General features: G+C 44.7%; 2 protein-coding genes across 3 annotated transcripts; both read right to left on the bottom strand.

Annotated features, from left to right (window-relative positions):
* Positions 1-21,838: 21,838 nt before the first annotated feature.
* On the bottom strand, positions 21,839-46,938 carry Ckap2l (cytoskeleton associated protein 2 like). 2 transcript variants are annotated; one of them, XM_041670475.1, is made up of 9 exons: positions 46,817-46,938; positions 46,064-46,130; positions 43,695-43,746; positions 38,444-39,678; positions 35,353-35,569; positions 29,802-29,957; positions 25,889-25,949; positions 24,329-24,524; positions 21,839-23,013 (listed from the first exon to the last, which is right to left on the bottom strand). In XM_041670475.1, the coding sequence occupies exons 1-9, from the start codon at positions 46,851-46,853 to the stop codon at positions 22,788-22,790; spliced, it is 2,247 nt and encodes a 748-aa protein (XP_041526409.1). In that variant the 5' UTR covers positions 46,854-46,938; the 3' UTR covers positions 21,839-22,787. The 2 variants fall into 2 exon arrangements, with proteins under 2 accessions (XP_041526409.1, XP_041526410.1); XM_041670476.1 differs by lacking the exon at positions 24,329-24,524 and having other exon boundaries at positions 22,856-23,013.
* A 2,727-nt stretch (positions 46,939-49,665) lies between these two features.
* On the bottom strand, positions 49,666-59,605 carry Il1a (interleukin 1 alpha). The gene is made up of 7 exons (XM_041670858.1): positions 59,556-59,605; positions 58,873-58,927; positions 57,801-57,849; positions 56,385-56,613; positions 54,514-54,687; positions 52,875-52,993; positions 49,666-50,958 (listed from the first exon to the last, which is right to left on the bottom strand). The coding sequence occupies exons 2-7, from the start codon at positions 58,917-58,919 to the stop codon at positions 50,770-50,772; spliced, it is 807 nt and encodes a 268-aa protein (XP_041526792.1). The 5' UTR covers positions 58,920-58,927; positions 59,556-59,605; the 3' UTR covers positions 49,666-50,769.
* Between the last annotated feature and the right edge of the window lie 11,733 nt (positions 59,606-71,338).

The following is a 71,338-nucleotide window of genomic DNA, read 5'->3' as shown; positions in this document are numbered from 1 at the left end:
TTATTAACTGGTACTAGACTCGTGTGTAAAAGAGCCCAAGTTCTTTAGGTGTTTACAAAAGACTCTTTTATAGTTTTATTGTTTATTGTTAAGCACAGAATCCTCACTTGTAACTCCTGTGTTTGCTTGATTTCCAAACTGGCTCCATTTAGGAGGTCCTTGGCTGCCTAAATCCTGGAATTGGCCAGGGGTAGATCAATTGTTCTTCCTTGAATCTTACTGCTGTCTCAGAGCCATCTTTATCGACTCTACCCTCAAAAGAAGGCAGCAGAGTTAGGAATGCAGGATGGAGCCATCTGCATCAGAGTGGTCCCAACTGGCTGAGGAACAGGAGGGGGGCAGCTGGGCCACATGGGTAGCATGAGTGGGACTGGGAAAGGGGTCGCTGCCTCCTCTTGGCTCTGGGTGATGGCCATTGTACATAAGCCACAGGAGCCCATCAGAAACCTGGACCTGGAAAGCCTGGTTTCCTCTCAAGGCCTGATGCATGACCAGCACCAGATGTGAAATGGACATTTCGGAAGAGGGTGGATAAGTCTTCAAATGTTCCGTATGCCACAGCAACACACAATGATTCCTCTCAGCTCACAATCAGACATGGGCACCATAGGGATTCTTTTCTGTAAATGGTAGTGACTTGTCAGGTGGGAATCCCTTTTATGACGCCCCAAAGATCTCTGTCCTTCATCCTGGTGACATGCACTACCCAATTGTGACAAGCACATTTCTGGGCTTGGACACACTGACCCCATTCAGAAACTATCAACCCCTTACACTGACAGCCCCACCTCTCCTTCTAAAGATGAATGCTCCTAACATGTTTCCAAACAAGAAGATTGCAAGCTACTGACTGTGTATACTCACTAGTACACATGCTCACATATAAACCAGTTAGTTCTGCAGGCTCAGGCACATGCACCCGTTCTGCACCCTTATACACATAGTTAGACACACTCATGTGCACACAGACACAAACGCCCACTCTGTATGCTCACGTTTTCTCAGACACTCATGCACCCATTCAGCACACGCACATGTATGCTCCAACACAAGCACCCAATCTGTACCTTTGCATACACATTGCCACGTGTACCCGTTCTCATCCTTACATGCATGCTCAGACACACATACCCACTCTACACACCTACATTTTCACTCAGGCACCTGCTCTGCATGCTAAGAGATGTGAAATCACATATGCTGGAATGCTTGTGGAGAGACACTGGGCCCAGCTGAGGCCATAACTGGACCTGACTCTTATAACTGCAGTTATAAGGGCTTTCTGCCCCACTGCTGGGTCCCTACCAGCAGGGTCTTAGATGCTCGATTGAGGGTGGGGGGGGGGGGTAACATCCTAACTCTCTCCTTTTCCCAGAACTTTTGTGAGCTGCACTCTGGCTCTGGAGAAGGCTCGTTGTTTCAGCCTGAACACGGACTCCACTCTGGCTGGTGGAGAGGGCTGGAGTGCAGGGCATTTGGGCCTGGGGAGGATCAAGGGACAGGCAGTAAGATGCTGGAATGGCTGATGTGCACCGGGTATCCTCACGAGACCCTACACATATGACCCCATTGTGCTTGTCAGGTGCCGGAGCTCAGCTGAATGGTAGGGCTATGGCTGCCCTGGAACCCTCATCCACAGCCCCCCCCCCCCAGAGGGCTGGCATTTTGACTCACTCTTTGGGAACCTGATGAAGGTGGACTCTCATAGAAACGTGCTGCCGGATGCCCCTGGCTTCACAAGAGAGAGAGGGGTGGGTGGGAGGTGAGAGGAAGGGGAGGCAGGTGAGGGAAGGAGGGACTGGGGGCGTGGGAGGAATGGGAGGAGTGGCTCTGGCCGACTATACAGATGCTAGCCAGGGGTGGAGGCGGCGGGAAGAATGGCCAAGGTCTACAGACCCCCTGGGAGGCTCTGAGAGAGGGTGGGCTTACTACCCCACCTCCTGCCAGGGCAGACGTTTGGAGTTTCTACTCCAGCAAGTTCATCCAGAGAGGTAGACATTCCTCGCTTCCATGTCCTCAACATGCTCTTCCATCTGCCAGGTGAGGGGCCTGGCTGTGGCCTGGTGGACCACTGCCTGCCCAGCCTCCCCTCCCAGAAACCTACCTCTATGCCTGTCTAGGGGGTTTTCTCTCCAGATGTTTCTATAACACTGTGTCCCACCTGGTCCAGCCTGGGTTGACAAATAGGGTGCTGCTGTCTGGGTGCCAACCCCCCAAATGGAGGCCCCATCAAGGGGAAGAGGTTCCTCATCCTGAGCTGGAGGGGCTCCAGGGGCTGACCCCGAGGGTGACTCTCAGCTCATGGTGACTTCCTTCTCCAGATAATTGGGGCATAAGCCCAGGCTGCCCCAGTGAGGTGGTGCAGGATCCTGGTGCAGGATCCAGGAATGGTGGTCACTTCAGTCCTCCTTATCAGTTTACTCTGTCCTCTGTGGTCTGTCCCATTGTGTCACTGGTGATCACCATGGGAACTCTTTGTGTCCTTCTGAAGCCTCTCCTAGGATGTGACTGATGGATGACATGTCTACCCGTCATCAAGTGCCTGGACCCCCAGGATGTTATTCTTTTTTAAAAAATACTGCAAGATCTCCGGTGGCAGTAGGCAGCAGAAATGCTGTAGGTCCCAAATGGTGGCAGCGGGCCATGTGGTGGCAGGCAGCAGGCTCTGGGAGCAGCCAGTCCCAGGCAGAAATGGCTGCCGGTCCCAGAGCGGTAGCCTGAGTGGTGGCGGTGGCCATGTGGAGGCAGACAGCGGGCCCTGGGAGCAGCCAGTCCCAGGCAGAGACAGCTGCTGGTCCCAGAGCAGTGGTGGCGGGCCATGTGGCAGCAGGCAGTGGGCCCCAGGCAGAGACGGCTGCTGGTCCCCGAGCAATGGCTGGTTCCAGGCAGGGAGACACATGGCGGGCGGGCAGAAGACAGAAACATGGATAGACACGACATGCAGGGTGAGGTTGAATGTTTATTCAGGGAGTTATGGAGGAGGAAGGGTGAAGGGGGAGAGAGAGAGAGAGAGAGAGAGAGAGAGAGAGAGAGAACAGGAGAAAGAGACAGAGAAGGGGGAAGCAGAGAAGTGGGGGGAGAGAGGCAGAAGCAAAGCTGCTTCTCCAAGAGGAAGATGGAAAAGAGAGAGCGAGCTCAGGCCGGAAGCTGAAGATCAGCCTGCCTCAGCGTATGGGGAGGGGAATGGGTGTGGCTTGTCTCTTAAAGGGACCAAAACCATAACACAGGATCTCTGATCTGTCTGTCCATGGTGTTCCTGAGCAATCCCCATACCTCCAGTTTCTATACCCCATACCCCATTTTCTGCTGAGGACTTGGAGCCATGCTTCCTGGGCCACCGCCCACTATCTTAGACACAGACATGTAGGCAGGTGTGGACATGCATGCGTGTGTATGCGTGCACATACGTCTGCACAGGCTGGGACACAGCTGTTCTCTCCTGCAGGGCTGCTTCACAGGAAGACTCTGGAGGACTTGGAGGAATGCATGGAGAAGGATAGGAGTGGCCACAGATCCCAGATCCTACTGGCTTGTTTGTCCCCGTTTCCCTGCCCTGCTTGTCTCCCTCAGGGTTTACACATGCCTCTGACTCTCTATTATGGAACCTAGGTTATGGGTGGCATCCAGGGCTTGAACCCCATGAAGGAGATGCCAGCAGAGCCCTGGGAGGCCCTGTGCTGGGAGCTTGGGAAATCATTTCTTTGCCCCAGGCATGAGTCTCCATCTTGCTGGGCAAGGTGAATGGGATTGAGAAAAGATTTTTGGCCACCAATAGTGACTGCAACTATACTGGTGGGTGTGTGCGCCTGGGAATGGGGGTGGGGTGGGGAGGGGGGCTCTAGTTTTCTTTATGGCCCCAAGGGATTCTGAGATACTGAAGAGGAGGAACAAAGGCCTTCTTACCCCCATCACCTGTAGGGATAAGTCCCGCCCCTTGGGGGGCGTGTTCGCCTCGGGCTAATGTCTGCCTATAAATTTGGCAAGCGTGCTCCCAGCCGCCTCTTCTGCTTTCCTGGTCTCCGCTGGAACGGTGGTTCTGTAAGTCTATTTCTACATTAAAACTATATATATTTTTACAATCTGTCTGCATTCGTTTACGCCGCTACATTTTGGCGTCCAACGTCGGGCTATTTTGCCCCCGACTCAAGCGGGTAGCCCGCTAGCTAACACAGCACCCTCCCGGGTGCTGTTTTTCAGTTCGTGACTCCGGCCCCAGTGCCGAGTCCGAGACATACTCGGCCACACAGGCCCATTCTGCCTGCCTTGGCTAAGTTTTGCAGCGGAACCCCACTGCCTGAATTAGCAGAAGCTCAAGTACTTGCGGTTTTGCAACAAAAGCTGCCACAGTGTCAGATTTGGTCTGATACAAAGTGACTTAGCCAGGCAGTGGTGGCGCACGCTTTTGATACCAGCACTTGGGAGGCAAGGGCAGGCGGATCTCTGTGAGTTTGAGGCCGGCCAGGCAGTGGTAGCGCACACCTTTAATCCCAGAGGCAGGCGGATCTCTGTGAGTTGGAGGCCAGCCTGGTCTACAAGAGCTAGTTCTAGGACAGGCTCCAAAAACACAGAGACCACCACTGACAGGAACCGATCATTGCAGGTAAAAAATTTTTCTTTTATAAATAAAATGTCTGAACACATTACTGTTCAAGAATTTAACAGTTTTTTTAATTGTACCATGTGGGAGATTTTACAAGAGGTGTCTATCACCCCACATCTATGGATCCTTCTGGGTTTCGTAGTTTTCATTGGCACCAAATGGTTTGATAATAGAAATATGATAAAGTCTTTACAAGACGAATCCAGGATTCTTAAGGTAGAGATTGAACGCTTAAAAACAATTGAGAATGACAACAATCTTCTCAAGAATCAGTTTGAAGTTCTCCAGGCTGATAACAATCTTCTCAAGAATCAGTTTGAAGTTCTCCAGGCTGATAACAATCTTCTCAAGAATCAGTTTGAAGTTCTCCTGACTGATAACAATCTTCTCAAGAATCAGTTTGAAGTTCTCCAGGCTGATGTTAAGGAGAAATTCATTACTATGGAAGAGGGAACAGCTGATCTGGACCATAAGATTCAGTCCCTTTCTGTAGGAAATGAAACATTAACTGAGAGAATCAAAACTGCTGAATGTGACAATCGGATTTTGTCTAAAGCTTATGACAGATTGACGGAAAGATTGTCAATACAAGAAGGCACGGTTTATGCCATAAAAATTATGTCCAAAGATGAGATGTTATCTCTAACAGACAAACTTCATACTTTAGAATCCTCAGTGAAGGCTTTGGAACATAATTCTGGACAGGAGATTCAGACATTGCAGAAGGCAATGGTGAATAGAATTGAAAAGATTGAGGAATTTCTAAATTCTGATGAAGAAGAGCAAAGGGTAGAAAGGCAAATTTTAACTACATCTGTGGGTAAATCTCTCCGGGACAATTTCCACAAAGCTCTACCTACAGCTCTACCTGCCTTTCCAGTAATAACAACAGAGAAGGTGATTGGTTCCAAAAACCCTAGGGTCATCAAGGAGGATACATGGGAGCCTGTCCGTATGAATGATCTCAAGGAAATAAAACAGGCTGTCATGACTTTTGGGATGCAAGCCTCTTTTGTTAAAGAGATGCTAAGATCTTGGGCCACGACAAGCAGAGCAACCCCCTCGGACTGGCTCCAGCTGAGCTCTGCAGTACTTGAGAGTGGACCGCAATTGAAATGGCAATGCTTATTCAGGCAAGAGGCTAGACTCTTAGAACAGCAGGAAAAAGCGAAGGGAATTGACATTTCCCTAGATCAAATTCTAGGTGAAGGGCCCTTTTCCGATCTTCAGGAACAAGCTAATTTGGATGAAAACACACTCTCCATGTGTACTACAGCAGCCTTAAGGGCTTGGGACAGGGTACAAGACCCAGGACAGAGAATGGAATCATTTATCAGAGTTAAACAGGGTCAGAGAGAACCCTTTAGTGACTTTTTACAAAGATTAACTAAGGCTGTACAAATAGGGATATCTGACCCAGAAGCAAGACGTATAATGATTGAGTCTTTGGCTTATGAAAATGCAAATGTGGAATGCAAAAGGATTTTGGGGCCTTTAAAACTCAGATCAGCGCCCTTGGAAGAATGGGTCTTGCATACACTCAATGTTGATACATTTGATTATGGCACTGAAGCATGGGTAGAAAAAGCAATTTCCAATGGTAAAAGGAGACACCAGAATACCAAATGTTTTAATTGTGGCAAAATGGGTCATATGAAAAGGAATTGTAGACAATGGATTTTCAGAAATAATAATAATAATAATAATAATAATGCATCTTTCAGAAATAATAATAATAATGCATCTTCTAGAAATAACAGAAATAGGAGGACTCAGCCTTCAGGTTTATGTAGAAGATGTGGAAAGGGCAGACATTGGACGAATGAATGCAGGTCTCCAAGAGATAGACAAGGCAACCTGATACAGCCGGGAAACGTGAAAGGGGGGGCCTCACAGGCCCCCATGGCAAACATGGTTCAGTCATATCCAGTTTCTGCAGAGAACGTGCCTCATCAGGACAATTAGGAAGCCCCATGCCTACTGTTACAAGCAATAATGATCAGAAAGATAAGTTACGTGTGTTTTGGCAAACTTCTATAAATGATCAAAGACCTAAACTGAGAGTGTGTGTAAATGGCATTTTTATTACTGGCCTGCTGGACACAGGTGCTGATGTAAGTATCATTACCCCAGAATCTTGGCATCCGTATTGGCCTCTTCAGAATGTAAATGTTCAGCTCCTGGGAATTGGAACCCTATCTCGAGTAAGGCAGAGCACGAGATGGGTTGAATGTATAGGGCCAGAGGGACAAATAGGAAAATTAAAGCCATATGTAGCCAATATCACAATGAATTTATGGGGTCGTGACCTATTACAACAATGGAATACCGAAATTAACATTCTTGCTACTTCTAGAGCCTATATTTCTGAGAATAATATTAAAAGATATTACAAATGGAGAAAACCGGCCATTCGGGCTGTACAAGAACAAGCAATTGATGTCCCTTCAGAGATACCAACAGCCTTGCCTCTAAAATGGTTGACTGAGAAACCAATATGGACAAAACAATGGCCTTTAGCTGAGGAAAAGTTACAGGCTTTAGAACAGCTGGTACAAGAACAATTAGATGCTGGACATATAGAAGAATCTACCAGCCCTTGGAATTCTCCTGTATTTGTGGTTAAGAAAAAATCAGGTAAATGGAGAATGGTGACAGAACTCAGGGCCATCAACAAGGTTATTCAACCTATGGGCCCTCTGCAATCAGGAATTCCTTTGCCCTCTTTATTACCAAAAGGATGGCCTCTTATAGTTATTGATTTAAAGGATTGTTTTTTCACTATACCTTTGCAAAAAGAAGATAGAGAAAAATTTGCCTTCACAGTGCCTACTTATAACAATTCTCAAGTGGTACCTTCGAGGAGGTACCACTGGACCGTCCTCCCCCAGGGTATGTTAAATAGCCCCTCCCTGTGCCAATATTTTGTGAACCAACCATTGCAAATAATACGCAAGAAATTTCCCAAATCTATAGTATACCATTACATGGACGACATCTTGTTATCCGATTCAAACATGGATACCTTGAACAGACTGTTTGAAGAAATAAAGATACTTTTACCTAAATGGGGATTGCAAATCGCTCCTGAAAAGATTCAGAAGGGAGATTCTGTTAATTAATTAGGTTATAAAATAGGTTTTCAAAAAATTAAGACACAAAAGGCACAAATTAGGAGAGATCGCCTACGGACTCTTAATGACTTTCAAAGACTGTTAGGAGACATTTCCAGTCTACGACCAGCTATTGGAATAACACCTGATCTAATAATTCATTTGAACAAAACCTTGGATGGTAATAAAGATTTAAACAGTCCCAGAGAATTAACAGCTGAAGCAGAAAAGGAACTGACAATGATTGAGGAAAAATTACAACAGGCACATGTGGACAGGGTGAATCCAGAGCTCGATTGTATTCTCGTCATACTACCATCAAAAATTTCTCCTACAGGAATTTTAATGCAGAGAGATGATATTATTTTGGAATGGATCTTTTTACCACATAAACCAAGTAAGAAACTGAAAACTTATGTGGAGAAAGTCTCTGAGTTAATTATAAAAGGCAAGCTGAGACTTCGTCAACTAGCAGGCATAGACCCAGCAGAAATTATAGTGCCTTTCACTGCTGATGAACTAAAGAAATTATGGGAAGATAATGAACCATGGCAAAGAGCTTGTGCTAATTTTTTGGGAGACATTAATAACAACTATCCAAAAAGCAAGAGGCTTAACTTCATAAAGAGAACTTCTTGGATTCTTCCTCGAATCGTCCGTGATGTTCAAATAACTGGAGCCCGTACATTCTATACTGATGCCAATAAATCAGGGAAGGCAGGTTACAAATCAGAAGACTTGGATAAGGTGGAACAAAGTCTGTATAATTCTGTCCAGAAGGCGGAATTATATGCCATTCTTATGGTGCTAAGGGATTTTAAAGAGCCTATTAATATAGTTACAGCTTCACAATACGCAGAAAGAGTTATTTTACATATTGAAACTGCTGAATTTATACCTGATGATACAGAACTAACCTCATTGTTTCTCCAGATTCAAGATTTGATCAGGAACAGGCTTTGCCCTATGTACATAACACACATCCGATCCCATACGGGTCTGCCAGGTCCTCTAGCACAAGGTAATGCAGAAATTGATCAATTATTGATTGGCAGTGTGCTACAAGCCTCTGAATTTCATAAAAAACATCATGTTAATAGCAAAGGTTTGAAGAAAGAGTTTTCAATTACATGGCAACAAGCTAAGGAGATTGTAAAGAAATGCCCTACTTGCTCTTTCTATAACCAAATGCCACTGCCTGCAGGGGCTAATCCAAAGGGCACCCAAAGGAATGAAATCTGGCAGATGGATGTGTTCCACTTTGCAGAATTTGGCAAATTAAAATATGTTCATCACACTATTGACACTTATTCAGGCTTTCAGTGGGCAACTGCTTTAAGTTCAGAAAAAGCTGATTCAATAATCACTCATTTATTAGAAGTCATGGTTATCATGGGTATACCTACGCAAATAAAAACGGACAATGGTCCTGCTTATGTTTCTAGGAAAATGAAACGGTTTTTTGATTATTACAATATCAAGCATGTTACAGGTATACCATACAATCCTACAGGTCAAGCAGTCATAGAAAGATCAAATCGAACTATAAAAGATATGTTGAACAAACAGAAAGGGGTGGAAAACACCCCCAGAAATAGGCTACGTAATGCTTTGTTAACCTTGAATTTTCTCAACGCTAATGAGAAGGGAACAACAGCTGCAGAAAGACATTGGATAATGGAAAAGTCTACTGAACTAAATCAACCAGTTTATTTCAAGGATGTGCTGACCTCACAATGGAAGCCAGGATATGTGCTATGTTGGGGAAGGGGTTTTGCTCTTATCTCCACAGGTGAGGAAAAATTGTGGATACCATCAAAATTAATAAAGGTTCGGTTTTAAGAAGAGAAGCCACTTGGAAAAGATAAATAACAATTCTTGCATAAGGATGGCGAACATACTGATGGTAAGAAATACAGATAGGTTGGAGGCAGGGTTCTTTTCTTATCTCCACAGGAAAATACTCATCTTCAAAGAAATTGAGGGACCCTGAATATTTAATTACTGATGGATGGACACATTTTGTAAGTATTAATTTTTATTTATATGTCTTATTAAACATTTCTTTATAAATATATAGAGCTGGTTTTGAAGTTGGACTCTGGCTCAGTCCCTCTCCAATTCCAAGCCTGTTAGTAAGAGAAAAACCCAGAGTTTCTGGAGTTTCTGTCTCATGTCAAGAGCCATGATATGGGACAGAAAGAAATAAGAGTTTAGAAAACATCTTTGTTTTTCTTCATATCTATCATACTTTTCATTGAAAATATCTATCATGCCTTTCATAGAATATATATATATATATATATATATATATATATATATATGATTAATGTTTAAGTTTTTCTCAATGAACAATGAGTTTTTCCAGAAGTGACATTTGAAGTTTCCAGGAAGAAGATGGGGCCCCACAACAACAACTCTACCTGGTTGATATGACGTCATGATACTGATAGCTCTACTACAAGACCTGTTTTGGATACCAGCTGCACAAGATGATCCCAACTTGGTTAGCTGAAATGGTGCACATCTTGTACAACATTCTGGCCAGACCTCCACAAAATACTCAGAGACTATTTGCAATTTTAAAAGACATTGATCTTGAAATTTAACCATCATTTTACTTTCACAGGATCCCCAGAAAGAATGTCGCCCCCATGACAGCTGGAAGTAATTCTAGAGGACGACGTCCCCTCTCCCAGTAAAATTTACCCCTGGGTTTAGGGACATCATTTAGGGGTTGGGAGGTTGGGGGAGGAATTTTATAAGCTCAGGGATCATTTTGAAAAAAAAAAAGAGGGAATGATGGGATAATAGATTTATAATTGTGAGTTACTGCTTTTAGACAAATATATTGGTATAGATTCTTGTATATTGATACAAAGTTAAATTATATTGACTATTGTATGCATGCATGTTTCTATCTCTGTTTAAAACATTTTTTATGTATTGACATATATTGTATTGATAAATATATATTGTATATATTTACCATATTGCAGTGTACATTTCTACCTCTGATTAAGATACTTATATAATGTTTGTGTATTGATATATATTTACCTACTGCAGTGTATATTTGTACATTGTTTATATTTGGAGGTCATTGTCCTCATTTGTTACACAGTTGTTTATTGTCTTAGTCTTTAAGTTAGATAGATATTGAGAATTATATAGATAAATAGTCATCTAAGTTTTTCATTTATAATTAGACTAATCAGGTTCTTTAGATATATAGAGATTATACTCAGTATAGATAGATAATCTTCAACCTCTTCAAAGAGCTGTAGAAAATGGCCTTTAATCTAACTCAGAGTTTCGTGATAGTGAGACACAATTGCTCCTGGCTATACCGCTCTATTCCCGAGAGAATGTTGAGCACCAAAGACACTCCATCTGGAGCCTTTCTATTTGGCAGAACTGGCCTTTGGACAAAGAAATGCCCATACCTCAACCACTGACAGAGATACAGAGCGTGCATCAATGGATAAAACAGGACTGTCATATCCTGCCAAGACAGGGTAAGATAGTTTTGAAAAGTTCCTTGCCTTTAATAATGGTATGTCAGTTATGTTAGGCCTTAGCCAAAATTGGTTGACTCAACGTTGCAAACGAGACTTTGGGTGATTGCCCAGGTAGTCAGTTGTCTCTGTCAATTGTTGCACATTTTGGATATATCTCGTTTGTTGAGTAGTGTTTATTCCCTTCTCAGATCTTTGGTGGAGTTGAAGATTATATAATTGTAGTTACTCTCTACATTATTTGGATTCCTTGAGATAGAATGTTTAGCAAAGCTTTTGTTCTCAATATTGTTTGTTATATTTATTATTTGTTGTTATTGTATATAGTTGTATTTGGTTTGGTTCTGTCTTATTTAGACAAAAAGGGGAGATGTAGGGATAAGTCCCGCCCCTTGGGGGGCGTGTTCGCCTCGGGCTAATGTCTGCCTATAAATTTGGCGAGCGTGCTCCCATCTGCCTCTTCTGCTTTCCTGGTCTCCGCTGGAACGGTGGTTCTGTAAGTCTATTTCTACATTAAAACTATATATATTTTTACAATCTGTCTGCATTCGTTTATGCCGCTACAATCACCCTCTCTTGGGTTCTGATTCCTTGGTCTTTCTACCCCCATTTCCCTACCACTTGTGCCTGAGGACCCAGAATAGGGGATGATGGAGTGGAGGCAGAGGCTGGACGCTCTCTGGCCTAGCTAGGTCGACCCTTGATTCCTGCCCTGTCCCTACCAGGCCATCATGACTGTGAGGCACGTGTCTTAGGTTTGAGGGGTTGGGATGGATGGGTATGTAATGCGGAAAGGGGCAGCCTCTCTTAGTCTGTGAGGAGGAGGCGTGGCAGTGGTCTTTTTCCATGGGTGGGTCTCTCTGGAGTCTCCAAGTGGTGAGGCAGGACCACTTCTGTACTCCTCAAAGGTCTGAGAAGAGATAGTAAGATATTTGGGGAGGACTTGGGTGGGGTGAACTAAATGTCCAGCAGGTCCAGGAGATCAAGGGGCAGGCCTTGGGCTCTGGTTGAGAATGGCTGGGTGGATGGTAACTGCGGTCCTATGGCCCTGGGGTTCTTCATCGTGAGCAGCTCTGGAGGTTTATTTAAGAATTCACGTGAGAAGGCTGGGCAGTGGTGGTGTGCACCTTTAATCCCAGTACTTGGGAGGCAGAGGGAGGTGGATCTCTGTGAGTTCAAGACCAGACTGGTTTACAAATCTAGTTCCTGGACAGGCTCCAAGGCTACAGAGAAACCCTGTCTCAAAATACAAAAAAAAAAAAAAAAAAGAATTCACATGAGAATAACCCCTCGCAGCCCTCCCCCCCTCCCCCCCCCCCCCCCCCGTCACCATTGGTCTTTATTGCCCAGCTTGGCTAGGGATGCTATGGATAGAGACCTCCAGGTTCCTGAGCCCAGTGAGCCCAGGTGTCTCATTATTCTGGGAGGTTGGTGGGCAAGGGCAGCCTGCTGCAGGTCTCACTTCTTGGGCTGTGTGTGTTCTTGTATATGCCCATGTTCTTGTACCCTGTCCCATAGGCTGAGGCCTCACCCCAAACCTGGAGGGCCTATTTTGACCTAATTGTGGTAGACACACAAAAGCCCTGCTTTTTATTTGTTTTTTTGTTTTTTTTTTAGAAGGGACGGTCCTGAGATAAGTCAAAACAGTAATGACAGTTGCTGATGTCTTGTGTTTCGTGGAGGGGAGGCTCTGCTGGTTTGTCTGTCCCTGGAGACAGGAATCCAGGAGACTACTTTAGGACCTGGAGACATTGAAACTGCCGTTAGTCCTGCCACACAGATCTATCTCCTGAGCCCTCTCTGATCAGGGAGGACACAGCTCTCTTGGCTCCGGGCTTCCTCTTCCCCTCCAGGATTCTGGGAAGCTCTGTGTTAGTACCTCTGCTGGTCCCCCTAGCCCTGTGCTGTTTACTCTAGAGGTACCAACTTCAGGCACTGTCTGCTATGCCATCAGTGCCCCCTAGCTTCCGTCCCAGGGCAGAACTGTGAGCACGCATTTGTCATTCTTTGCTTCAGCGGGCTCATCAGACACGTACGGGAGATTCTCAGAGTAGGGCAAGGATATCCTGTAATCGGAGACCATATCTTTGTCAAATTTAAGAAATTGCAGGCCGGGCAGTGGTGGCGCACGCCTTTAATCCCAGCACTCGGGAGGCAGAGGCAGGTGGATCTCTGTGAGTTCGAGGCCAGCCTGGTCTACAAGAGCTAGTTCCAGGACAGGCACCAAAAAGCTATGGAGAAACCCTGTCTCAAAAAATCAAAAAGAAAAAAAAAAAAAAAGAAGTTGCAGGGCTGGCGTACTTGCCTCGGAGTTTCTGAGCTGTCTTGGGAGCTGAGCATCAGGGCGAGAGAGAAGGGTGAGCCAGGAGGCCTGCTGTATTCCCCTCTTTGTGCCGGGAATCTCATCCACTATGTGATTTACGGGAGGAGATGGGTTTTCCTACACAAAGAAGCAGAGGTCTTTAAGAAGTTTGTCCAAGTTGGGTGGTGGTGGCACACATCTTTAATCCAAACACCTGGGAGGCTGAGGCAGGTGGATCTCTTTGAGTTTGAGGCCAGCCTGGTCTACAGAGTGAGTTCTGGGACGGGCTCCAAAGCTACAGAGAAACCCTATCTTGAACAAACAAAAAACAAAACAAAAAAATTTGTCCAAAATCACACAGTGCAGGGGGGTCCCCATTTTCTGATTTGAGGTCCCCAAGATAATCCCAGGGTGGGATTTCTCTTGCTCTTTCCCCCCTTCCCTGAGCATTTAGTGTGTGGGACAGACACACTTTCTCACCCAGGAGAGACCAGGGCTTGCTTTGCGCTCAGACAATTCCAGGTGTGCTGTAAGCGCTGCTGGATTTGAGTCACTGCCTTGTGACTTTTGGAAGGTTGGCCCAGTCACCTGACTCCCTGAGTGCTTCTGTCACCTGTCATACACGTCCCATGCCGCTGCTTCTTGATCTAACTTAAGGGGACGATGGATGCTTTCGTTGGGGGGTCAGAAGCCTCTGCTTGGGAGCTGACACAAAAGCGACCATGGACAGTGGGTAACCCAGGGCTGTCACTTACCCTTGCCGTCTCCTGTCCCCGTTCTTCAGAGCCGTCAGAGCATCTGGAGCGGCTAGACACACACCTGGCAGGTCTGTACCAGTCAGAGTGCTGCTGGCTTTCCTGGGTGGTCAGGGTGAAGGGATGAGGGCTGGTGTCAGCTCACACAGAAACCAGAAGGATGTGTTTCGGATCAGATTTCCATAGTGACCCCACTGAACACCCACTGTGCTTTGCTCTAAGCCTTTTCTAACTCACTGGGCAGAAACACGGGGGCCTGTTCTTTTGTGCATGTACACACACAGCCCATGGGGGGTCCCCCCTCCTCTGACTCCCACTTTTTAAGCTCTGTATCCCCTACTGTTCTCTGTGCACCTCCCTATAAGGGGCTGAGGAAGGTCATATTCCTCTCCTCTCCTGGATCATGTTGCTATTTTTGGATCAGGATCACGGGAGGGAGCAGTTGTGGGCTACGAGCTATCTATTCCAAGAAGGAGATTCAGGTAAGTGCTATGTGGTGGGCAAGGATAGATACACTCCGGAAGAGATGAATGAGCCTTCCCTTGCTCATCTAGGTCTGATTTGTCTCCATTTATTATGCCCAGCTATTTGTCTTCCCCAGCTTTGCCTAAGTGTCTCCTGAGCTTGTCTTACAGTGCCCTCTGCTGGTTATTAATCTAAATGACCGCAGCATGTTGTAGTGGAAGGGTTTCTGGGACTTGCCTCTCAGTCCTCACCATGAACACCCCTCAGGCACGCCTGACTTCCCAGCTTGGCCTCTTGGGGCTGATTATATAGCTGTGATGGATGTCTGGGGTCATTGGAGAAAGGGGTCTGAGAGAATGGGATTCTGGGTCAGTGAGCTGATGGGTCTTGGGAGAAAAGAAGAAAGGAAAACATACCCTGTGGCGTTACTAAGCAGTGAAGCTGGGAGATTCCCACAGACCTTTAGGCGGAAGGGGTCCAGCAAATCTAGAATTCCAGGAAATCCTAGGCTCAGCCACACCAGTGACAATGAAGGACCTTGGCAGAGCCATTTGTAGATTTTAAAATTTAAGACACCTAGAGTGTAGCACTCTGAGTGTCCCCTTGGTAGGGTCAGGTAGGCTGGCAGAAGCTCATGGTTTGCCTGGCGGTGGTGGCACACACCTTTAATCCCAGCACTCCGGAGGAAGAGGCAGGCGGATCATTGTGAGTTTGAGGCCAGCCTGGTCTACAATCGTGAGCTAGTTCCAGGACAGGCTTCAAAGCTACAGAGAAACCCTGTCTCAAAAAACAAACAACAACAACAAAAAACAAACAAACAAAAAGAAGCTCATGGTTTTACAGTTGAGGAGACAGAGGTGCAGAGATGGGAAAGCAGGCTGGAGGAGAGTTGTGGGGCCATCAGGGCGTAACTATGGGGTGCGCAGGTGGCTCTTGCCTCGTCCTCTGCTGTCTTCAGACCTGATTGATTACTATTTTGAGCCAGGCAGGTCACACTGGGGGAAAGGCAGGAGCAGGGTCTGAGCAAAGTGGAGAGATAGCCTGTCTCTAAAAGTTGGGGGCACAGCTCCGTTCAGGGTGCTCGTCTAGCACACATGAGGTTCAGGGTACCAGCCCAGCACTGAAAATAAAAACCCCACAGAATGAGCACTGGGTATGGTGGCACAAGCCTGTAATCTTATTACTTGGAGTGCCGAGGCAAGAGAATTGCAAGTTCTAAGCTAGTTTAAGGTACGTAATCTAGATCCTGGCTTAAAACAAACACACAAAGAAACCAAACAACCAACCAGTCACTCAGTCAAGCCCAGATACCCAAAAGACTTGTGTGCGGCCTGTGGGTGGGCACAAGCCTCAGTCCCCAGGGGGTTTGGACAGGGGTAGGGCTGGCTGGCCTGGCCCCATCCGGGGTCACATTCAGGGTACAGGCTCAGTGCCAACGGTGGTACCGAAGGAGCTGGCTGGGATCTGTAGTCAGAGGGTAACCCAGGAACTAGACCTGTGAGGCAGCATGACGGGGCAGCCTGTTCCACTGTGGCTCCCCTCACACTCTCTTCTCTAGGCCAGCTAAGCCTCCTCTATACCACTGCTTGCCTCAACTTCTTGCACTTCCCACTCAGCTTGCTATTTTGGGCCGTCCCTAAGCTGGTGAGTCTCTGATGCATCTCCCTGAGCCTCCCTGACTCTCCACCCAGGAAGGACTCACTGGTTCCCTCTCCTTCAGGACTTTGCAGGGTCCTCAGGCCTATTAACCAACCTGTAGACACCGTGGGGTCAGTCAGATAGATACTGGTTCACAACTCTTAAAAACAAAGCAGGAGTTAGGTTTTCGTAGGGAAGATGGTCCTGCAGAGGACCGTCTTCCCCATGTCTAACCTTTCCCCTGCTTTAGAGTGAGGTCCACTCACTCCTCCCAGGGGGAATGATGCCCGTAGTAAGGGAAGGAGCTCAGCCTTCCCCTTAGCAGGCATGTACTGAGTGGCTTCTGGGGACCAAGCAGGAGATGATCCAGGAAAGGCTGTGGCTGGTGTCCTACTAGGAGACCCTAGCTCCTGGGTTAAGCTCAGGGAAGTGAGGATGGTTGTGATCACATAAGCAAGGGCTCACGGGAGACAGGACTTTCTGGAGCTTAGCTGCCAGAAGGCTTCTTGCGCTGTGCTCTCTGTGGGCTCCTTCTGCAGCGTCTGTGGGCGGGAACCGAGCACTGTGGGTAAGGAGTGATGCAGATCTCTGAAGCCTTGGGAGTTCATCTCCATCCTTGTTCATCCCAACAGATACCTCATAAGTTGGTTATAGAGTAAGAATGGGCTAGCCTGGACCCACCTGCCTCCAGCTTCCTCTTCTATTGACAGAAAGGACTGGGAGGCTGTGGGCTTTGCTCTCTACAGCAGAGCTGGAAGGAACCATTTCACTGTGGCTGAGAAACTCTGTGGCTGTGGGTACCGTGGAATAGAGCAGCAGTGGCCAACACAGAAGCACGCACAGAGACCTTCTGTTTTCAACATAGGAATTTATATTTATGCAGCAATACAATGATAAATTATTTCATTTTTTAATTTTCATGTTTGATTAGAGAAGTAGATTGGTTTTTTCAAGTTATGGAAATAATGATATTGTTTATGAATTCCAATTCAGGTTAGTATTGGGATTTTGCTTTCAATATTAGGGACATTAGGTTTTTCAGGGCCCCAATATCTGCTCAACAGCTAACTGTTGGTACCCTCACAGACAACTGCTTGTGGGTCCGTCACCTGAACCCGTCCTCTCTGCTCCGGGGGAGAGGGTCGGTGTGTGTTCTCCTGAGCTGGAGTCTTTAGACGTCAACGAAGAGGTGTCTTTCGACACGGGGGACCTTATTTTCACCCTGACACCACATCAAGGAGGAGGTGTCGTTAGCGTTCAGGGCTGGGGCTCCTGCTGTCATGAGGGACCTTATTTCCACCGACACTTCTGGGACTTGATTATTAAAAATTCCTTCCTCACTGGGTGTGAGCAGATGCAGTGTCTCTCTCCTGTGTGCCTCCTGCCTCCTGCCTGGTGGCAGTGTAGACTAGTCCTGCTCAGGAGACACCCAGGAGGCCAGGGCAGTCATGATCTTAACCCTGTGCCTTGGGCATCTTTCTCCTCTCCACCCCCAATGGTGGGATCACTTCCATCATTACTGTGGATTCTTCCTGAAAATGTGTCTTTGATTCTAAGCTTTTATCATTGTCCAGACTAAGGCATTTTGACATGTTTTTGCCACGCTGGGCAGTTACTTTCCATGCCACTTTCTTTGTTTCTTCTAAGGCCCAGAGAAAGACAGAACGAGGACAAGGCTGGTGGCATCAGAGCAGATTAAGTCCTGGACATAGGCTGGCATCATGAAGTATATTTTTTAGGTAACTGGAAATATAGGAAAAAAGGAAAAGGCAAACGTATCGAAATCTCTTTTTGGCTTGCTTGTTAGTTTTTCTTTTTGTCTTTTTGGCAGGGTCTCTTTATGTAGCCCTGGCTATCCTGAAACTCACTCTGTAGACCAGGTGGGCCTTGAACTCACAGAGACCTGCATGCATCTGCTTCCCGAGTGCTGGAATAAAAGGTGTGTGCCACTGTATCAGGCCACATTAAAAACTCTTATTGGACTGATTTGGAGCCTGAGAATTCTTTTGGGGGACATTATTGCTGTTGCCTTAGAAGGCGTCCTTGATGGCTTTTTTGGAAATGTGTGTGACAAGAAGTGGAGATATTTTAATTAGTTCTTCCAGGCTTGCATCACATGACACATACAATTTTATTTCTAAATATGTCTTTTAAAAAGAGTATTTCTGTGAACTTTGACTGTGTTTCAAAATCTCTACAACCTGCTTGGCTGGATTGTCTCATTAGGCCGGCTTGTCTCATTAGGCAGGATTGTCTCATTAGACAGGATTGTCTCGTCAGGCAGGAGCATCTCTCTTCTGTCATCCTCTGGGCCACTGTGGCAGATGATTCATATATGCATCAGAACTCATCAAATGTCGTCCTCATAACTGGATTATCTTGCTAGGAGCCTTTCATGCGGCCTCGGTGTTCTGAGATCCTGGCTTTAATTCCCTCCTAGCGTTCAGTTTTTGTGTTAGTGGGGACAGCTGCCATCATGTGGCGGCTCAGACTGACCCTACCCACTGGAGATGACAGAATGAACCCTTAAGGGACAGGCCTGAGAGTGCAGTTCTCCAGGTTCGCTCTGTGGGTCAGAAGGGTGAGCATTTAGAATGTCTGAGGATGGGGGAGGGGCACAGGCGAGTCACTTGGTCACCCCTGTGTATTTCAAAAACATCCAGCTTTGGCCCTGTTCAGCCCTTTCCTCCTGGAAGTACTTCTGGGCCCCAGGGTCTACGAGGTCCCGCTCCAGGAAGACTAGGCACCTCTCTGGCTTTGTGTCTTTAAACACTAGGGGTTCGGTTAGATTGCTTATCCCTTAAGGTCAATCCACTGTAAATCCAAGATTACAAAATCTCAGAGGATTTCCTTCCTGGGTAGAAGACCAATGTACAAAATATCGAAAGTACCTGAGGGGCTCAGGGAGGGAGGAGAGAAAAGGAAAGAAAGAGGAGAGGAACAGGGAGAGAATGAGAAAGGGAGAGACGGAGCGCCTTTCTACAGTTTCCCCTGGCCTAGAATATTCCCGTCTCTTCAGTTTCTCCTACTTCTCTTTAGGCATTGCGGCTACCCTGGCTAGATCTGTGTAGTCTCAGCTCCTACCACAGACAGCTCTTCTGGGGACTTAAACATACATTTGTGACTCTGATTACAAGTCCCCACTGGGCCCTCAGCATCTTGGGGTCAGGCCACTTTCTTTGGCTTGCCCTCCTTATTCCTGGTGTCTGCAGCATCCTGGGTATTTTACTGAATGAGAAGTTCTGCGTTGCCTTGGAGAACTGCAGGAGAAGGGGTAATGGACATGGAGTAAGAAAGAGGCAGCGGGGATAGGTGATAAAGTTTTGACTTGGGACTCTACCCTCAGGAACTTGTCTGGGGCAAGATAAGAGTATGACAGAGACCTCAACCCGAGGGCTATTCATATGCTGCAGATTTTATTTTTAAATCTATACTCATTTTTCTCTATTTTAGAGATGTATGACATCACTCCCAGGAATATGTGGCAGACACTGGCAGTCACCTCTTGCTTACATAGAATACTTTTAATTAAAATTTTTGTTTTTTGTTTTCGAGACACACCAGGCCATACCTCCTAATTTTTCCCAAACAGTTCCACCAACTGTGGAACAAGCATTCAAATATCTGAGCCTGTGGGGGCTTTTTTTTTTTTTAATATTTTTATTTATGTGTATGGGTGTTTTCCCTGTGTGTGTGTGCCCACAGAAGTACCAGAAGAGGGCATTGGATCCTCTTGGAGTTACAGATGATGGTTAGCCACCATGTGGGTGCTGGGAAATGAACCTGAGTTCTTTGGAGCCATCTCCCCAGCTCAGGCCTTTCTTATTTAAACCATCACATCATCCATTGTTTTCCTGTCTGTGTCACAGTTAGTGAGAGGATGTGTGGGAAGCAAGCACTGAATCAGGACTTTATTAGCAACCGGTGAGACCTAACACAATGAGTTTAGGGAAAAGGGGAATTTACTAGCTCTTACAGCTGAAAGCCCAGGGTCAGGCCAGCTCCATGCGTAACATTAGCTATTGTGTCATTGATATAACATGATTTATTTTGTGTTGGGACTATTTTCCAGAAGGTTTTGTCTATCTATAAGATAAATAAGATAGCTAATCTTAGACCTTAGATTTGCATCGTGCATTTTCAGCAACTCCATCAGGATGTCTCTTCCCAAATAAGTCTGGCATGACTCCTCCTCCAGCCAGTGTGCCTCGTTGTGGTGATGCAGGGCTCTGGTTGTTCAGGCATGGTCACATGTACCCCCACCATTTAGACTGGGGTTGGGAAGGTGACACTAAAGAAACGGGACCTTTCCTAGAAATAACATGTTCAGAGTGTTTTTCTTGTACGGTGAAGACTCAGCTGAGTGCCTTGGCAGCAAAGACTGTAAATGTGTCTCCGTGTCCTCTGGTTCAGTCGCTCTGTACAGTGGTAGCGTGGTGGCAGAGACGATCCTTCTTAGCTTTCAAGAGTCATGTTGTAATCATCCCCTCTAAAAAGCCATCCCTAAGCCCCAGGAGCTACATCCACACAAAGGCCCACATTCCTGCCTCCCAGGCTGTTAGGGGCTGTAGCCTTTCCTCCTACTCTCCCCCCCCCCCCCCCCCCCCCGCCGCCCCCTGACAGGACATATTCCTTCAGTAAATGCGAGCTCTAATAAACATCTACGAAGTGTTTCCGAAGTACGGTGGTTTTCTGCAGTCAGCATCCCCAATTGTTCTCATGACCAGAAGGCTCCATTTAGTCTGTCTGGTCAGGCTTTGGAAACCCTCCAGTTAGTCCTTTTGAAACTAAACATGACCAAACACTACCAGTCCAACCCACACTGTATTGTCAGATGTCAGGAAGGGACCGGCAGACATCCTGCAAGGAACTGGAGATGCAGAAGGCCAAACTGCTCCAGCGGCAAACAGTGGTTCTGAGGAATGAAGCCGTACACAGTCAAGTTGGTTCTCAGGCTGGGAAGAGGGTGTAGGCGAGTGAGCCACTCTAGCAGAGGGGACTGCTGGCTCCATCCTGAGGGCCTGTGAGGACTGAAGCTGGAGGTTGAGCTTGGAGGCAAGTTCCTTCCTTCCTGAAGGGCCTTGCTTCAGACTCTAGCTTGCTGATCTGAATGCTTCTCCAAGTCTTGTGGCCATTATGCAACCCTCCAATCGGGCTGCATGATTTCCTGCATGCCGGTGGAGAGGGACATCTGTCTCTCACGGAGGGCTAGTCCTCCGGCATGAAGGTTTTCTAGGTCAGTTTTATGAATCAATGCTATACGACCTTGAGAGGTGGACCTGTTTACCTCACAGCAAAATCCAGTTCCTCAGGAGGCTCACGGTCAGACCCTTTATTCAGGCTATGAATGTACTCCACATGATTCTTAGGGTATCCATCAGTGTTTGCCCTGAGAAACCCCGACGTCTCTCGCTAAGCCACCACTATAATGAAGCGAACAAGCAGGAATGAACAACTATTTAATGTTTTTTTTTTTAGATATTACTTAGTAATAAGAGTAACAAGGCTGAAATTTAAAACGTACCAAGTAGGCTTTCTATACATTATATTTACAAAACAACTCTGGTTTTCCTCTCTAAGAGCAGTGACCCAAGGAGAAGAAAAACCCCTGCCATAGTCTCTGGGATTCACAGTCTCTTCAGGCTGAGTCTCCTGAAAACAATGGATGCAGCAAGTGTCTCCACAACTTCTCTTTTCACTTGAAGCATTTCTGAATAACAAGGGCAAAATGAGGACTGTGCCCAAGAAAAACCCGGCTAGCCACGAAACTCTGGGTTGTGCTTCACTAGAGGAGACCCACTCAGTGACATGAGTCACTCTCACCTATAGGGTCACTGTGACAGAGGTCAAAGGACTCCAAGAATGTCACCTGGAAACCGAGTGAAGACATGGCTAACCTAACCTTCCTGATGTGTGAGGTTCGACCACCCCGCCTGGTGAGCTGGTTTCAAACTCAAATCTTCCCACCCGAGGCATCTGCCTTCCTAGGTTAAGGTGGATGGCAAAAGAACAGTCAGTCACTCTACAGCATCAACCTTTGCGTTCAAAAATAGAATTACAGTAGATCAACAAAGTATGGTTTTTCTTTTCTACATTTGAGATAAAATATTTGATACTCCGAAACTTATGTATGCCGGAAAACTATCACAAAGTATATAACCAAACACACGAGCCACAAGTTTTCCATGGGATATACAGTGTGAGAGTAAACCCACGCGTTGCTTCCTCAGACACAAAGTCTCTGCTCTGCATCCTGGCGTCTCCGTGCACATTTACCTCAGGCCTTCTTGACAAGAGCATCTCTTACCTCAGGCCTTCTTGACAAGAGCATCTCTTATCTCATACAAGCCCTGGAAAAAACTCATTAAATAAAAAAAATAAAAAAAAATCAAAAGATCATGATTCAAGGATTTCGAAACCTAGTGTCACAGGTAAAGCCTCATTTTCCCGGAAGACAAAGTACTCTGTTTTGTCCACTTCCAGGAGCTCATTAAGAGAAGCCACGACGACGTCATGATCCTGCAGCATTTCTGGGTAGCGGGCCACTGCTTGCTCGATCCTCGCTGAGCGCCTCACGGGAGTGATAAGCTTCATGTCTTGCATTTCTGGCATACCACATATCCTGAAATATATACCATATATTCTGAAATATACCAAATATTCTGAATATATATACCATAAATACTACATATTCTTAAAGAGACCAAAGGATGCGTTCAGAGCTATGGCAACATTCTGTTTTTACTCTTTGCCTTTTACTCCACAATAAATCATGGCTACTTCACTGTAAGCGACCAAGAGACAAATCAGGAGTAGTTCTCAACCCACAGTGGCTTTCCCTGATGCTCAGGAAGCACTGGATGGTGGCCACATGTGTGCTCCTAGATGGTGTGAACATTAGATCTTATGACTGCAGGGTGAAAATGGTTTTGACTTGAAGTTAACTGCTTTACAGTTGCTATTTATCTCATAAACTTTTGCAGGTTGTGAGGAAACTGGCCTACCACAAAACTTGATTCTAAGAGTCCCTCCAGTGTTGACTACAGATTACTCAAAATCTATTAAGATGTTGGACCAAACCATGTATTACTGAACAACTGGGAATCTTCCTTGTAAACGTCCCAATGCATTCAGGGAGCAAGTTTTATATACATGACCGATCCAAAATTCACAAAACTGCTGGCCGTATTAGCTTATGCAGAACTAGCAGGCAGGTCTGCTAAAAAGGGTTTATAATAGTATTTCTGGAGCCAATGGGAGGCGAGCTTTAGACTGACTGACTGCTTCCAAGCATCCATGACCAATAGCAGTGGGACGACGACGGCTAAGGGGCTAGTCTAGCTGTGCTTTCCAGGGAAGGAAGACACACCACTGAGTTGGTACTCCTGTGTCGAGTCCTTTCAGAATCATGACGAGAGAAGAGAGATACTAAACGTTTCGGAAATGACATCGATACATTGCCACACTGCCTTAAAATAACTGTGCAGCTCTGCCTTGGACATAAGCTCGTAGGAAACAGAAGGCTCTAGAAGTCTCTGACTGTAACATCCTCAGTAGCCTCGTTCTCACAGGGTTGGCCACGCCCTTCTCTCCCACACTAACTCACAAGGCCAGCACCCGGGACTCTGCAGCATGACTCCACTGCAGTCATGTCTTCTCAGGGTGGGAGGAGGGGCCGTGCGACTTGCCTGTCAATGGTTCTAACCTCTATAACCAACTGAAGATGGATCCTGGATCTCCTTTTGGCACTGATCCTCATCGCTTTTTCGGGGTCACAAGCGCTCTCTGAGATAAATTGCTGACCTAACCTCACATCGTGGTCTCCTGGATCTGAGGCAGAGGTGTCTACAAACTATTGCTTCCCTGGATGGGTGCAAAGGAAACTGTGCTCAACTAGAGACAGGTCTGCGATCAAGAGCCTGCCAGAGTTTGCTTACTTCGGGACTGCGGCGATCTGGAGTTTGATGCCAGGGTTATCCCATTCTGCTGCAGTTATTGGCGGTATTGGCGGTGCTGTTGTAACCTGTTCTCCCTCTGTTAGAGAAAGACATGACTGCCCACATTCCTCCTTCTCGGCTGGCTCGTCCACAGATGTGACATTAGTTCCAGCAGCTAACGAGTCAGAGGTGACTGCTGTGTACACAAGGCCAGGAAGGGAATTAAGAGCTAAGCAATTTAATAATTAAACTAAATATCAATAAAACAAGGAGGCAACATACACAGTGACTTCACAGTGACCCTCATGAAGAGGTACGACTCCAACTGGCATTTATATTTGTTTTTTCTTACTGTATTTTAAAAAATAGTATTTTTTTATTCTTTGAAACTTTCATACATTTATAAAATGTATGTTAATCATATCCACCCACTGTTACTCTCCTCCAGTTTTTCCTAGTACCCCCCTTTCCTGCCAAACTCTACTGCAACGCCCATGGCATCAGGTCACCTCCCTAAGCAGCTCTCCAGACACCTTTTGGGCATTTTTGCCAACTAAAGATAGATCCCTGATCTCCTTTTAGCACTGACCACATTCTGATCGCTTGTTAACTCTCAGGAGAGAGCAAATATAGTCTTGTTCCGAGCTCACCATGGGACAGTTCTACTCTGTTCCTCAGATTACGAGCTACTTAGCTGCTATTCCACATGACTTCACAGTCCTTAGTTAAGCCCCCACCCCATGCCCTTTTTAAAGGTCTTACTTTGTAGTCCAGGCTGGCCTTGAAACAAGGCATTACAGGCATGAGCCAGCATGGCCACCTTAAAGCTATTCTTTTTTTTTTTTTAATTTATTTATTATGTATACAATATTCTGCCTGCGTGTATGCCTGCAGGCCAGAAGAGGGAACCAGACCTCATTACAGATGGTTGTGAGCCACCATGTGGTTGCTGGGAATTGAACTCAGGACCTTTGGAAGAGCAGGCAATGCTCTTAACCACTGAGCCATCTCTCCAGCCCCCTTAAAGCTATTCTTAAAGGAGAAAATATTTGTCATCTAGGATAAGAGCCCATTGGATTTTCAATACACAAAGCACATTTTCCCTTTCCACTCATATAAAATGTATCTTGAACATTTATTATATGCCACTGAGTTTGGCATAGTGACAGTGACGGCCAAGTAAGGGCAGAGACTCTTGAAAGACAACATGAATTTAGATGAGTGATGGTAACTTAGGGATGATTAATCACACACTTAAACCACCACATCTCTTCCTTTTGTCTGCGTCTCTTTTGATAAACTGTCATTTGTGTTTTCTCACAGAGGACTCACTAGTCCAGGCTGCTGTGGCGGACAAAACTTTTGTTCAGGGTTGGGTATATATTTACTTGTAATTATAGAAATAAATCAGGGGAAAATTATAGCTAAAAATGCCAGGTCATGAAGACCAAGAGGTGGGAGGTGTTTCAGAGACTCATTCCTCCCATCCCCTACATGTTCCACAATGACTTTTACTTGCAGTTCTCAAGGGAACGAATTCGAATACAAAATTAACCATACCCTCTGTGCTTCTGCTTGAGTCTTGGAGGCGGCTCAGAACTTCCCTCAGTTCTTGCGTTGGCTGGAGGCAACAAAATAAACAACGGGTATTAAAAGCATTCACGGAAAAACTGAGCTAAGGACTTCTGCTTAGCATCAAATAAACTTTCTGAAATAAAAATGTTTTCTTTTTAAATTGCAAATTCAGAGATAAACACTTAAAATGATTTAGCTTTAAAGATTCATGAGCAAAATGAAGAAACAGAAAATGTTGATTAAACGGCATACTCAATTTCATTCAGAGATGTGTTCAAAGCTGTTCATAATAAATTTCTCTAATCAAATTCTCTTTTCCCATTAATTTATATCATATCATTAAAGATATTTTCCTACATAAAGATTCTGGCTTAAAGACATAAGGCTAACTGTAGGGACAGAAAAAGCACCACGCACTGCTGTTGTCAGTTTAATTCTTATTTTCATGATAAAGGCATGTGGTGTATTTCAGAAAGCTTGAACCATAGTTAAACTCAAGGAAGAGTTTTACCTAAAGTCCCATTACGTAGCCGTTTTTTTCTTTTAGCCTTTTCTGCATCTTTCCCTGGCCTCTTCTTTCTCTCTTTTCTTTAGTTAATGTATCTTAATCATCAGGACAAATCAACCAAGCAAAAGTAAATAAAAAACTCCATTGCACAGAAAAGCATGTAAACCACACCACAGAGCATACCACAAAGGCAACTGTTTGTTTTTTCCTGGTAGTACTGTAGTTGGAATTTTTTTCCTGACCTGGTAGTCTACATCAAATTAGTAACACACAGACACACACAAACACACACACACACACACACACACACAGAGAGAGAGAGAGAGAGAGAGAGAGAGAGAGAGAGAGAGAGAGAGAGAACTGACCAAGCACGGTAACATACACCTTTAATTCTAGCATTCTGGAGGTAAGAGCAGGCAGATCTTTGAGTTCCAGCCCAGCCTGGTCTACAAGGTGAGACCACACATTTGCTGCAACAAAACTAAATGAAAAACCCCACTCCAACACAAACAACAAACAAATAAAACCCAAACCAAAGAACAAAGCCAACCAAACAGCAGGTTATGCTGTAAGCTTCTGAAGTGGGGACTACACACTTGTATGGTAAGGAATCCACATTATAAAATACTTATACCAAGCATAATTTATTATTAATTTCTAAGCTAAGTCAGGCTAAGACTAGGCTAGTCTCAAACTCATGGTAATTCTGTCTCAGCCTCCCAAGTGTTGGGATTACAGCAGTAAGCCCAGCTTCATGAAGTATGTTTTATATTTGTATAGACTTCTCTTAAAGATGGTAGACTAAAAACAAATGTATTTCTAATCTCTCTTGAAATTCTACTGAAATGAAAATAAAGGATTAAAAAGAGACAAGGGAAGAATAAACAGCGACAAGATTTTGGAAGCTGGAATGATGGCGAGGACAGCCTGCTGGCCTGAGAGTGAATCCTGGGCCAGGAGTGTGCTTGAGGAAAAGCCTGATGCTATCCCAGAGCTTCCAAACTCAAGAACAGGAGGAAAGGCCTTTGGGACATCGACCTAAGACTCAGACCTCCAATTCTACCCTATACCCTGACCCTGCGCAGACTGGTGACTGTGCCCTACCCACTTCACCCTAACAGAAAACTGGGCTATATTCTCCACATTCCCGAGGGACAGCATGCAAGTCTGGGGTGGGTGTCTACCTGAAAACAGGATAAGTCAAAATCTCCAGGCTGAGGAGACCCCCCCCCCCCCAACACTGGCAGCATAGTTTCTGGCCAAACCTCCTTAGAGAATCTGATCAGCTGAAGAGGAAAGACCTGAATATACTAAGGGTTCTCTAACCAGCCAGTGCAGCCATCCAGATCACCCTCCTGGGAAGTCCCATACATGCGGCCAGGGCTGGTGTGTATGTGTGTGTGTGCGCGTGCATATATGTACAATATATGTACATGCACATTTACTGTGTATGCATGTGTACATATAGCCTTTGCCATTCCTTAAGAACCATCCACCATGTTTTTCTGAGACAGTATCTTTCACTAGGATCTGGGCGTCACCAATTAGGCCAGGCTGGTCAGTCGGAAAGCTCCAGGGACCCACCTGCCTCTGCCTCACCAGTGCTGGGAGTATACGTGTGTGCCACCAAGACTGGTTACTTTATTTGGGTGCTAGGAATCACACTCAGATCTTCATGCTTCTTCAGCAGGCACTTTATTGAATGAGCTATCTCCCCAGGCTCCATAACTTTCAAATTTATCTGTGTGTACACATACACACACACACACACACACACACACACACACACACACACACACACCCCGACTTCACCAGCATCTGAATAAATACTTCAATGAATAGTGGAGAATAAACAACAGTAAGAGTGGGGGAGACCACTAGAGAAGAAGAAAGAGGCAATGCAGGAAACAAGAGAGACAGCTCACTCAAGAAGTGTGAAGAGTGTCTGCGAGTGATGGAGGTACAACCAGGAGGACAGCCGGTGCAGACGGAGCTGAGAGCTGCCTGCCCAAGCTGGAATAAACTAGAGCAGTCGCTAAGAAGAATCAATAGATTATCTCAAGTCTTGACATTATTTAGAAAATTCAAGAATCTGAAAATTAGTTATATAATAAATACTCAGAAAACAAAGCATAGACAAAAAAACTAATTCTAGGAAAAGCAGAAGATGTGTTTGAAAGGCAAAGCAATCATAGTGCACATCCCCTAGCCTAGCACAGCCATGTATTTTTAAAAATTTATTCATTTTTATTTTATGTGCATTGGTGTTTTGCGTACACGGTCTATGTCTGATCTTAGAATTATAGACAGTTGTGAGCTGCCATATGGTTGCTGGGAATTGAACCCTGGTCCTCTTGAAGAGCAGTCAGTGCTCTCAATCACTGAGCCATTTCTCCAGCCTCACCATGCATTTCTTACATATGAATACCAATATGGACACCAAAGTGCCAGAATTCCCACACGGTGTTAGCGGAAGCACAGAGTATGGCAAAGGTCCACAGGGACAGACAGAGCTGTCGGCACGTGTGTGTGAGGCCCGGGACATGGTAAGAGCTGTGTTAATGAGGGTTATGGCTGTCTCCATCTTCAAGTTTACACATTATGTCTAAAAGTGAAACAGCAACACCAGCATGTTCTCTGAAACCACAGAGGTAAAATGGAATCAGTTTTCTCTGGGAAGCAGAAGTTGGGAAGGGAGCGGGGGTGAGGAGGGCATAACCAGGTGAAACTGTGTGGATGAACAACTCTGTGAACGGTCATGGAAGTGGGTGCCACGGGGCGGGATCAGGGAGGAAAACAACAGTTAAGTCAAAAGAGTTATGAGGTTATTTGATATATTCTTCATGAAATAAATCTGTAAACGGTGGTTTCTGTTTGCTTTTAGAATTAGTAAGCTACTTGATTACTCTGGACTAGAGATGTTCTGACTTTAATGGAATTTAAGTCTTTCTAACTATTTGATCTTGATACTATTCTAACTTTCCATTGCTACGTCCCAAACTGCTAGTCTACAATTAGTGCTAAGTGAGATTTGGGCACTTGACAAGAAAACCAAAATTCTATTGGTCTAAGTGTAACCCTACTTTCTAAGAAATAATTTAATGGATGCATTGATAAGAATATATCCTACTTCAGACTCTGTGATTGCCTTATGAAGTGAAGGAGGTTTTGGTTAGGATGCATTAATTGTACAAAACTGTGGGTTTCAGGTTTCACCATGCCATTGCCACACGTGCATGTAACACTTTGATCATGTTTCCCCTGTCACCCTCTCTCACCCCTAGGAATGCAAGTTTAACACTGTGTTAAAGAACCATCTTATCACCACCAACAAAGAAACCAAGCACATGAAGGAGAATTTTCAGTCATCCACCCAAGACAGATACTCACTGCTGCCCCATGTTTGATGGCCTCTTCATACAGCCCAGTAGCATCAAAGGGGCCTTTACTTGCCAGTAACTTCGCTTTGCAGACCCAGAACTTGGGAAATTTTTCAGCCTCAGGAATGCTGGACAAGATGGTAAATATTTCATTAGGAAATACACCCTGGAAAAGGAAATATAAGATATAATTATTACAACTATTATATATATATATATATATATATATATTACAATTTTTATAATAGTTCACTGTTAACCTTCATATCTCTGAAGGGTATGGTCATTAATTTTTCTGAAGTTAAAATTTCAATTTTAGTGATACATAGTAAATATATAATACATAAAATGTCCCCATCTTAATTGTACATTTCAGTAACTTTTAACATTAACCTTTATATTTTAAGAGTTACACAAGGCAGAATAGAAAGAAAAACATTTACCATTGCATAAAAGTAAAGAATATGTTCTATATTTTTATGGGATGAAAGACTCAAACAGAATCGAGACCTAGAGTAATTAATACTTCTTACATATTGAAATATTCAAAATACCACATATTCCTAGTACTGTGAACAACGAGTCAAGGCTAGACTCTCCCTAGGACTAACCTCAGCACGTATCAAGAGCAGCAGAGGTGTGCAAAGTTCAGGGTAGAGTGTGCGTGCGGGTGTGCTGGATATTCATGCAGGTAGATTCCACACAAAGGGACTTAGAAATGGCTTCTGGCTTAGGTCCAGGGCAGGGTTACAACAGGAACTAGGACCAAGAGTGAGTCACCGCACTCAGAAGTCTAGGTTCTGCTTATAAGCCCCTCCAGCCACATGAGTGGTTAGGTCCCTCCCCCAGGACCTCTGACTGCCAGGTGCCACCCACAGAACACTCTTAATTTCCCTAGCTGCTGGATCCTGCCCCACCCTACAGACTAAAAACCCAGTCTCTGGACATGAAATCCACCAATCTCCACCCTGGAAAGCTCCACGCTGAAAAGTTCCACCCCTTTCCCAAGAAACTCTAAGCTCTCTATCCTGTGCAGTTGCTGCTGTTTCTTGTTTGAGCGAAGGCAGCCACCCTCCTTGTGTTTTCCCTCCTCCTAATCTTCCTGCACCGGGTTTGCTGTGTGCTGTGACTCTGTGGTGTTCCTGGGCTCCCGGCTGCTGGGACACCTTTCCCTGCCGAGCTGTGCCACTCACACTGCCGCACTCAGAAGCTCCTCTGGAGATGTGGGGACAGACATGTACACTCCCAACCGAGACACACCAGCAGTGAAGCAGACCAACACAATATAGAAGCTACATACAGCTCAACAAGGAGGAATGAACACTAGTGCAGAAAATGAGGGAGCCGAGAAGCCAGCATCAGTGGAGTGGCAAGGGACTATCGCCATCACAGAACGAGCACATGAGGAATTCTCCCGGACCCCAGTGAAACACAACAAAGAAACAAACAATACAAAATCCAAATTCAGAATTCCCAAGGGCACATCTACTGATTACTAATTTCAGTATCAATATAAAAGAATTTCTTGAAGGTTGAGAACAAAGTTGAACACACACTCACGTGAGTCACACAAGGAAAAAAAAAAAACCAAGAAACAGACAGATTCTCCAGGCAATAGTGGCACATGCCTTTAAATCCAGCACTCGGGAGGCAGAGACAGGTGGATCTCTGTGAGTTCGAGGCCAGCCTGGTCTACAGAGTGAGTTCCAGGACAGGTTCCAAAGCTACAGAGAAACCCTGTCTTCAAAACAAAAACAAAAAACAAGAGAGATTCACAATTGTTTACACTGAAGGTTCTTGGAGAGCTAACTAGCATGCATGCATATATGTGAGCATGTATGTACATGAGAAAACCAAGGATAAAAACATAACTTAGAAAGCACCCAGAGAGGAAAGGGGAATAAGAGATTACTTATGAGGAATGAGACTCAGCTCAACAAAACTCAGTAAACTAGTAATTCCAGATGCAAGGAGGAAAATAAAGCAGGAACTTCAACATTTCTAGAAAAAATAACCTGTAGTTAGAACTTCTCCCCAAACTATGAACTCAGCATGAGGGCAAAATAAGGGTACTTTTCTAAGCACACTGACTCAAAGTTGGCAAGTGTCATTAGCAAACATGTCCGAATTTACTTCTGCTATGTTATTTTGTTTCATCAACTTATAACTTTTTTTTTAATGAAACATAAAAATGAACACAAACACAGGAGGATCCTGTCAATGGAATTACAGTCAAGTGTCCGGAATAAGCGCATACATGAGCCATCACTAACTGTGGAAGAGGAGACCTGCTGTTTAGAGCAGTCTTCAGTCTGTATACATCTGTGATGTGTTCCTAAACTACACCAGCTCAGGAACTTAAACCTGGAGATGAAAAAGATTTCGCAGATAATGATATTGGGATTCACCTCTGTATGCTGTGAATACCACTGGTGAATAAAGAAGCTTCTTTGGCCTATGGCAGGGCAGAATATAGACAGGCAGGAAGAGATATATAGAGAGAGTAGGCAGAGTCAGAGAGACGCTATGTAACTGCCAAAGCAGAAAGACACACTGGAACCTTACAGGTAGGTCACAGTTGAATAGAAATGGATTAATTTAAGATATAAGAGTTAAGAAACAAACAGAAGCAGTGAGAATACGTGGGGCACCAGCCAGCTATTCAGTGAACTACTTCAACTTAGCCCAAACCCCACTTTTGTCCAGTGTCTTGATGCTGGGCTGGAACCCTGTAGAGCTGTCTGGCTGAAGAATAGAAGGAGACTGCCCAAGTGAAGGACGGAGTCTTTCCAGCCGCTCTGTCATCCTAGCAACGGTACCCCACCACTAGGTAAGGAGGCTGGTTCTAGCCATCCCACCCCCTTACGGTCACAAAATACCACTGGGCTTCTTCAGCAGTAGGAGCACCTTGGGGTAGTGGTCGTTCCTCAAGGTTGAACCCTAGGCCCACAGACTCCCTCCTCTGTGGGAGCCCACGTGTGACTCAGTTTCCATCTGGAGTCATTTCTGACTTAAAGAAGTCATTTGAGTTCAAGCTTGCCTGCTCTGCTTTTCCCAGTAACCTTGAGGGCTGTGAGAAAGTTCTGACTAAGCCTATGGGAAAGAGCATTTTTGCCCAGCTGAAAGAGCACATTTTCAATTAAGATTTGGGCTGGTGTGTGCCGCCAGAGGCACTCCTTGTTAGAGATTAGAAGCTGCTTAGCCGAGTAAGATGATGCACCTGTTGAACTCCTCCCGAGGACAGTGCAGGGAGGCGGTTAGCTGACTGTGCTGCTCTCTGGTCTGCCTTTTGATTACAATTAGTATACATGCTGCCTGAGGAATGAACTCGGGGCTCTCTGGTATTGACCTTCAGTCCTCCCGGTCTATCCTGTTTCTGTCTTCATTTCTCTTAATCTAACATCTCCTCGGCCTCAGTGCCCCCTCCCAGGGAAGCCCCAGCTGAATTCTGCTGTGCGGGCTCCGACACTCCTCTTGTCCTGAAAACACTAGTGTTTGTTGGGGGGCACACCCAGTGGAAGCTGGAGTCCTATTTTCTCCCAAGTTCGCCTCTTCTAGTGTGGTACTGTGAATCACCTATGCGGTCTTCCTCTGTTTTCCGGCATGTAGCTCCTACAGTCCTTTAATGAACTAGCTGATGACTGGCAGTGCCCAGGTAGCCCCGGGATGGTGTCCGGTACCAGGACAACTGGCAAGCAGAATGGGGGGGGGGGGCTTCAGTCCTACCCCCAGCCCCTGCAGAGGGACTGAAGGATAAGCTGTTACTAACGGGAATGCAGGTCAAGGTGATCAATCATGCACATGCTGTGAAGTTTCTATAAAATGCAGGACCAGCCAGGCTTCAGGAAACTTCTGGGTAGAACACGTGAGGATTTCTGTAAGGTGGTGCACTAGAGAAAGGCATCCTGTTTCGGCGAGATGACCCTGGCTGATAAGACTATTAAATATGACAGAGAATAGAAAGGAAAATCAGGAGGCAAATTTAGAAGCTTCTTATTTTGTTTTCACATTAGGAGGAAAATTTAGAGTATTTATCATATTTATAAGAAACTAAGATTGCTTAACCATCTAAGCTTTTAACTAGAAGCAAAGAATAACAATTGACAGGACAGGTACAGACACTGACAACGAGAAAACAGTTTCTGGAATCCGAAAGATTTTGTACACTTTAAACAGATCAGAGAAATAAATCCTCAGCAAATCTGCCCCCCTCCTTTAGCTTTTTGATAGGGCTCACGATGTATTTGAGGCTGGCTCTGAACTTCCTATGTTCATTCAAGGCTGGCCTTGAATCTGTGATCTTCCTGCAACAAGTGACTTTAAAAAAGGGCACAGGGTCACTATACATTCAGCCCAAGAAACGTGAACCAGTCATGTGAAAAGATGCGCAGACCGTTTTCAGAGCGTAGAGAGAGAGAGAAAGGGAAAATACCCGGCTTATTTGATCAAGACTAGGAAAACACATATAAAACGTGAAGTACGATAACCATGACTTGCCCGGGCCCGTGAGACCCTCCCTCAAAACAACAAACAACAAACCCCAAACCAAACCAATTCCTACCCCCAAAACAAGAAAGATCGTGCCTGAGGAATGACCCTGGGGTTGTCCTCTGGCCTTCACACAAATGCACACAGAAGTGTGCCTCCCCCCCACCCCCCACACAAAAGAATGTATCCATGTATTTTTAAAATGAAAACAAGAAAGCAACTTGGATACAGAGCTCTGCAGTTCCATCCCAAAGGAGAAACAGCTAAACATTGTCTGCACTGAGAGAATTAAAACAAGGTCCCCTGCCCTTCCCCAAGTCCAGCACAAGCAGAACACACTGACTTTTACTTTCTCACTCTCTGCCCAGAGTTAAGCGAATCAGTTTTTATTCATTCATTTTCATTAAGGCAATTGCTCAAGTCTCTGGCCCTTTGTCTACCGTCCACTTTACCCTGATCTGTAGACTCCACCACACAATTTAAATACCATTTCTAGCCGCCAAAAGTACTTAGGGGCGCTGGACAGATGGCTCAGTGGTAAGAGCTCTAGCTATTCTTCCAGAGGACCAGGGTTTGATTTGCAGCACCCAGATGGTGGCTGGCAACCATTTGTAATTTCAGTTCCAGGGGATTTGATGCCCTCTGTATCATGGGCACTGCATGAACAGGATGCAGCTATACATACAGCATCCACATGCATAAAATAAAAATAAACAAAACTTAAACCAGTCCCCAACCGAAACTATTTAGGAAATTCCAATTTGAAAAAAAAAAAGCCTTGCACGTTGACTTAGATTTCAATCCATCGATATATTGTTTACTCTTTGGACCTTGCCACCCGGAGAGAGTTCTCTCGGGAGTCAGATGGTCTCAGTTAATTTCCTAGCATCTCTGAGCTGCTACGTAAGTGCATTTCCCCAGCATTCCTGCTGCTCCTATAAGTATGCTTCTGTATTAGAAAGGGCGGCTGGGTTTCTGCCGAGGGGCAGGCTATTCCTCCGTTCTGTAAGAAAACCTTTAAGCACCAGGGCTGACTGCAGGCCGGAGTTCTGCAGCTCCGGCTTCTCACTCACCTCTTCAATGAGCCTCAGACATTCTGTCAGAGTATTGTTAATCTTACTGGTCAGCTCCAGCTGGGCTTTCTTTTCTTCCTCCTCCTCTGCCTCCCTCTCCATGCTCTTCCAGAATGAGATGTTCATCTCTTCTATGACTTTTCTCTTGGCTTTGAACTTCATGGGAGGGCGTTTATAGGTTTTCCCTTTAGATTTCTGCCATTCTTCCAGCTGTTTCCTGTAACGTGATGGGAGGGGATTAGTTCTTTCCCTCTTTCCTTCCTCGTCTGTTTCTAAAATAGACGACAGGCAGAGACTGGGCATAACTAAACCTTCCACTGTAGACAAGGTCAGGACAAAATGGGGAACGGTCTGCAATGGGCAATGGGCATGCTGGGCTGACCACGTCACAGAACTGCTGGGATTGCAGAGGGCCGATTGGCTCTTCAGTTTTGGATACCTGTATTCTAATTATGTTTCATTATTTTCCTCTAAGTCTTCATTTCCTCGTGTGCTTCCTTGGATATCACCTGTCCTTAAGACACCCCAGTACTCCATTTCTGCCACCCAAAGCTTCTGGCCACCTTGACCCACCAAACCTGCATTCTTTCTTCCACAGGGTCTTGGTGCTCATAGTAACCCATTTCACCCCAGTCCCTTAGTGTTCTGACTACACACGAGACCCTGTGTGTATTATATTAATCAATAACCCTAGGTTCTCTTCTCCATGAGTACTTGGTGTCTGACAGTGCCGAGCCCCAGTGCTGGCTGTCTGCCTCTCCGCATAGTCTTCCACTCCTACTTCTACACAAACAGTCTATTATTTCGGAGGGCTGTGGATACCAAGTGTCTAGATGTAGATACTCTAGTTTTGTTACGTCACAACTGTGTATCAGTGATCAGAAAACGCCCACTTCAGATTTCAGATCACTCCATGGCGCCCCAAACCATGTTAAATCCACTGTCTCATTGGTATCTTTTATTGTCTAGCAGGCATTTCAGCTCAAAGCTGCCCAAACTAGGCTCTTGACAGTTACCTCCAAATCCCTTCCTGGTTTCCTTATTTTGATGAACAGTAGGCCCTAAACTCAGTTGTCTTTGAGTAGTTGCTTTTTCTTAGGCCTGACTCATCACTGTACAGATTTAGTACTGGTTCTGTCCCCATGACCACCATGCTGCTCTCTGCCCCTGCATCGGTAGGATATAAAGTAGGCTGTGTCAGCGTCCCATTGCTCTTGAAATAATATCCACCGTGTTTTCTATGGCTGTCCTGCCACCCTTTCCAACTCCACATCACAGCTTCTCCCTCGCTACCCTCTGGCAGCCTCTCAGTTCCCTGATCCAGGCTCATTCCTGCCTCAGGGTCTTGTATCTTCTGTCGTCTGTTCAAATGGTCCTTGCTTAAAGAGGAATGATCTGCAATTATCCTGTCTTATTTAACCAGCGTGTTCCTATTCTGTCTCCTCCACTAGGACACAAGCTCTATGAAGGCAGAAGTGGATGTCCGGTGCCTAGCACAGTGCCTGGCACACACAAGCTTTCAATGATAGTTCAGTAAAACTCACCGTTTTCAAGAGTGTGATTCTGTGGGTATGAATACACAAGACCACTCGACTGTACTTATAATCAATATATAATTCAGAGAGCCAAGCTTATCTCAAGTCTCCAGTCCCTGAGAATCACTGATCTGCTTTTGGTCTTTATAGTTTCACCCTTTACAGAATTCAATAATTATAAATAAATCAAAGTCACTATCATTTCCTCTGATTCTATCTAGATAAGTGATCTTACAATCTGCACAGTGCTTAGTGCAGTCAGGACTGTTCCACACTAACAAAGCTGAGGCAGGCACAGTCTGTTTCCTCCTGTCCCTAGCATCCTCCCTATCTCCATGGTCTCCTTCTAATCACAGTGAAGAAAATCTCCCACACTCCTTCAATGCCACGATTAACTTCTCTAAACTTCCCGGATATACTCCAAACTATAAGCTCTCTAAGGGTGGAGGCAGTGGCGATCTTCCTTCTCCATCTGAGCCTGGCACAATGCCAGCGATGGGGGACACACATCATGAGAGGAGGGACCTGTCTCCACAGAATCTATTCCTTTTGTAACCACTTTCAATGTGCCATGCACTGTCAATACGGCAAATAAGTGACACCAACCTGTCACTCATCACTCTCAGGTCTTACCTGAGACAGCACTGATGGATGCATTTCCCCCGAACTCCTATTCAATCAGCTGCCCTGGCCCTGCCCTCTCAACCACACCACCAAACATGAAGTTATGTCTTTGTAAGAGGGCAGAAGGCTCTGTTCCGAGATCAAATCCTCCTCCGACTCCCCCACTCCCCCATCTAATTTTACACATCTCTTTCACCCTTGTCAGGAGTCTAGCTAGGTTCTAGTCCACCCACGTATACACAAGTGCACTCGAAGGAGGCTCATTTGCACGCTGGAGTGTGACTGGTCTCGGGCAGAAAGAGGACAAAATCCATTGGCTCACCTCAATACCATGTATGACACATAGATCCAGCAATCCCGGGAACCAAATTTCTAACACTTGCTTATGCCTCGGACCAGAGCTCCCCTCCCGGTTCCATTTACCTTCCCCAGCCTGGCCCACTCATGCTCATAGAAGCTTCCCACTCCTCTGCTAACAGCCAAACTTAATCACTGATTGCTTCCTTCCCAGCTTTGAGAACTTACTACTCTGGCTACTTTCAGCCCGTCCTGATCTGTTGCAGGAACTTTCTGGGGTGACTAATCTATATTGTCACCTCCTATGTCTTCTCTTCTAATCTGTTCCACTTCCATCTTAACAAAACAACTTTATAGACAACATAGAGAATGATTTATAGAACACTTGTGGGCCACCTAGTTTTGTTAAGTGTTGATATTTATTATAGCTTCCTATCTTTCAGGCTCTAGCTAGACACCACTTAGGAGCTACTGCTCAATCAAGTGTATATGCACGTATAAAAATGTGTCTGTTGGTGGTACTGAGGGTTGAATTTAGGCAAGTGCTTTATCACTAAGCCACAGTCCTAACCCCAATAATTATCAGTTTGCCTAACAATCTTAAATTGCAGTATCTCGGAATTAAAGCAAAGTACCTCCGGTCCTCCCCTTGAGTCTTTTTGACACACGGACGAATGTGGCTGGTGCTCGGGGCTCCTCTCCTACTTGCGGCTGACATACCAGCTTGAGTTTTGGGAGCAGTCTTGCTCAGAAACTGGCTCTGGGGAAGAACCTTTTTGAGCTTGAAGTCCAGAGTCTGTGCTTTTTGTTGAAATATGCTATTGCATTTGTGGTTATGGGTTTTATTTGCTCCTATGCTAGGGGTGCTTAGAGTGACCGAATTAAAGTTGCCAGCTGTCAAATTAGGCCTCTGGCTTATGGCTCTTGACTTCTGCAGAATGCATGATGTCCGGGGTCCAAGACAAGGCTGCACAGCTTTTTGATCCTGCTTGATGGGAGGCTGTCTGTTGTTCTGTCCTCCCTGAAGCAAGCTGGGGTGGGAACCAGGTTTAGTATGCTTTACTTTCCGTTCAGTAGCAGGGTGTGGCTGTACCGTAGTTTCAGTTGGTCTTCCACATTTAATCCTGCTAACCTTTGCATCCTGTGTGTCCTTGACCACGGGTTTCTTTGATGTCTGAGTCTTATTATGGGCTGGAATGAAGGGAGGGGGAACTGTCCGTGGGGCTTTTTCTCTAGGTCGTGCAGAATCTGCATCTGTGGAGAGGTGCTGCGACTTCACTGGGTGAGCTCTGACTTGTGTGTTTCTAACAACCTGTTTGTTAGCTCTGTCTTTCAGAATGGTATGGTTAACCGAACTTTTACTCAAGATCTGTTTAGGAGCCAGGCTTTTCTGGGATTGATTATAGGAGCCAGTGTTTGGCTTACTTCTGGGGTGTAAGTTGGGATCTGGCTTCCCAGGTTCTAACAAGTTCTCTTTGTTCATCTCATCCCGAAAGCCCTTCAAAGACTGGTTTTTGACGCTGGTCCTAGCTGCAGGATCGGTGCAATCAGCAGTTCCTTGATGTGCTAGCTGCTGCCTTTTGGGTTCCAAATCCTGGGTCCCAGGGAACCGCCTGGGTTTGCTTGGCAGTCCTGTAGTGGATGATGTAGCCCTGTGCTGCGGCTGACTCTTGCTGGACTGTTTGTAGTCTGAGTTAGAAGAAAAACATCTTGAAGTGAGCCCTTTGTCTGCAAGTTTTCGTGGCTCCAACTCTGGCTTCTGGGACCCTGTGATACTGGCTGGTTTAGTCTGAAGTTTAATGTTGATGGGTCTTGTAGTTCTGACAGGCAAAACAGCATGGCTAGAAACATCTTTTTTGGGTCCAGGAGTCTGAAAATACAAAGAAAAAAATACATTTAAAAACTTATAACAAAGCTTACCTTTTATTTTTGTTATTATTATTATTTTCGAGATAGAGTTTCTCTGTGTAACAGTTCTGGCTGTCCTGGAACTCACTCTGTAGACCAGGTTGACCTAGAACTCACAGAGATCTGCCTGCCTCTGCCTCCCAAGTGCTGGGATTAAAGGCGTGCACAACCAGGCCTGGCTAACAGGTCAACTTTTAAAATGATGAAAATAACTTCAAGCGCACGGTAGAAAACAATTTCAGGATGTTATTTAAGAAAGATGAATCGGAATATGAAGGCTCACTTTTGTATATTGGTGATTTTGTAATTTGAGTTTCTATTAGAAGTAAGTCAGAGTCTTTTAAACTTAACAGAACTAGGTAGATTCAGTAAATTAAAAAAACAAAAAAACAAAAAAACCAGCAACAACAACAAAACCACAAGAAAACATACAGGATCAACTAACCTAGGTTCATAGGGGCTCATAGAGACCAGACTGACAACCAGGGAGCCCGCATGGACTGACCTATATATGTGACAGTTGCATAGCTTGATCCTCTTGTGGGACTCCTAACAGTGGGAACAGGGGCTGTCTCTGACTCTTCTACTAGCTTTTGGGACCCTACTCCTCATACTGGGTCGCCCCACCCAGCCTTAATGCAAGGCAGGTGCTTAGTCTCACTGCAACTTGATAAGCCATGTATTGTTGATATCCATGGGAGACCTGCCTTTTCCTGAACAGAAATGGAGGAGTGGATTGGGGGGTGGGCACAGAGGGGGTGAAGTGTGGGAGGAAAAATTGGGAGAAGAGGAGAGAGGCAAAACAGAGGTTGGGTTGTAAAATAACCCACCCACTGAGACAGTGGAGCTGATCTATTGGGAGCTCACCAAGGCCAGCTGGACTGTGACTGAAAAAGCATGGGATAAAACTGGACTCTCTGAGCATGGCGAACAATGAGGGCTGATGAGAACCCAAGGACAATGGCACGGTGTTTTGAACCTACGTAATGTGCTGGCTTTGTGGGAGCCTAGCCAGTTTAGATGTTCACCTTCCTAGAAACGCACGGAGGGGGGAGGACCTAGGACTTACCACAGGGCAGGGAAATCTGACTGCTCTTTGGGCTGGAGAGGGAGGGGGAGAGGAGTGGGGGGAGGGGGAGAAGGGTGGGAGGAGGAGGAGGGAAATGGGAGGCTGGGAGGAGGAGGAAATTTGTTTTTTTTTTTTCTCTTTTCTCAATAAAAAAAAAGTTAAAAAAAAATAAAAAAATAAAAAATTTAAAAAAAAATAAGAAAAAAATAACAATGTCCAAATGTGTTTATATGGTTTGCATTTTTTATATATTTAACAAAATTGAGATTTAATTAACATGCCATAAAATTTAGTATTTTAAAGCCTCCAATTCAGCAGTTTTATAATGTTTACAAGGTTGTACACTGATCCCCACAGAATGCCAGAACATTTTCATCACCCAGAAAGGTTTGCCAGTGGTCATTCTCCATCTCCATCTCCACAGCTCTCAGCATTGCAAGCTACTTTCCCATCCTATGCAGATGGAGCCCTTAAATAGTCGGATTACTGAATATTTTGTGCCCGTGTGTTGTGTGGATGTGTCTGGCTTTCTTCGTTTCCCTCCTCACACAACATTTTCAAGATTTCACTCATGTTGTAGCATGAATCAGCATTTTACTACTTTTGTTCTAAAAGAGTCTCATGTAGCCTAGCTACCTTTGAGCTTGATATGCAGTAAGGGGGACCTTACAGTAGTAATCCTCCCACCTCCTCCAGAGTGCTAGGGTTACACAGTATGCCATCACACCTAACTTATGAGCTTCATGCATGTGGAGCATGCAACCCACCAACCGAGCAATATCTCCAGTCCAGTTAAAAGATATAAAAAGCTTCTTTTTAGGGAAGTTTTATGCTCTTCGAAAAAATTAGTATTAAGTATAGGGTGGTTCCCCTAAACCTTGTTTCCAAATATGCCCCCTCCATTACTTGTTTAGGGTTGAATAATATTACCTTGTATGGCTATACATAGTCATTTGTTAGTTAATGAACGTTTGGGTTGCTTCCCTGTTTATGAGTTTATAAATAATGTTACTATGAATATTTGTGTACAGTTTCTATGGTGAGCATACATTTTCAATTTTAGGGGTATAAACCTAAAGAATTTCAGAATCATTAGGTAAATCTACGCTTACTTTTTAAGAAACTGTAAAAGTTTTCTCCAAAGTAGCTACACCAGGTTACGTTCGCATCTATGATGTATGAAGGCTCCAGTGTTTCCACTTCCTCCCCAGTACTGTTTGTCCTTTTGAATGTAGATATTCTAGTAAGTATGATGCAGCATCTCATTGTTTTTGTTTTGTTATTGTTGGTTTTTGGGGTGTGTGCGCATGCATGTTTTACCGGGGATTGAACCTAGAGTCTGAAACATGCCAGGCAAGCATTTTTCTACTGATCTATAGTCCCAAACTTATTTTTACTTTTAATTTTGAGACAAGGTCTTACTAAATTGCTCAGCCTGGTCTTGAATTTTCAATCTCCCTGCTTTCAACCTCCTGGTATCTGGGATTATCAGTCGGTCCTAGCAGGCCTGCCCCTCATTGTCATCTTGGTTTGCATTTACCTGACGATTAACAATACTGAACATTTCATCTAATCTTTAACATCTTTGAGAAATGTCTACTCAGACCCTGCTCATTTCAAAACTGAGTCATTTGTCTTTTAACTGTTTGAACTGTAAGAGTCATATATCCTGGATACTAGATCCCCATAAGATACGTGATTAGCAAATGTTTCTTTTGGACATTTTTCAGATCTTGACTTTAGATTGGCCTGACATGACTAAGGTTTTACAAGTAGTAGAACTGGTCATTCCGTCCTCAAGCCCTTCAGGAAGAGAGCAAAGCCATACTTAGAGCAGGTCATTAGACCCGAGAGAGATTTTAGAGATAAATTCAGCTCCGTCATCTGGCAGAGAAAGTGAGCTGTCTAAGGCTAGGTACAGGCAGGCAGCTGGAAGCTGGGTTAGGCTTAGAACTTCCGTTTCTGACTCTTGATTCCTTTAAACCATCTGAGAACTGACAGATCACGTTGAAAAACAAAACAATGTACAAGAAGGAATAATTGCTTTGAATTTACTTTCACTCAGTCTGGGCATCTGGAATGGAAGGGAGAAAATTCAGAAGATGTAAGGAAGGCGTGAATCAAGAGCATAGAAAAGGCCCTGTGCTAGACTCCTGGAGGTGTAAAGATGGGCTATACTTGATTCTGAGACCTTAGTAGAAAAGACGTAAACACATAAAAATATGATATATTGAAACAGGGGTCATGATAGGGCCGGAAAAGACATTAATACACACCTTATCAGTGGTTTTATATACTTCCAGAATAATTTCTAAAAACTCAGTATATTCCTAAAGTAGCCCATGTAGTCAATATAATTTATTGCCAGAATGAAACAGGATTTGACTCTTACTGGTTGTATAATTAGGGCAAGGATGTAATCTCTTTGAATCCCATCTCTCACAACACACGGGCACAACAGTAACATTAACAGTCATATCTGTTTTTTCTAGGACAGTGTGGTGTTTAGAAAGAAAATGGCCCCCAAAGAGAGTGGCACTATTAGGAGGTGTGGCTTTGTTGGAGTACGAATGGTCTTGTTAGAGATAGTGTGTCACTGTGGAGGTGGGCTTTAAGGTCTCATATATGCTCAAGCCATGCCCAGTGTCTCAGACCACTTCCTGTTGCCTGCTCCTCCAGCACCATGTCTGCCGGTGTGCCACCATGTCACACCGTGATGATAACAGACTGAACCTCTGGAAATGTGAGCCACCCCAATAGGAGTTGCAGTGGTCACGTTGTCCTGTGTCCTTAGTTTTACAAGGTATTTTGATTTAGGCTTCTTAGTTCAGTACTATATTTTATCCTAAAAAGTACTGGGTTCAAGGTCAAATTACACAAGCGATCTTCTCATAGGGCTGTTTACTTACATATTTAGAAGATGGTGGTTTGGGGCAGATATTCTTGGCTTTTAGATAAGGCCTATAAAAGACGAAAATAAAATTAATGCTTGGCACAGAAGAATCAGGAAAGTTAGGAAAGAATAGTGATTTAAACATTATGATTAGAATTGTAAACCAATAGAATTTCTGTATAGGGTAAAACAAATCAAAATCATTATTTAATAAGTGTAGAAAGATCCATCCAGATCCCAGCTAGCTTACCCTCGAAATAACACAGAAACCATATTCATTTACACATTGCTTGGCCCATTAGTTTTAGCCTCTTACTAGCTAACTCTCACGTCTTGATTAACCCATTTCTATTAATGTGTGTAGCACCACGAGGTAGTTGCTTACCAGGAAGAATCTAACCTGCATCCATCTTGGAGAGGAGAGCTATGGCATCTGACTCACTTCCCCTCTTCCCAGCATTCTGTTCTGTCTACTCCACCCACCTATGTTCTGACCTATTAGGCCAAGCAGTTTCTTTATTAACCAATGAAAGCAACACATAGAAAGAAGATCCGCCTACAAATAAGAAGTAACCTTACTCTCCCTTCCTTAGCCCTGTATTCCACTCACCAAAGACCACAGACGCTCTTAACAATTCCTTTTGTGATTTTTTTCTTTCAGGATATCCTATGTACAAATGTAGCATTCTAATAATATTAATGAAATATATGTGGTCTCTTCATTGTTACAGTCTTATTTGAGCAACAGTTCTTGAATATTGAGGGCCAGACATGAGAGAAAAGATGATTAACTGCTTTGTTAAGAAACTTCCTTGTTCTATACATTTTTAGTGTTTCAGAAGGGAAGAGGGGTTTGTATATAACCAAGTCTCCAGATCATGGGTTTCACATTTAGGATTTTAACTAATCTTTGATTAAAAAAAATATGAAAAACTGCGTTCATACCGAACATGTAGACTTTCCCTCCGTATATTCACAAAATCAATCTATTTCCTTGGCATTTCCATTGTACTGGGAACCATAAGTAATTTATGGATGATTTCAAGTCTAAAAAAGGATATACATGGGTTACATGTAAACACTACAGCATTTCATGGAAGGGACCAGAACATCTGTGGATTCTGGAACCTGTGAGGACGTGACATGAAGCTGAAGTCTAGCTAGTGAAACAAAGACAGAGCAGAACTGAGAAGGACCCAATCTCCACAGACCAAACCTCAAGATAACAGAGATTGACGAGGGTAAGTCAAGGAAGGCAGGGGCGTCTCTGCCTTAGTGAGTTCCGCATCTTCCTGCATCAACAGTGATTGACAGGCCTGGGGAATGTATGTCAGTGCTACAGTGCTTGGTGTACAGCATGTGACCAGTCTGGGTTCCATTCACAGGAGAGGGGAGGAGGAAGAGGAGCAAGGGGGAGAAGAGACGGAGGGAGGGAAGAGAGACATTATAGGTGCCAAATGAATATTTTCTGAGAAAATGATTTGAGTTCATTTAATCAAAAAAGTAGAGGTGAGGAAAAACCCAAGGTAAAATCACCGGAGCTAAGAAGGTGGCTCAGGGGTACTTGCGGTGCTCATGGGGACCTTAGTTCAGATCTCCTGCGCTCATGGGAACCTTAGTTCATATATCCTGCAGCCACATAAAAATTGGGCATGATGAGTGTGCCTATGATCCTAGGCACTAGGCGTGGAAATGAGTGCTGGCCTGCTTAACCTAAACAGTGCGCTTCAGACAGTGGGAGATCCTGTCTTAAGGGAATAGGGGAAGTGCGATAGGGCAGACACCCAACATTCCCCTCTGGCACACACACGCGTGCACGACACAGACACACAGACACACACGTCAGCCAAACGGAGGAAAATACGCTAAGCAAGAGAGAGAAATAACAGGACAAAGATGGCAAGGTGCCGGCAAGAGAAAAGGATAAAGGGGTTATGTTCTGTCCACCTCAAGGATATGCCGGGAGAGCATCAAAGGACATCACCAAGCCGGAGGATGTTGGTGCACCGCTCCTGTGGACCGACTATAACCAGTGCCCCTGCTTTAGTAAGCAAACACTGCAACCAGTTTGCACCTCGATCAAAAACTGCTTTGCTGGGAACCAGTTTTCCCAGAAAAAAAGAAAGGAACCAGAAAAACTGGTAGGTAATACTGTAGATCCTTTCTTCCTTGGGCATTAGGAAAAAAAAAATAATGCTTAAACCTCTGCCGACAAGACACTGCCCAGATTCTTTTATTTCTTTTTCAAATCATGCCTGGACTGAAATATGTTATTACAAGATCACCATGCAGGTCAAACAGACCGGAAACAAAAAGGGCTGGGACTGTTTATTGCTATTAGCAACCGGAGCAACAAAACAAAAACGATTAGGGCGGTAAACTCACTTGGTGTTAGGATCCTTCAGCTTTCCCTTGGCTGCCAGGTACTCTTGGAGTTTTCTCCATCTTTCTTCTGCAAAACGTGGACATAAACGATCAACAGAAACTTAACGTGAGATTTTAACCAGTCCCTTTATATTCCTAAAATACGGTACTTTCCTGGAGCTATTGGGGCTCTGAGAAGGTCACCTGTTATGCTTGCTGTCAAATTAATACCAACACCAACGGCAGCAGCTTGATGCCAAGCTCTTTACTAAACTGTTTACAGTAACACAATAATCCAAAGATGTATTTTGCTGTTTGAGAGGGTAAATGACATGCTTAAATTTACCCACTAATAGGCAGTAAAGCCAGGATTTGAAAGCAAGATTTTTAAACCCTTGAGTAAGTAGCGCCTAGGCCGGTGTACAAAACAGCAAAAGAGCTCTGGAGAGCGGACAGCGCACGCACCTTGAAGGTGCCATGGGGGTGGGGTCACAGAGATCAGGGTTCACAATATCCCTAAGCCTCAGCCCACATTTTAGCAGTCGCTCTGCAGAGGTGCAGGGAGACGGACTGAGGCAGAATCGGCCTCCTGACTCCTGTCAAAGTTCCGGCCGTCACCAGCAATGCCTGGGTGTCCACACGCGGCCGCGGGGCGCGTCATTTCTTGCTGGGTGACCCGGGTCCAGCGACCTGAACCTATCTGAGCCTGGGGCAGGCTGAAGCAGGCAGGGGGCGGCCTGGAAGCTTCTGCGGGAGGCTGGCGACCCCACTTACCCGCGGCTGCGCTGGCAGTAGGGCCCGGTCCCACCATGACTCTCCCGCGACAGTTTCTTTCTTCAAAGGGCGCGCCCTGTTCTGGACCGAGAACCCAGGCGCGCGTCCGGACGCTCTCATTGGCTCCACGACTTTGAAATTCGCCAACCAGAGAGGGCGGGATAACAGGAAATGGGCGCCTGGCGGTTGGCCCCAGGGCCTCCTCGAGGCGCTGCGATTGGAGGATCGTGCGGGGCGGGGCCGGCCGGTGGCCGGGTCACTTCCGCGGCTGTGGCTCTGCTCCGGGCGCGGGTGGATGAGGCTCGAGTTGACAGGCAGGCGTGCAAAGGCTTAGTGCTTTTTGTAGCCAGATAATGACAGTTGTGGCAGTTAGACAAACAGGGAAAAACAATGCTCTGTATCAGTTAGTCTGGCTTTGGCTGCAAATAATAGTATGCCAAGTGAAAGTGGTCTGTAGTAGTTATTGTTTTCATTCTGTGGCCAAATACCTGAATGAAACAAGTTAACAGACTTACACTGGCATATGGTTTCAGGGGGTTCAAGCCAGGATTTCTTGGTCTCTTCACTTGGGCAGAGCATCCTGGCAGAGGGCATGTGTGACGGAGGCTTTCTTTACCTACTTCGGACAGGAAACAGGAGTACAGGAAGAGGCAAGGGCAAGTGAGCTACCCCTCTAAGGATCTAGAACATTCTAGTAGGTCCCTTTCACTAGTTCCCAACAATGCATCACATTACAAAATCATTAAAGGATCGCTCCACTGATTAGGCCATGATCAAACTGCTTCTGAAAGTGTTCTCAGAAACACACTCAGAGATTAAGGAAAAGAGAGGAAGAAGATAGTGAGGCGTGGAGAAGAATGTCATAGAGGGTTGGAAGAGCAAGAGGTTAGAAGAGCTTAAACAAAAAGAACAAAGAAGATTTCACAATAGTGAGAAAATTTAAATCACAAATTTAGATAAATCTAAGAATGGAAGTAAAACACAAAAACATAATAGGTCATTTAAACAAAATAACATCAACTAGGTAAAGTTTAAATGCTACCAAAAGTCCACTAGACAGCGCGTTGATGAGCCTGGTCTACAGTGAGTTCCAGGACAGCCAGGAAACCTGTCTTGAAAAACCAAAAAAAAAAAAAAAAAAAAAAAAAAAGCAGCCACCAGAAAGAAAAAAGAACCATGGAGAAAAGAAAAGAAAGAGTGGAAGGAAGAAAGAAAGCACCACCATTACCATAAGGGTAATTAATTAGATGAGTGCTTGAAAGGCAATAAATAATACGATAAGAACAAGACACTCATGGTTAAGAGCGTGTATTGCTTTTTTAGGCCACCACAGCTGGTTCCCAGCACTCATTTTAGAAAACTAAAAGCTGCCTGTAACTGCAGCCCCATGGGGTCTCACAGTCTGACATCCCCTTGTGTGACTAAACATTTCCTGGGGAGACACAACATGCATGTCTACTCACTTTGATAGGGATTCCAAGACAGGCCAAAAGGAGGCTACCACCAGAGTCCAACTTGGTGGGCCGATGAGTCTTACTGGGGCTACATACAAGAATATGGGTAAGAGTTACTGCACATGCCAGCTGTTCTAATCTTTGTGAATTTTCAAAGCTTCTTTTCTTTTTTGAGATAGAGTCTATTATTTCTTATTCCGAGTTTCTTCTTCTCTAGGCCACAGGAAAGCAGCTTCCAGTCTGCTGAAAAACTGCTACTTGTTTTTGATGGTACTTTGTCTGAGTGTGGACATCAGCATGCACACACACTGAATATGTATTGTATTCACTAACTGAACCTGGGAATATAATTTTCAATGCTATCTGAATACTGGCAGCTAACAAAAAAAAGAAAGAAAAACTATGAAATCTGGGGGTTTTTTTAATGTATTTTTTGAGATAGCAATGAGACATAACAAAAGGTAAGAACAAAATTCATCATAGCAAAGTTGGACAACCAAGCCAACAGAAAGATAAAAGAGGCCGAGGAGAAGACACAAGAATCAGAGACCTACTCTTTCGCATATGCAGGAGTCCCATAAAAATACTAAGCTGGAAGCTATAGTATGTATGCAGAGGACCTGGTTCAGACCCATGGCGGCCCTGTGACGACTTCTTCAGTCTCTGTGAATTATTAGCTTTGCTCAGTTGTTTTAGAGGGCCTTGTTCTCCTGATGTCCTCAATACCCCTGTGTCCTCCTGCCTCCACTTCCGTGGGGTTCATTGAACTCTGAGGGGAGGGATTTGAGGGAGACATCTCTTTTAGAGCTGTGTGGGAGCCTGGTTTTGTAAAGTGGCACTAACTGTGGTGAGTTATCTGAACGTCTAACCAGTTGTTCCTAACAGTGAGGTAATGAAGACGACAAATAAACAAACCTTCACAATATTAAAAAACAAGAAAAGCAAAACAGCTGTTGTGGGACAATCTTTGTACACTGTGAAGATGTGTCTCTGCCACGGTGCCTTCTGATTGGTCTAATAAAGAGTTAATGAGCCAATAGCTAGGCAGGAGAGGGTAGGCGGGACTTCTAGGAAGAGAAAGGAACTCTGGGAAGAAAAGGGGCAGAATTCACCAGTGAGACCTGGGGAAGCTGGGTAAATAGCATGGAGGAGGGTAATGAGCTATGTGGCAGAAAGTAGATGAATATAAACAGGTTAATTTAAGTTATAAGAGCTATCTGGGAAAAGGCCTAAGTTAAGGCCTAGCTTTCATAATTAATAAGAAGTTTCATGTCATTGTTTGGGAGCTGGTGGTGCAAAGAAAGCCTGACAACAAACAACCATCCCATTGCAAAACCCAAGAAAAAAGATAACAAATAAATATATATTAGTTCAAACTCGTTTTATTGAATTAGGATCAGCAACAATGCACTGATTATTATTATTGACAGTCATGCGGCACTGTGGTTTGCAACAAAATTGGAACCCAGGGGAAACACTGATTGCATTCTAGAAAGCAAACTTCCAGTAGCAGTGATGTGGTTGTCATGGCTCAGATCTTCCCATCCTTGGATTGCTGGATTTAATTACAGGTCAGGTTGAATGACATAAGAATACCCAGACAGCTTTAGGGACAAAAGGGGGAAAGACTGGCCCAATAACCATCTTAAATGAACTAAGTAAACGATACAGATTTGTGGTCATAATTACAGGGCTCTCGAGTATGGGAATGTAGAGAGAACTTCCTGGCTGTGGAGAAAGCCTAGCGTCTACAGCATGGTGCTCTGGAGTAGCCACATCTGACTGACTCCACCTAGAACACCCCGCTGCTGAGGATCCTGGTCAAGCTCAGAGGACTTAAGGGTGTGCCATAAATAATTATCATAAATATATTTATAAATATATATATATAAAATAACTTAAAAATAAGATCAACATTCTGTCTTCTTCTTGAGGCGTGTTCCAGGAGGATTTCATCCAAATGCTCTCGTTGGAATAAAACCCACTGAGGTAGGAAGATGCAGCTATTGTCCCCTTCCTTTTGAATACGATAGAGTTAGGTTGAGAGCTGAGTTCTTCTAACTTTACCCTACTCAAGCAGCAGTTTGGAAGCAGAAGGTACACGGTCCGATTGACAGCACAGGGCTGTGGGTTCTCATCCCTACTGCTACCGAGTACTTTCCAGTTTCCTTACGCTGTAGTTAGCTCATCTCTCAGATGGGTAGAGTTCTTTTGCTCACACCAGCTCTGTTCCTCCTGAGAACGTCATGAAGAATAATAATTAAAGTGATTAGTACTGTCCTAAGTACAGGGTGCTCTTTAAATAACAAATGCCATTGTGTGTCGGGGTTGGTTCCAGTAGGTTCTGCTCTTCTCTCACAAAGAGGATAAACATTCATTTCGAATTACAAAGGCTCAGCACGTGCTGTGCAAGTGACTCAGGGTGAAGGGCCTTCCTGTACATGGTACATACGCTGTCGGCACTTCCCAGGTCAGTAGACTCCAGAAATAAGGCTGCTCTTACGAGATCTGGAAGTCTGTCATGGAGGGCAGCCCCTTGGCCAGGTGCACCCGGCTCTGTTCTTTGGTGGCGATAAACAGCTCTGGGTAAGCAGCTGATGTGAAGTAGTTCTTAGTGTTGATCTGTTCCCAGAAGAAAACGAGGTCGACCTCACTCCCCGTGATGACTTTCGGTGTTTCAGGCAGCTCCTGTGATAAGCAAAACGGAGATCCGTTGGTGCACGAGAAGGCATTGGGAAAAAAACTGGAGTGTCACCTCTGGTGTCTGGCCTTCGTGACAAACAGCACTCCAGAAGCCTGACTCAGATATGATCCAGGCTCCTTCATTTGTTCACTCGACAAACATTTATCAAGCATGCTTATTCGGTGTATGGTCCAGACTAATCATGAGTTGATTTCCTTAGTTACTTGGAGAGAAATCTAAATGAATCATGAAGACTGTCATTGATACCAGCATCTCCCTGTATCCAGACAAGTGGGATGAAACACTGCCTGTGTGTATTCTGTCTTTAGTGCTGGCACCGGGTCCTCTCACCAAATCTGAATGCCAATAATTTTAAGACCTCTAAACATTCTGACGCCCCTGAGTATACAAATCACACATTTCTGGAAACAGTAGATCATTGAGATAGTATTTATCTCTACATTTCAGTCAAAAAAGGTAACCATATCCATACACACAAAAATAATTAACTGAAACCCCACAATGCTTCCCTGATCGATTTAGCTGCTGGCTGCTTTGAACACAACCCTTTTAGACTGTCCTCTTCCTTTGTGTGCGAACAAACCCTAACAATAACCTTCATGGAAAAACGCATAAGCTACAAGTAAATAACCTGATCAGCTTCCTTGGGGTTTCAAATCAGCAAGAACAGTACTGTCCAGACCCGTTCATCCCATGCTTTACCTTCTCCTTGCGTTGTTCTGCCTCCAGATGACTAGACCAGGTCTGTTCCCTTATACATGTTCCCCTTATCCTTCTGCCACCCTTCACCTATAGCTTCCCAGCTGAGCTCTCTGCTTCTCTAGTGCTTTCCTTCCAGACTACTGTCCACTTAAGAAATGTAACTGATACCAGCACCCTGCATGGTCTGGAACCCTTGTGGCTTTCAATTGTGTATCAAATGGCCAGGGCCAAGAGTCCTCCACTGATCCTTACAGCTGGCTGGTGTGTTCAGGAAGTGCCAGAGAATGCAGATTCTTGTGGGTGTGGGATGGCCCACCTGTACCTCTTGTTAGCCAGTCTTGCCAGGGAGCTCTGCTTTTGTCCCTCCCTCTAAATAACACGCCACCATTTTTCTCTCTTAGGACCTTGTGTATTTTCTGTCCAATACTTTCTGTTTTTGCTGTTGTCTGTTTGACTTGTCTATTGTCTGTGTACTAGAGTACGATGTCCCATAAGGTTAGGGATCTTGACTTGCCATACTCCATAGCTTTTAATGCTGTACTTGAAAAAGAGAAGGCTCTCAGTAAACAATGGCTTGTTGAATGAAGTCATGAATGAAGCTACTGCCCTACTTAGTAGATGACACTTTCATTTTATTTGATTCAGACGGAGAAATATGGGTGCCCACATGCATTTTAGGGAAATTGGAGGCATTTACTGAATGAGAGTCACATTCTTCTCCATGGTAAAAATGCCTAATGCTTAAATGTAGGTGTGTGTGTGTGTGTGTGTGTGTGTGTGTGTGTGTGTGTTTGAGAGAGATGGCTATAGAGAACATGGGGATGGAATGAGAGACAAAAGTATCACCAATGGATCAGTGGAGTACGAAAGCTAAGGTTTGAGTGTTGTGGCTCTTAGCTTTTGGTTTCATGTGTGTTAGCAAGTGGTTAATTCTCTCTGGTCTCAGTGGGCTCATTTGAGTTTCTTTAGGCTGGCCTCATTGTCATAATGTCCAGTACTACGCAAAACAGATGGAAGATGTCAGCAAAGATCAACAGAACAAACGGATGCTCTGGGGTGGGAGGCGAATACAGTCAGGGAGTGAAAGGTGGGCAAGTGGTGGCTGCGGCAGGAGGGAGACTGTGGCCACCCTAGGGGGACATCTGCCTACTGGGATCATTTACAGAGGAGGGCAAGACTGAGATGGACGTCAACTGACCTTCAGCAGCACAGGCTCGTCTTCACCTTGGGCACTCACAAACAGCTGGGTGTTTGAGAGTTTCAGAGTAACAGGAAATTTAGAGTCGTCCGATGAGTAGGCATACATGTCAAATTTTACTGTCAAAGAATAAGCCAGAAAGAAAGTAAATTCACTACTTTTTTTTTTAATATAAAAGAGGCGTTTATATAGGTGTGTGTGTGTGTGTTTGTGTCTGTAAAAATAGACCCCCAACTCTGGTATAAATGAATACACCATATTTATTTGTGGAGGTCAGGAGTAGAATTTTATACATTGTCGTGTCCTTTACAATGTCTCTGCTGTAAATAATGCTTCTTTTTTTTTTTAAATTTATTTATTATGTATACATATTCTGTCTGCGTGTATTCCTGCAGGCCAGAAGAGGGCACCAGACCTCATTCCAGATGGTTGTGAGCCACCATGTGGTTGCTGGGAATTGAACTCAGGACCTTTGGAAGAGCAGGCAATGCTCTTAACCACTGAGCCATCTCTCCAGCCCTGTAAATAATGCTTCTAAAGCTTTCTATTTGAGTAGAATGCTTAAGGACCAAATTCTTGCTGAATCTCTTACAATTACAATAGTGGAATAAGACCTCGACATTTGTTGGTTTATGAGTTCCTAATGGCTTAAAATGGAGCAATCTAAGACCCCCCCCCCCCCCCGGCCCACACACACAGACATCCAGCACAGTAAAATGACTGGCTCTTTTAGTACTACTAGAAATGTAAATAGGAACCATAGGGGCAGGAGCTGTGGTCAGTGACAGAGCACTTGCTTCCTGCGTATCTGGCTTGCATTTGATTTCTTGCACCAAAAACCAGGCGTGTGTGTGTGTGTGTGTGTGTGTGTGTGTGTCGGGGGGGGAGGCATAGACTAAGTCGATAGGTGAGGGAAACTGTGGTAAATAGGAAATAGAAGACACAGCAATTCGCAAATGTCACAGAGCAGAAAGCATGGCAACTGGAGTGCACGGTGTCTCTATTCAGAAAGAACCCTGCCTGCTTACTATAAAGTTGCTGCCGGGGTTCTTTAAAAATAATTTAAAAATAATTTTGTATATTGATGATGCATTCTGCATCTAAAGCAGGTTTATTATAGAAGTTGGGTCTGCATAACAAGAAATTTTGGACACTGAATTTCGTTCTTCAGATCCCATTGCAGTTAGGGGCTGTTTGGTTTCCCATCAGATTAGCAAGCTCTTCCTAACTGCACGCTCGCTGTAAGCTTGGTCCCCAGCTTTCTAGCAGATAGTGCCTGACTGCGCCTCGTTAGCCGCTAGGCAAGTCATTAAATGTTTGTGATGCTCAGTTTTCTCTTCTTTAAAATCAGAATAGGGAGATTGTGTTGAGAATGTCTATGAGCACCAAAGAGACGGTGTATCAGAAAGCTCTCCATGCCCTGTGGTGAGCTCAGGCAGGAAGCTGCGCTCTGGTGGCATAGATCTGGATGCTAGGCTGTCCTTTCTAGGGATTCTTGGTGGGGGTGGGGTGCTTCTTTCTGTTCTAGAAGAATCGTGCAAAGCCAGGGAGATAGATAGGTTTGTGCTTTAAAAGCAGAAAGTTTGAATGAAACAAAGAAAGCCAAATGGAGGGGAGGAGGGACAGGGTGGCCGTTTACCTTCATGTTGCAGGTCAGTTAGTGGGACAGCTCTGAGATGCACCTTGTCCACATCCAGGCATAGGTTTTGATTGAGGGAATCATTCATGACGAAATTTGACTTGATAAGCCTTGACCGTTTGTATATCACATTATTTTGGAAGACGTGAGGTGCTGAATCCGATTGGATGGTCTCTAGAATCAGTATCACAACTCAGGTTACTGCCTAGTGACAAGTATAGATGTTGTATATGTGCTAACACAAGCGTCAGATGTAGCTGTGAGAGAGACTGTAGGGGTAGCCAAGCCAGACGGAACAACCAGACTTGGAATCAATCAGCAGAAGGCTTGATTCCAGCTAAGGTTTTTCTTATGGTTATTTCTTAATTTTTTTTTTGTAAACCAATTTATAAGGCAATACTTTTATTTTACTTTTTAAAAGAGTTCTTGAGAAACTTTTACATTTTTGTACTTTTCTTTCTGTCATTATAAAACCCTGGTTGGCTTGGAATTCACTCTACAGACAAGAATAGTCTCGAACTCACAGAGATTCTCCTGCCTCTGCCGTCCACTGGGATTAAAGGTGTTAGCCACCATGCCTGACCCTGTTAGCAGGTTTCCAAGTGACAAGGAAGATTACAAGTATTCCCAATCTATATTTTTCCGATGAATGTATGCTAAGAGCAAATGTGTTAAAATGGTATACCACAGTGATATGTCCCCACTCTATGTAATACATGTGTTACATATATATGTGCCAAAGGTACAAGTCTACCATCTTCCTGGAATGTGTGTGTATGAGTAGCTTCATTAATCTTCAGGTTATGACTAATTTCACTTCTAGGATGCTTTTCTAAGGAAATGAATGGGGACAGAAATTGACACAGATGTTTATTGTCACTTCAGTGTTGAAAAATTCGTCTGTAGAATGTCTATAATATATCAAATGAGAAAGGCTGGATATGAGATCGTGTGTATTCCAGGGATGATGATGGACATGTTTGCCCTCGTGTGCATCTGCATGCACCAAAGACTTTAAGGAACATGCCATGGTGTTGGTAGGGTTAAAACTTGGGTGACAAAACGGAGTGACTGTCAATGTTCGTTCTTATGCCTTGTTTTATTTTAAATATTTTTCTAGGTGGAGAAGTATTTGTTGTCTAGGTTTTATATTAAAATGAATACTTGGTTTGTATTTCCTGTGAAGGAATGAACAACAAAGACACGAAAGAAAAACCCAGGGTTCTCATAGTCAGGTCGACGGAATTAGCCATGAGGGTTTCCCACGTGGAGACTGAGCCTCATTTCCTCATATAGAAAAGGAGAGGGAAGGTTGTTTTGCAGCTTACAAAGGGCGTGGCCATCAATAAATTAGTAGTGGTGCAACATTAACAAAGGCAATGGGAGTACTAATAACAATGGCTGACATTTCTTGGGTGATGATGTCACATTAGGCGTTCTAGTCTACATTGTTTTGAGGTACTGGCTTATTTCATCTTTACAGGAACCCAGTGAGGTGTAAGACTTGGTCATCTCTATTCACAGAATGGGGAACTGGAGGCCAGAGAGATTGAGGAACGTGACTAAGGAGGTGGCACTAGAAGAGGTCATGAGCTAATGGACTAGGACCGCTTTCTCTCCAACCAAAGGTCTCTACTTGACCTTCACAACACAGCCAAGAAAGGAGCCCTTGAGCAAGTGTTCTAGACTCAGGCTGTCTTTGAACTCTCGCCCTTGGAGACGAGTTTTTCTTTGTTATAGTTATCAAGCCAATGTCTGGTTGCTTTCCTGTTATTTTAGTTCCAGGTTTTATTTTCTTTCTACTCCATTGTCACCATTCGCCAAAAAAATAAAAAAACAAAATTGTATTTTTCTTATGTTTTATCCCTTACCTTCTAAATTATGGGTCATGGCCTCCAGGTCATCTTCAGCAAAGATCTGATCGAAACCCAGCCGCCTCTTCTTCAAAACCTTCCCTTGGTCTGATGTCGCTGCCACCATCACCAGGCTCTCCTCGAAGGTGAAGTTGGACATCTTTGAGGTTTCGGAAGCTCTCAGAGACACAAATTTGTCCGTGCATTTCTCATGAAGTGAGCCATAGCTTGCCTCATAGAAGGATTTCTGTGAGGAAAGGAAGTGGCACCTCAGAGCTTACCTAGGACCTCATGAGGAGACTCTTTAGTAGGGTCTATATTGTATCCTACAGACTTAGTGATGGGGATCTCCATTTTGGCTGTGGGGAACCAACCTGTGCCTCATCCCCCGCTCTTCCCTCATCCTCCACTGCCCTTCCTTCCCTCCCCCTCCATTCCTTCTTTTCTCCTATTTTGGATTTCCCTGAAGTCATATGATTTGGGGTGGGGGAGGTCTTTTCACCCAATTTCATGCTCAAAACTAAAACATTTTGATGACATAGGTTAACACATGATCCTGGTAAGTGAGATCCTTCCATCAAGAGATCTGACATCTACTTGAGAGTGCTCAAAATATCCTGGCCTCTTGTATTGCCTGATCATATTCAACCAACTTGAAGATTCAAAATATTTTTTTTAAAAAAATAAATGACATCTGTACTGAATATGTGAATCCTTTTATTATTACTTCCTGAATAATGTAGTCACTGATTGACAAGTATAACTTAGAATTATTCTTACAGCATTTGCATTGTGGCAGGTGTGGCTAAGTCATCGACAAACGATTTAAAGTCATTTGAGAATGCATGCATATTTTATACAAATAGAAGGCCATTTATTATAAGGGATGTGGACATCTACAGAAGGTGATCTCCCTGGGGGGCTTGTAATCCAGCCCCCATGGATGTCTTCGGCACAGCTTTTCTTCTGGAAGGAGCTTTTAAACCCACTATCACAGATATACGAAATAACTCACTGAGTGTGTGCAACGTTTTCCCTTTCTTTTCGCTAGCTTCCTTCACCTCATCCCTGTGGGCTATCGGGCTATCTCTGACCTCTGGTGTTAGTGTCAGAGAATGGTGTCAGCAAGACTCCAGGTGAGGTGGACTGAAGCAACTGGCTAAGGATGACAAAATTAACATTTTGAAGGAACCTGGCCCAGAAACAAGGGCTTCAGGTAGCTCTTCTCTGTTATGGAAGAGTCAATGAACATGAGGAACGCCAGTTAACTACTAGGTTAGAGAGGTAAGTGGTCTCATGAATAAAAAAATAAATGTATTTTAGACTCTAGTGAGGTTGAAACAAACCCCTCACTGTGCTTTTCTGGTAGAGGGGCTGGTGTGTAAAGAGAAAAAGAGAAAATCCGGCTCTATAAAATGATAATCATGGACTTACCTGATTCAGAGAGAGGTGGTCAATGGCAGAATTGTATTCTTCATTTTCACTGTCAAAAACATATAACAAGACTGTATTTTTGTTCATCACTTTACTATGGTTGGTAGCTATACGTATTTTAATGGCCACATTAACTTTAGGTAATACAGGCAACATTCCTTAATACTGATTTAGACACAGGCACTATTGAGTCCGAGTGCTCTAACACAGCAATGGGTCTTAGTGAATGTTTAAGAGTTACTCCATTTTTAGCAGAACCCGATCCCAGTCAGGATGAGAATCGGCTCTACAGTAACCTGGTCACATGAACACACCCACACCCACCATTACTCTTATCTTTGAAAAGCTAAAGACTTCTACATATTCATGTCTACACACATAGTAATTCATTTGTCACTAATTTGGAATTAGAAATTATTAAAACAGCTTTGTGTTTTATCTGTAAAAAAATCAGGCATGACTAATAAATCAAAGAGCCTTAATTGTCTGAAACTCCTTAGAAGAAAAGAGAAACTTAGGAAGCACCACAGACACACGTCATACTCGCTAAAGCAGATTCATATTGAACAGGAGCTAAGCAATATTTTAATTTTTCATTATTCAATATTTTTCATTATTACTAACATTAATAGTAAACAACAAGAATATCACGTTAGTTAAGAATGTTCTAGAATTTCAACTCTGCTCATTTGTCTTCTCTATCAAGTTGAAGCTTGACTGTGGGTGTGAGTTAACATGCCCGAAGAGCCGTTTCCTCCTCCTGACTGGGATCAGGGTCTCCCGAGAATGAATTCTCTCTCAAACAGTTTGTGAGAACCTGCTGCTGAAGCAGGGCACTCCAACTCTTTAGAGTGCCTAGGCTGATGCCAGTATAAAATTACACTGGAGTCAGTGCGCAACAAAAATATTCTTCTGTAATTTCTATTTTTCTCAATGAAATACCAGTTTAGCATGTTGGATGTGCCGTCTTTTTAGGTCTTCTCTCGTCTGGCCTGACAACATGGCCCCTGGCTGGCTGCTTTAACTCCTAGTTGGGTTCATTGAATCACAAAAAGTAGGATGTGTTTCTTACCTGTAACAGTTCTTCAGGTCTTCAAACAAATCAGGAACTTTGGCCATCTTGACTTCTGCAAGAGAACACCAGTGGCTGTCAGCTCCCCACCTCTGAACCCCGTGCTCGCAAGGGTGGTGACCCTGCTTTGATCTTCTTGAGAAACTCCAGTGAGTGGCTGACTTTTCACGTGGCCCAGCTTTTCCTCTATTCTGCTTCACACTTCCTTCCATTATCTGTGTATGCTCTGGTCCCCTCTACCAGCTTGGGCATTCGCTTTAGAATGTTTTCTCTCTCCTGGCACTGTTTGTGTCCAGCCCATCCCGTCACACTAGTAGGCATTCCGTGTAAGGTGGCCAGGAAAAGGAGAAGAATGAAAACCACCCGAGTGAGGTCTCTGCCTTAAGCAGAGGCCAGGGAGAAACAGCCTGACAGCCTGGGAACGTGCAGATCTTCCTCATTTTTGTCACTAGAGATATCCTATCTCCAGGACAAGAAATCCTGTTCAGCTGCTCCCCCGGTTCTTTATCACTAGAAAGAGAATTCTTCTCTCAGTCTGTGATCTCAGCTCACACACCAAATCAGGAACAACGAGAGAAGAAAAGAGAACATTCCATAGCCTTACAGAAGGTGCCTAGAGAGAAGACAGTCAAGGAGCAAACAAAAGACAATTTCCACAGCTTCAGATGCGATAAGGACAATACCTTGGTAGACACGAGCGCCAGTGAGGTGACTCCTTCTGTGCCTTGGAGACTTGTGTTTGAGTCAGGCTTCTCGGTCTTTTATAATCATCTCCCTCAAGTAGGTGTGGCCATGAGTGCGTCACTGGGAATTTACAGGAGGTCATTCTGCTTTGTATCTTTCTAGGTTCACTCTGCTTGATACTGGCCAAAATGCAGAGTCGACACTCGGTCATAATGCTGCTTGCAAAGACTCCAGGGGCTGTGGACTTGGTTCATGTACTCATAGCTTGTTCTACCCCACTGCAAACATGCAGTCGTTCAAAAAGGGAAGCGCAGCAGGAAGCTCACCAAGAACCTAAGAGCATTCGGTGGAAGATGAGGGCAGAAACCCTCCAATCAGAGGGCTGGACTGAGTAGGATGGCAGCTTCAGAGGTACACTTTGGGTTTGATCTAATTTGTTTATTGTGCCCCAGGACTGAGCATGAATGGGCAAGATAATTAACAGCTAAGGTATGGCATTTGAGGCAAAATGAGGTTTCCCTCTCCCTTCTGAAGAGGAAGGTTTGCTTGAATAGGTCAGCAATCTGAGTATGGAACAACAGCCTTATGGTTAGAGGGTAGGGGCCGTAAAAGTGCCACTGACCACAAAGGTCTGGGTCTTTTTACTCCTTTGAATAATGTCAACACATTTCCTACAGAGATCACAGCATCAGGAGAGAACTCTCAGCCTCAGCCATGTGATACATGACCCTGTCTCACTACCTAAAGACAAGGTCGAGTTTCCCTAAGGAAAGATCAGAGGTGGACAAGGATAGCTGCCCACTTCCGCAGGAAGGGACAAAGCCATAGATGGGAGAGTAGAGGCTGTGGGAAAGGAAGGTATGGATTCTTACCTATGACACGGAAACAGTACTGCCTGGTCATCTTTATTAGAGACAGTACCTAGAGGCCAGTCCAGTTCAGGTGGCAGAACACGAAACTCTCAGGACCGCTGTGTCTCAGCTCTCCTAGTTGGCATTAAAGTAACTTAAATTTTAAATAAAGGAAGTGGGTGGTAGACAAGAAAAGAAAAAAAAAAACAGCAAAGAGAGAAAGGCAAGCCCCTGGAACCACTGGAACGTGGGATCAAAAGAAGCACGGGACTAGGAATAACGAAGCTTCTGGGAGTTGGATGAAGCATTCCCTCTGGTTCTGTTTAGTCATAAATAATGGAGCTGTTTAGATGTTCATTGGTTCTATTGCATATGGAGACTCTCCAGTTCCAGTTCTGCTGCCCAGCCTGCCCCCTCCTTGTGTTGTATTTATAAACAGGAGTCAAAGCTGAGCGGCATCATAAATGAAGGTAGAATAAGTGCCAAAGAAGTTTGGAGCCAAAGTGTGGGCGTCCCTAAACAGATCTGTGAGCAGCGACGGCAGCCAGCTAACTCCACATCTCTGCTTCCCTTAGGTCCCTGTAGGCGATGCAGAAACGTTAATCTTGTCATCTTCTGCCTGTCGGACATCTTGTGAGGACAATCACTAAGAAACAATTGCAAGGTGCACTGTGAGTGTGGGCTGCTATGGAGATGCAACTCAACATAAATGATGACACTAATGAGGGCTGCAGTCACTCGAGGGCCTGTAGAGTCATCGCCGTGATGCCTCAGTCCACAGAGGAAAACAGACTTCTTAGGAAAATAGGGCTTTGAAAACTTCAACAGGGAAGCCATTTTCAAGCAAAGGCCACCGTGGAAGCACTGCTGCCTCTGGGTTTCCGAGAACAATGCAGAGACTCTTTGGCAATCTGGGAAAGCACCTTCGGTTCTACCATCTGGAGCAACACCCAGCCCAGCTCTATCTCATTCCTGTGTTGGAGAGAAATCCCCAGATGGCAGTTTGGTTGAGAAACAGCCCATTTGGGTCAGTGTCTCTCTCAGGCTATTCATCCATATGACCTTCTTGGAAAGTGGCTTTAAGGGGAAAAGACAGCGCAGGCAGTTCAGAGAGGGAGAGCTCCGCACTTGAGCTTCCCTTCCTGGGAGTGTACATCAAGTGTGTCTAAACCAGCTCTTTTAGGGAACAGGGGAGAAATGCATTGGGTCGGGCTTTGCTGAGCCTGATGTATTTGGTTCAGAGCTTTGTAAATAATTCAGAGAAAACATTGTGCACTTATTCTGTTCCCCAGGCTTTGCTGTACACCAACATTTTCTTTTCAGGAACCACAAAGTTAAGCATGTACGATTGAAGCTGACCTATGCTGGTATGTGAAGATGCTTTGTAAGCCCAGGTGCTATGCCTCCAAAGGGTCTGTCTGTCTGTCTCTTTCCTTCATCCTTCCACCTCATTCCTTTTCTCCCTCTGTCTTCTGTTCTTGACAGGGTCTCACCATGCATCTGAGTCTGCTCTCAAGCTTTTGCTCGTCCTGCTTCCGCTTCCTGAGGGCTGGGATTTTAGGCACAGCATGTGCCATCACACCTATCCTAAGGAACCAAAGAACCTTGGTGATGCTTTTCTTGTGACAATTGCCTTATGGTTTACAAAGTGATCACACTTCAGCCTCCAACTGCACATCGACAGTGGCCATGCCTAGCTCCTTATGTGGCTGAAGGCCTTGGAAGATGGAAATGACCGAGTGAAGGTCATAGAGACTGAGGCACAGACAAAGCCTGGACTCGAAACTCGGGATTCTGATTCTAGGTCAGATCTCGTTTGCAGTCTGACCACTAGAATGCGTTGTCACTACCACTGCCAAGTTCTAAGGCTGAAATGCTTCGTCTTTAGTGATTTAGTGATTTTATAAAAATAAAAGACGGTCTGTGGCGGGGGAGGGGAGAAGAGCTCAGAAGTTAAAAATGATTTCTGGAAGAGCAAGAGGACCAGAGATAGCTACAACTCAAGTAAATTCTGGTGGCCATGGCAGCCTATTTGTAACTCCAGCACCAGAAAGTAGAGTGAGGGAATCCGGAGCAATGGAGCTAGCTGGACTAACCATTTCTGCAAGCTCTGGGTCCAAACAGTAAGACAAAAGAGGGACTGAGGAAGATTTCGGTTCTCAACCCCTGACCTCAGCACTCACACTTACACAAAGTGTGTGTACGTGTGCTCACACAATGCACTCCCCAACACAATGCAAACAAACAAACAAACAAGCAAACCCCAAAGATTAGAAAGGTTTTCTCCTTTCTCCCTTCTATTCTGTGGCACTCTGAAAGCAGAAGGAAGGCTTCCAGTATGACCAAATAATGCTATGCAGTGGAACATGGCTGTGAACTCAGGCAGGTCTTGCCAATGTACCATGAAGATGGGAAACATGCAACAACCTTAGAACCTACTTTAAAATTAGCACATGATACCTGTATGTGAAAGAAGTCCCTTGAATGCAGACAGAAGCACAACTCTGAATGTTTTTGGAAGAAAAATTGTTTTTCTGTGTCCCTGAGCACTGTATGGCTAAATTCAACACCTACCCCCCCCCCCCAGGCAGAAATACTTGCAGGTGGGGGAAGGAGAAGTATTGTATTGAACAATACAGATGTTGTTACTGTATTGTATCTGTATTATCATCATTCTGCAAACAATACAGTGTAATGGCTTTCTACAGAGCATTCACACGGCATTAGGTGTTATAAGAGATACAGAAACGATTTGAGGCATACGGGAGCTATGTAGAAGTTATGTGAGGGCAAAGTTATGCTCTATCGGGGCTATGAGAATTTACAGAGTTTGTCATTCTTGAGAGGGTAGGGATCCTGTAATTAACTATTAGCTTGTGGACCTCGTCAGAGGATGCGTTTCTCCTCAGGTGACATGGAACCTGTTCAGAGGAGTAAGACGTGAAGAGCCAAGTGAACTTTAAGGCGCCATTCATGCCCCACTTAGCTTTAATTCTCTTTTTAATTCCACGACAGTTTGGGAGGAGGAAAGGATGTCCATAACGCCCTATTGGCTTCCAGGTTTTACAATACAGTATCTTATTTAATCTTATTATCAGACCAGAGAGGTAGGTAATTCTGGCACAGTTTGCAGAAGAGGAAGTGCAGTTCTAGCAAAGTTAAGTAATCCCCGCCTGAGGTTGCGAGCTTCAGCAGGTTGCGGAAATGGGATTCAGACATGAGTCTACACTCAACCACAAGGCTATCTCTGTGTCTTAATGTAGTCTCCCTTGCTCTCTCTCCCTCCCCCTCTGCTTTCTGGTTCTCTTTTAAATGAAGTTTTACTCTTTCTACTTGGTCTGTAGGGACTCCTAGAGTTACATGTTACGGGGGACGTACTTTGAAGACCAATTACTTTAAACTCTGTTAAAAGAGCTTAGGCTTAGATGGAGACCACAGAAGAGCAGGAAATAACATTAAAACTCAGCTCTTGATTCTATCCTACAATATCCTACTTCTGGAGGACTATGGCTCTTCAGTAAAGTGGGGACAAACAGGTAAATTCTCCTGTGATACCTCACTCTTACAAAGCAGTTACGGGACTGGGGGTGTGGCTCAGTACAATGCTTGCCTACTATGCGCAAAATCCCGGGTTCAATCCCTAGAGCTGAAAGATCGGTTGTGGTAGCATATGCCTGTGATTCTAGCACTGGGGAGGTGGAGGCAGGAGGATCAGATCTCTTACTACGCAATGAGTTTAAGCCAGTCTGGGATACACAAGACCCAGGGAAGCAAGCAAGCAAACAAACGAGATAAGTAAATCAAATGCTTATCATGGATTTGGGGACAAAGTAGGTGTTCAAAAATGTTTTTAAAAAAAGAGGAGCTTCGGGGAGCTGGGGAGATGGCTCAGTGCTTAAGAGCACTTCTATTCTTTCAGAAGACCCAAGTTCAGTTCCCTGCATCCATGTTGGTGGCTCAGAACTACCTGTAACTCCAATCACAGGTAACTCCAGATCCAGGGAATCCATCCTCTTCTGGCCTCCATGGACACCCACATGCATGTCACACATACACAGACAGACAGACAGACAGACAGACACACACACACACAGACACACACACACACAGATTTTTAAGAGTTACAACGGACGAAGGAAATCTATGGTACTTCTGAACTTTTTATCCTGTCATTTACTTTGCATCAAGCAAGTACAACTAGCTATGGTCTCTGGTCTCCTGAAAGCTGACAATGAAGCCAGCGATGACCTCTGACCCCACACACTTAGTTACATATTGAGGTTAAGTGTAATAAAGGCATGAGACAGAGGCACTAGCCGGTCTTGGAGAGGGCGATTCAGTGGGGAGAGAAAGGGAATGTTTTGGACTAAGCAGATGTTACAAAAGCCAAGTAAATGGAAGTGGGTCAGAAGACTGGAGCCAGAGCTCAGGTCATGCAGAGGGATGGGCAGGAGAGCTTAGGACCAAAGACTGTGAGGGAAGCAGAAGCCGGACCAACAAGACCTCATGCAACCCTCGGAAAGACTCTCCTGGAGGGCTCGAGGAAGACATCCAAGTTCTGCCTCTTAGAACCTTAATCAGTTTTACACATCTGTTTTTTGGCTGTGAGGGACTGAGCCAGGGTCTTGTGCATATAGTGTCCAGCACACTACCATTGAGCTGCACCCCCAGCTTGCTTTGTCCTTTCATAGGATAACAGCTTTGAGTTTGAGAACTAGTTCTAGGCGGTAAAACAGTATATAGAGAGACGACAATTTATTTGTGTATCAAAAGCAGTCTTTCTACCTAAACTCAAAAGTGTGTATGACTAAGATATTCTGGGAGCATAGGAGCAGAGGGACAGCCCTCGCTTGGAAGAGATAGAGAGTCAGAAGTTTGCAGGAGGAGGGACACACACAGACGGTTCAGTCATGGGATCACCGGGGAACTGGCTAGCTAGGACCCCTTCTCTCTGCTTTAGTCTCTTCCTTCCTATAGGGACACTTTCTGTTTCTGAATTCCCTTTCTCTTGCCTCTTGAAATGCTGAGTAATGAGGTTTTGTCTCTTTCTTGCCTTCTGTTCTGGTTGCCCTTCCTAAATGAGCTCACCAGCAGGCTTCCTGTGTGGCAACCCCCGTGTCTGGACTTCTCTTACTTTTCTTCTTCTGGGCTAATTGCGATCTTCTGGTCAAAAGGGCATTTCTTTTATTTTGAGTCTTTTCTTATTGGAGTCAGGGTTATCTCTGGTTTGAACCTGTTTCTGAATTTAAAAAAATAGTATGATTAAAATGTTTATTGTTAAATATTGCTGTGTTAGAGAAATATATAAAAAAGACTAAAGCCCTCAAGAAATGTAATAACTAGGAATAATTCTCTTATTTATTTTTATTGTTTCATCAAGCCTTTATGCATTTAAGGCCTATGTAGATGCTTTTTTAGATAATTAGAATACTCTAAAATCTTTTGATGTTTGCTTTCCTGGAATCAATGTATGGTACTAATTGCTCAGTAAGTATCCATCTGCTCGTATGTGGGACTGCCTGATGGATGTCTGTCTTCCTGGTCTTCTTTGCAGTTAGACTGAGGACACAGGGCCAACTCTGGCTAGCAAACGGAGTGCAGGAAGTGATTGATGTTCTGCTGATGCAACGAGGGCCTTCGTCATACTCAACTTCCCTTGATGCGGCAACCATGGAAGTCACGTGGTCCAGATACGTAAAGGTATGGGTAAAGGTATGAGATTAGCTGGAACACCTGCTCTCGACTTTGCGTGCGTGAGAAACACGGCTTTAGCTTGGGTAAATGACTGAGATTTCAGTTTGTTTCTGTGGTAAAACCAGACCTATTCTGACTAATGCTGTGTGTGTGTGTCTCACTCCCTTCTTTACCACAGACCAGGATGACATACATTCTCTTAAAATTCCTCTCTCACACAATCAATTTTGTCTTAGACAGCATTGTGTCTACATTAGCATTCTTCCCATAATGCTCGCTGCCCTCTGGGAGAGGTATTTTCCAGTAAGACAAGTCAACATCCTAACTAGATGATTACAGTGGGGCCTAATTTGAATTTCAGATGGAAAGATAAATCGGCTGTGAGAACAAAGTGGATGACAATAAAGTTGGCAATATTGAGTTAATAGGTCAGACAAATAAGATAATCGAACACTTACGTAGTGCTTTATGGTTTTTCAAAGTGTTTAAACATTTTTATGTGTGTATAATGCATTTGTGTGTATGTGTGCATGTGTGTATATGTGTGTTCACATGTGCACGCATGCATTCATGTAAGTGCTACTGCATACCTGTAAGAGACCAGAGGGCCATTTCGGAGTCAGTCTTTCCTTTTGCCTACTTTGAGATAGGGCTGCTTTTCTTGTTTTGTCCCTGTGTCCTCCTGTCTGGTTGGTCTGTGAGCCTACAGAGATCACCCGTGTTGGTGCATCCAGCTGTAGGAGTGCTGATATTACATACATGTGTTATCATACACAACTTTATATGGGTTCTGGGAGTTTAAACTCAGGTCCTCATGCTTGAGTGACAGACGGTGCTTTATCCACTGAGCCATTCCCCAGACCTCAAGATATTTTAAAATAAAGAGAAATATAAGACTTTAATATGGCGTGAGGCTGACTTTTTATGCATGACAACTGTCCTATGGCCAGTGTGTGGCTCTCTCCTCCCTGGTTTTTAATGTGAACGGTTGACTGAAGATGCCAAACCTGAAGCAACTAGAGTACAGGGTGGGATCAAAAGGCGCCACACGGTGTGGCACAGCATTTTGTCCTGACTTTGATCTTGACCACTGTACAACCTTAAACAATTCCCACGCTTCTCGAGATTTCCCTTATTTATGAAGATGAAGATAGGACTGGATAATTATCTGGGGGTAGGCTAGCACTGGTTGTCCATCCCAGACTTCACGATGACCCTGAATACAGCCTGTTCTGCAATGGCTCCCTTGTGTTCCTGAAGCACTGTGTGTGGTGGCATGGTGCCCCTTTCCAGACCCACCCCTTACCGTCCTCTCTAGTTGTCTCGTGCACAGTAGATTCCCAGATGTGTGCTAAGTTCTCTCTACTTGTTTCCTTTGCGATTTCAATGGCAGACTTGATATTTTGTCTCCAAAACAGAAATAAATCCTTCTTAGCATAGGCATATATGATAGTTACTGACAAGTTGGAAGGAATTGGCCTTTCTACCATGACAGTGAAAGGGTCATTGATCACTCAATCTTGCTTTCAGGAAAACCTGGTATGTATGAAAGACCTCCAGGGCCCTTTATAACCCTTATGGAAAAGAAGTTTATGTTTCCGAGACTAAAAATCTGGACGAATTTTAAAGTGTTTTAATAAGAAAACAAATATCCAAGGGAGGGGGAATATGTTTTTAACTCTCTTGTTTGCTTTCTTTTGGTGGGTTTTAGTGCCTAGAGGGCATATTTCATCCTGTACAGGATTATGCCAAGGTACTGTGGTTCTCTTAGAAGAGGAGCAGAGCTACGGAGCTGGAGCTTGGGCTCCGGAGTGGAGCCGGACGAGCCCTGTAGCCCTGTAGCCGGGAGCACTGTAGCTGGCTTGCTTCATGGCTCAGTCAACAGCGAAGTACTGGAGGAGAGCTGTGGGGAAAGGAGCAACAAAGAACCCCGCTGTTTTTAAGTTCTGTAAGTTCAGGGAACAAGGGAAGGTGAGCGAAAGCAAGGAGCCTAGGAGTAGGACAGAGGGAAGCAGGCAGGCAGGAAGTACCGGAAGCTCACAGAAGGAGAGGAAGTTCGGGCAAGCCTTCAGGGAAGCTACCTGAAGCTGCCATTTAGCTTGGGAACTTGGTTTTGCATAGCGGAGAATGGCTATTCCAGGCTGAGGAAACTGGGTGAGTAAGGCTTAAGGCGTGCCTTTGTGTCTCCTACTGTGCGGTAATTGGGTAAGCTGCTCGCCCTTCAGCTTGGGTTGCCCCACTTGCAAAACTGCTCTAGCAATTCCTCACAGGGGTTTGGAAGCGTTGCTTTAGACTGTGTTGGTGAGTGTTCGAGTTAGCGTTGGTCGCCTTTCCCCTCTCTAGATGCCGCGTTCTCCCGGCTTTACTCTTTGGCGAAGCTTATTCTTTCTTTGGAAATTATTTTCCTTCCACCCATGGAGCTCAGACGACTTCTTTACTCATTGTCCAGGCCCCTTCTTGACACAGGATGGAGGGCATGGCTTTCTGAAAGTAGGGAATGTCAAACGTGACTAGGCAAAACAAACAAATCAATAAATTAAAAAAAAAAAATCAAGCTACAGTCAAAAGGATTCTAAGTACACTACAAACTTGTCTACAGTCGGCCTAGCAGGCTGGAATAATTATTAAAAGCTTATCTCTTCATTCATTCACTCACACACAAAATTCATTTGTAGTCGATGGGGTCTTTCACTTGGGAACATACTGAGAGCTAAGAGTTGAGTGGTAAGACAGATGCATTTTTTTTAACTTCCTGGACTGTCTCCCTCAGCAGAGAACCCACACTTTTGTGCCGGAAGTGTGGTGTCGTCTTAGTCTCTCAGCACAGCCATAGCAAAGCACCATGAAGTCGATGGCTTATAAACCATACAAGTTCTGGAGTCTCAGAGAAAGGTGCGGGCTGATTCTGGTGGGGTCCACTTTCTGGTTCATAAATCACAATTTTTTCGAAGTCTCATATGGTGGAAGGGGCAAAGGAGCACTCTAGATCTCTTTTATAAGGTTACCAGGTAGTGCCCTCATAAAAAGCAATCACTTCTAGTGCCTCCTTATCTCCCAATGTCTTTACATTTGGGATTTGGATTCAACGTGTGAATTTCAGGGGAGTTGGCATACAACCATGCCAGTCTATAGCAGATGATCATTAAGGAAGGGAATGTATGGGATGCTATGGACACACGTGTGGGGAGACCTTCATCCTCTGGAAGTCCCCTTGAAAAATCAGCATAATGTCTAGGTGGGGAAGGAAGAGACACAGGGAAAGAGTCCCATTCCAACTAACACGAACAGCCCATGCAGACCCTGGAGTTGGAAGATGTGAGCATTAGGAAAACCAAGAGCAAGCCAGCCAAGAAGCTCTGAGAGTGAGGAGTAATGTGGTATAAAAATAGGGATGGAGGAAGGGACAGGGAGGACAGCTTGCTATAGGACACCAAGATCCTTGTTGGAAAGACCTTTGAGCTCTGGATTCTACTTTTAGAGATCCATCTTAAAAAATTCATCCCCAGGGTTACCTAAAAATTTGCCTTTGATATCTCTTGGTAGTTTATAATATAGTGTTTTATGTTTAAGCCTATAATTTATTTGTAATTTAATTAAGTATGGCTTAAGATCCTGGAAGTTTGGCATTGAATCGTAACCTGCAGTCTCTAAGGAGACTTTTGAGGAAATCGGAGAGCAGGGACTGAAAAGCCTCTACTTCCTTCCTTAGAGGGACGTGGACATCACTTCCCCTGTCTCCACTTTGTTTCTACGAATTCTCTCTTTCCCCATGGCAGAGCCCACTAGTTCTGTTCTCTAGAAACTCTCACAGGCTGCAGGCAAAGCAGAACTAAGTGGTGAGGAAATCTGGGCAATGTTTCTGTATTCGTGAAACTTACCCTATTCCGTGACTCAGATTGTCCAGAGAGAGCATCGTTTTTCCTCCAGACTTCTCCATTTTCCTAGTCCAGACTCAAGATCTTGATGCCACAGAGTCCTTTTCTGCTCTCCTGGACAGCCCGGTGACCCCTCATCGGTTCCTCCCTCCCTCTGCCCAGCCATTCCTTCCATTGCCCGCTCCCGCCAGTGGGTCATCTCATCACTGAGTGCCCTCACCCACTTTCTCCAATGTGGTCTGGGAGGATGACCTACTGCTCCCACTCATGTCTTGTGCTCCTCCATTCGTTTGTCACGTTGGTCACTGTCGGAATCTTTCGCGTTACATACACGGCTCTGCTTTCCCTCTCCATTCTCAGGAATTCCTCGTTGTTCACTAGTGAAAGTTCAAATGCTAAATACCCTACAGAGGCAGTAAACACCAGAGGTTCACCCTGGAGTTCACGCCCAAATTAAAATGCGATTATTATTGTCTTTGGTGGCTTGGCTGGCTGGTGTTTTGAGAGACTGGGTCTTGCTACTATAATTTGCCCATACAATTTGGTCCCACTCACCCTTCCATTTCATAAAACAACGAGTCGAGGGAATTACTAGTAGGTACCTTTGATGGTTAGCACGAATAGCCATCCCGACACAATTTAGAATCTCCTGAGAAGAGCCATCCTACTGTGGGTGCGTGGGTGGGTGGCATCATTCCCTAAACTGGGGATTCTGATTGTGTAAGAGTGAAGAGATGGGACTGAGTACAAGCAAGCAAGTGAGCGAGCATGTGTGCATTGATCTCTCTCTGTTCTTGACTGTGGGTGACGTGACTGACTGAAGCCCCTGTCTTGCCTTACCCTACACCGAGGGACCCGTAGCCTGGAGTTTTAAAGCCAAATAAACTCTTTTCCTAAGTTGCTTGTTGTCAGGTTATTTTATTCTAGCAGCAAAAATAAACTAGGGTGGCACCTTTAGTTGCTTCTTTTGGAACTTTGGAGTTTTTCTGTAATCTGACCTCCTCAGATCACTAAGTCTTATTTATTGTATTCCCGTGAACATGGAGTTGTCTAAAGAGCCAGAAAACAATCCACAGAGAAACCGCAGAGTGCTGATACAAGAATGCTCTTCCTTCTGGTACAACCTGTGTCTGTGGGTCCTTAGCGCCCATCTATTTATCTTAGGTATTTCCTGAAAGATGCACAGAAGGCTTGATACCCGAGGGAGCCCTTAGGACCCTACGGTGTTTCTTTGTCCTCCAGAGTGTCTTCCAACTGGTCCTCACAGAACCTGTCTGTCTGATGGAGCTGGTAGCTCTTTTTACGTCAGGTTCAGTTTGTCGGGGCTCCTCTGAAATATGGTTGACTCCTGAATATTCAAAT

This window comes from Microtus oregoni, unplaced genomic scaffold (genome assembly GCF_018167655.1).
Source record: "Microtus oregoni isolate MIOR12 unplaced genomic scaffold, Mior012 000020F_ref0000438, whole genome shotgun sequence".
NCBI lineage: Eukaryota > Metazoa > Chordata > Mammalia > Rodentia > Cricetidae > Microtus > Microtus oregoni.
The sequence above is the reverse complement of the archived record's forward strand: the minus strand, read 5'-3'. Positions and strand labels throughout refer to the sequence as shown.

Excerpts from the sequence above, each read along its gene's own strand:
- Ckap2l (XM_041670475.1), bottom strand. The coding sequence starts at position 46,853 with ATGGTGGGACCGGGCCCTACTGCCAGCGCAGCCGCGG. Across the intron at positions 39,679-43,694 it reads AACCACCATCTTCTAAATAT|ACTCCTGGACCCAAAAAAGA; the intron begins GTAAGTAAACAG and ends TTGTATTTTCAG. Across the intron at positions 25,950-29,801 it reads CCATCAAACATGGGGCAGCA|CCAACGCAAGAACTGAGGGA; the intron begins GTGAGTATCTGT and ends TGTTGCCTCCAG.
- Il1a (XM_041670858.1), bottom strand. The coding sequence starts at position 58,919 with ATGGCCAAAGTTCCTGATTTGTTTGAAGACCTGAAGAACTGTTACAG. Across the intron at positions 57,850-58,872 it reads GACCTGAAGAACTGTTACAG|TGAAAATGAAGAATACAATT; the intron begins GTAAGAAACACA and ends TGTTTTTGACAG. Across the intron at positions 54,688-56,384 it reads CATGACCCATAATTTAGAAG|AGACCATCCAATCGGATTCA; the intron begins GTAAGGGATAAA and ends TACTGATTCTAG.